This window comes from Rana temporaria, chromosome 3, assembly GCF_905171775.1.
Source record: "Rana temporaria chromosome 3, aRanTem1.1, whole genome shotgun sequence".
NCBI classification, from domain to species: domain Eukaryota; kingdom Metazoa; phylum Chordata; class Amphibia; order Anura; family Ranidae; genus Rana; species Rana temporaria.
In genome coordinates this window covers 193,304,724-193,376,812 of record NC_053491.1, presented here as the reverse complement: position 1 = coordinate 193,376,812, position 72,089 = coordinate 193,304,724, and the positions used below count along the sequence as shown (strand labels likewise).

Genomic DNA, 72,089 nt, shown 5'->3' with positions numbered 1-72,089 from the left:
ATGGTATTGATAAGAGCTATTTTATCTAAGGGAAGTTCCAAAAACACAGAGCATTGGGGATACTTGAAAACTGAGATTGAAAAACACTGGCCTAAACCATCTAATGGGCTACATCTGCCTGACAGCTTATTCTGTTGAAAAATAGAATTTACTAGCTAGATCACCAGGTAAAAATAAAAGAAAGCCTAAAAAAAAGGAATCTAATGCAGCCACCAAATCTAAGATTTAGTAAGCTGCAATATGTTTACTTCTAGGTTTAATACGGCTTTAGGCATTCCTTTAACGCATTATTTGGGAAATTTTAAAAGCATGACTGGTTCACCAATAATTTTCAGAGGATCCCCATATGGGTTTAATTCATCACACATCTACTAATCACAATCTAAATTGAGAAATCCACATCTCAGTTACAGCAACTGGCCCAAATATGCAACTTTGATATTATCATTGTGTATCTATTCCTATGGAGAACTGTATCAATGTCTAATAAAATTCCTTGAAAAAATAAAAATGGTTTGATCTTTATTTAGTACATTTGGAATTAACCACTTGCCGCACGCCATATAGCAGAATGACAGCGGCAAAGTGGTTTAGTTATCTTGATCGGACGTCATATGATGTAATCAGGATAACAGAGCCAGAGTGCGCAGCGATCGGAGGTGCTGTGTGTCACTCTGACACACTGCAACTCTGATCGTGGTATAAAGCCTCTTCCAGAGGCTTCATACCACGTGATCAGCTGTGACAAATCACAAGCTGATCATCATGTGAACCAGGAAGTGCCGGTAAACTGCTTTCCTCACTTCGCGCTGACAGGGAGAGACGATCGGCACATTGATTATCAACACAGCCCTCATCAAAAGGTGCCAATCACTGCCCATCACATCAGTAATGCCTGTCAGTGCCCCATCAAAGTGCCACTCAGTTTCCCTGTTAAAAAAAAAAAAGTGACACTCAGTAAAGCCTGTCAGTAGCTCATCAGTGCTGCCTATCCAGTGCCGCCCATCAGTTTTTTTTCTTCAAAATTTACGCTCTTTTTTTCGCCAATAGCGCAAAAATTTTAAACCGGCAGAGGTAATCGAATTCCAAAAGAAAGATCTATTTGTGGGAAGAAAATTATAAACATTTAGTTTGGGTACAGTGTTGCATGACCGCGCAATTGTCATTCAAAGTGCGACAGCGCTGAAAGATAAAAATTGTCTTGGGCAGGAAGGGGCAAAGTGCCTGGTATTGAAATGGTTAACAATACTTAATAACTACAACACTGCTTTACATGCAGTGGATGTTAATGCAGAAAACAGGCACAATTTTCAAAGAATGATGAAGGCAATTTGGTTAAAAAAAAAAAAAAAAAAAAAAAAATGGAGACGGTGAAGATTTTGACTTTATTCTTCTCAGTCTTCACGAGGGAAATGGGGGTTTCAGTAACCAAGACTGCAATGTTTATCCTTATGACACGACACAGGAAGAATTCTCATGGTTAACAGAGGATAGATTTAGAAATAGACTTGAGAAACTTAACATTAATAAATCACTGGGACCAGATGGCTTACGCTGGAAGGTCCTTAAGGAATGCAGTCAAGTGATTGCCAGAATATTGTTCTTACTTTTTACAAAGTCTATTGACTGGAATGGTACCAGCTGATTGGAGAAAAGCCAAAGTAGCACCAATATTTAAAAAAAGGGCCAAGATATATCCCTGGGAACTAAAGACCAGTTAGCCTAACATCAATAGTTTGCAAGCTTTTGGAGAGGATAAGGTACAGTATACAAAATTTTAGTAATAAAAACTATTAGCAGTAATCGCCACGGATTCATGAAGAATTATTCTTGCCAAAACCAATTAACCATTTTAAAGCGGGAGTTCACCCAATTCGTTTTTTTTTTCTCTTTTCCCCTTAGCTTCATGCTCGTTTTGTCTAGGGGAATCGGCTATTTGTTTTAAAATATGAGCCGTACTTACCGTTTGAGATGCATCTTCTCCGTCGGCTTCCGGGTATGGGTCTTCGGGAGCGGGCGTTCCTTCTTGATTGACAGTCTTCCGAGAGAAGCCGAACGTCGGTGCGGCTCTATACTGCGCCTGCGCACCGACGTTCGGCTTCTTTCGGAAAATCGTGACGTGATGGATGCGACCATCGGAATCCTCTCGGAAGACTGTCAATCAAGAAGGAACGCCCAGTCCCGCAGCCCATACCCGGAAGCGGCGGAGAAGATGCATCTCGTAAACGGTAAGTACAGGTCATATTTTAAAACTAGCCGATTCCCCTAGACAAAACGAGCATGAAGCCAAGGGGAAAATGTGTTCTCTATGGGTGAACCTCCGCTTTAAGAGGAGGTGAGCTGCCATCTAAATAAAGGAAGGCCCCTAGACGTGGTGTATCAGGATTTTGCTAAAGCATTCGATACAGTTCCCCATAAACATTTACTGTACAAATTACATGAACCAAAAGGGTGAGTACATAGATTGAAAAATAGCTACAGGGGCGAGGCCAGAGGGAGGTGATAAATGGGGAGTACTTGAAATGGTCCAGTGTAGAAAGCAGGGTCCCCCAGGGTTCTATCCTGGGACCAATCCTATATAATTTATTCATAAACAAACAATCTGGAGAATGGGATAAACAGCTCAATCTCGGTATTGGCAGACGATATATGGCTAAGCAGGGCAATAACTTCTACGCAGGATGTGGAAACCTTGCAAGAAGATCTGAACCAATTAATGGGGTGGGGAACTAAATGGCAAATAAGGTTTAATGTCGATAATGTTTAATGCAATATACTCACTAGGAGGAGAACCACAAGGAGAGATCAAGGATGGAAAAGAACCTGGGGGTCCTAGCAGATGACAGGCTCAGCAATAGATGACAGACTGCTGCAAGCAAAGCCAATATTGGCATGCATTAAAAAGGGGATTCACTCCAGAGATAAAGAGAATTCTCTCACTTTACAAGATTCTGGTTCGGGCCGCACCTGGGAGTATGCCGTACAGTTCTGGGCACCAGGAGGGATGTGCTGAAGTGTGTCCAGAGAAGGGGAACAAAGTGAATAAAAAGGGACACAAAGCTAATAAAAGGGACAGGAGAATCTCAGGTACGAGGAAAGACTGCAAAGACTGAACTTATTCTCCCTGGAGAAGAGATGCTTGAGGGGATACGATTTCAAAATGTACAAATACCGTACTGGTGTCCCCACAATAGGGATAAAATTCTGCGCAAGGGAATTTAAAAAGACACGTGGCCATTCACTAATATTAGAAGAGAAGTGGTTTAAGCTTAAACTGTGTAGAGCAAGGGTGTCAAACTGGCGGCCCTCCAGCTGTTTCAAAACTACAAGTCCCATGAGGCATTGCAAGGCCAACAGTTACAAGCATGCCTCTCACAGGCAGACGCATGATGGGACTTGTAGTTTCAGAACAGCTGGAGGGCCGCCAGTTTGACACCGCTGGTGTAGAGGGTTCTTTACTGTTAGAGTGGTAAGGATGTGGAATTCTCTTCCACAAGCAGTGGTTATAGCATTGATAATTTAAAAAAAAAAAAAAAACTATTAGATAGTCACCTTAACAAATCTCAACATACATGGATATACAATGCAATATTAAAAAAAAAAAGTACACACAGGTTGGAGATGGATTTGTGCCTTTTTTTCAACCTCACCAACTATGCAAGTTAGATATACACATATATATTGTTAAAGTTGTCCAATGTTGCACAACTGAGGCCCTCTGCAAAGAGCAGGCAGAGGACAGCAAGGTCAATGAGCCATAACACTAAAAATCACTCGTGTGTGTAAATTTGAACTTATTAGGGTAAATTCGCATTTTTTTTTAGAACGATATCAACCTTAAAAGTAGATCTATATGCAAAACTCTCGCCCCCCCCCCCAATTTGAATAGAGTAAAGGAGGGTTATAACCCGTATTTTTTTTGGCATCCATGTCCCATTGGGGAGATTTTTCCCACAGCCAAAACAGGAAGGGAGAGGAAATCCCTGCAAATATGGGTAATCCCTTGGGGGCCCCCCAGGTCACCAGAACTAGTGTCCCCATTTGAAGATTTCTCCTCTGACTTTTCTAGGGAGGACCCAATTTTTTTTTACTTTAACCACTTAAGGACCGCCTCCTGCACATATACGTCGGCAGAATGGCACGGCTGGGCACAAGCACGTACAGGTACGTCCTCTTTAAGTGCCCAGCCGTGGGCGCGCGCTCCCGTGACCGGGTCCGAAGCTCCATGACCGTGACACCCGCAGACCCGATCGCCGCTGGAGTCCCGCGATCGATCCCCGGAGCTAAAGAACGAGGAGAGCTGTGTGTAAACACAGCTTCCCTGTTCTTCACTGTGGCGCCGTCATCGATCGTGCGTTTCCTTATATAGGGAACCACAATCAATGACGTCACACCAACAGCCACACCCCCTACAGTTAGAAACACAGATGAGGTCATACATAACCCCTTCAGCGCCCCCTTGTGATTAACTTCCAAACTGCAATTGTCATTTTCACAGTCAACAATGCATTTTAAATGCATTTTTTGCTGTGAAAATGAAATGGTCCCAAAAATGTGTCAAAATTGTCCGCCATAATGTCGCAGTCACAAAAAAAAAAAAAAAAAAAAAAAAAAAAAAAAAAAAGAATCGCTGATCGCCGCCATTAGTAGTAAAAAACAATAAATAAAAATGCAATAAAACTATCCCCCTATTTTGTAAACGCTATAAATTTGGACGAAAACCAACCGATAAACGCTTATTGCGATTTTTTTTTACCAAAAATAGGAAGAATACGTATCGGCCTAAACTGATGAAAACTTTTTTTTATATATTTTTGGGGGATATTTATTATAGCAAAAAATATTGAATTTTTTTCAAAATGGTCGCTCTATTTTTGTTTATAGCGCAAAAAATAAAAAGCCACAGAGGTAATCAAATACCACCAAAAGAAAGCTCTATTTGTGGGAGAAAAAGGACGGCAATTTTGTTTGGGAGCCACGTTGCACGACCGCGCAATTGTCAGTTAAAGCGACGCAGTGCCGAATCACAAAAACTGGCCGGGTCCTTTAGCTGCCTAAAAGGTCTGGGTCTTAAGTGGTTAAATAATAATGTTTAAACAGGAAAAAAACAGAGGGCGATTCTCCTTAATGGGGGCAGATCCGTCTCCACCCTGTCTCAAAAAAATCTGCCTTTATACTTTAATATACTGCTCAGCTATGAACCACATAGGAAGTGCATTCTTTTTATAGTCAGATTTATACTGTAAAAAAAAAACAAAAAAAAAACACTAAAACATGACCACTATGTATCATTATAAAATGTGTGTATATTTATTTTATAAAATATATAAATATTTTTTTTTTACATAAACCCACATTAACATAAAGCTGGTCACTTCTACATATCCAACAATAAAAAAAACACAATAGGTTCCTAATTTACAGATTTGCCTATTAGTGGGCTATTTGCAGATGTTGAGAAAATTGGCATACCTTGTATAATACAGCTTTGCCAACAGAGCTTAAGAATAGTTAATTTCAAGCAATATAGCGAATTCTCCTTAGAACAACCATAACCATCAATTCATATACACTTGTATTATCTTTTATAAGTAGGGATTATACCTATATCTACAAAATGATACAGCTCAATGTGTGTCACATTATTACCTCTAAGGACTACATTGTAATAAGCCATATGTTGACCCATGGGTCACATGTTTTCAGTTACTGGGCCTGGAGGAGATTGATGTCAAATTGCTACTTATGTAACCAATATTATCATTTTCTGCAGCAATTACCATGAAATAAACTTCAGACATTCTTTACTGTCAAGAAAGCTGAATCTGCATACATTGCAGTTTGCACACAAAAACAAACATACATACTTACAAATGATTCAGGCTTATTACTCTGCATATAACCTCTTATAGGGTTGACAACGGTTTCCTTTATTTTTCCAAATTTTTCATTGAATTGCAAAACCTAATATCTGTACTATAAAAATGGAAGAGCAGAAAAAAAAAAAAAAAAGGATTTTTGTACTCACCGTAAAATCCTTCTCTCTGAGTTCACGGACAGACACAGCACTCTTGACAAAGTGGGTATTCAGCCTTCAACCAGGAGAGGACTAGGCAGAAAACAGGTTAATGTTTAAACACATCAAACAAAATGTACAGTACCGCCCCGGGGGCAATCCCTCTAGGTACAACCCCTCTCCCTGCACCATGCAGCTCAGTTCGTCAAAAAGCAGTACAAACATAAAAAGGAGGGGTGGGTGCTGTGTCTGTCCATGAACTCAAAGAAAAGGATTTTACGGTGAGAACACAAATCCTATTTTCTCTTTCGTTCATGGACGGACACAGCATTTTCTTGACAAAGTGGGACGTCCCAAAGTGTCAAAGAAACGAGTGGGTGGGAACAGCATTAAGACAAACTTCACCCCAACAAAAACCAGAGCTCCTCAATGGAGGAGTTGCAACTTTTAAACAGCCGCCTGCAAAACCTTGCGGCCGAAGGGAGCATCCGAAGATGCACTCATATCAACCTTGTAAAATGCTGTGAAAGTGTGAATGAACGACCAAGTCGCCGCCTTACACACCTGGGAAACGGACGCTTGGTTTTGCAAGCCCAAGAGGCACCGATTGCCCTGGTCGAATGCACCATGACAGGAAAGGGGGCGCCCGTCCCTTAAGGGCATAAGACTGGATCATGACCTGCGTGATCCACCTAGAATTGGTGGACGACGAGACCGCCAGGCAATTCTTATGACCAGCTACTGAAACAAACATTGAGTCAGACCTCCGGAACAGAGCAGTAGCCGACAGGTACACCCGCAGAGCCCGAACGTCCAAGGAGTGCGACGGGCGAGGACACAAGGATGGAAGTACAATGTCCTCATTGAGATGAAAAGCCGAAACGACCTTAGGAAGGAAGGCTGTGGACGCAGCACTACCTTATCCTCGTGAAAGACCAGAAACAGCCTTGCAGGACAAGGCTCAGAAAAACATCTGACAGAAGTAATAGCCACCAAGAAGACCACCTTCTGAGACAGTGTCAGCAAGGGAATCTCCCTAATGTTCTCAAAACTGAGGCTTCTGAAGCGCCGTGAGGACCAGGTTCAAGTCCCACGAAGGAAGAGGAGGACGGACCGGAGGGGCCACATACCAAAACCCCTGCACAAACGTACTCACTAGCGAGTGAGTCGCCAAGGGTCTCTGAAAAAAGACAGCCAAGGCAGAACTCTGCCCCTTAAAAAAAAAAAAAAATCGTACTTTAAGGCAAGCTTTTGGTCCACCCCACACTGCAAGAACAGTTGGACCCTGGAAAGCAAACAAGTACGCGGACACCACCCCATCTCCTCACACAGATATAAGCCTTCCATATGCAATGGTAAATCTTCCTGGAAGCAGATTTCCACACCCTCAACATGGTAGACATCACCGATTTCGACAGGCCCTGGTCCTTCAACACCTGGCTTTCAACAGCCAGGCCGTTAAAACCAGCGACCGTAAAGCAGGATGAAATACAGGACCTTGCGAAAGAAGGTCCACTCGCAGCGGTAGATGCCAGGGAACGTCTACAACCAGGCGCACCAGGTCAGAATTCGCGAATTTGTTCCCCCACCTGAGAGATGGGTGGGGCAGACCTTCATGCGGACTGAGGTTTCGCCACAGGCTTGTTGGGTTTGCGAAACCAGGGTCGGACTCGCAGACAAACTTGAGACCCTGCACTAGCCGGTCGGCCAAGGCCACCTCATCCGGAGGTGCCCGACGAGCCTTGAACCCCTGGAGCAGTATTTTAGCCCACTCAGTCAGAGTTTGAGACACCAGAGCCCCAGCCACTGCTGGACGCACTGCCAAGCCCACCACAGTGTATAGGTAGCGAGCGATTCCCCTTAGCCTTCTTGTCCACAGGGTCCTTGAAAGCAGGAGTCCCTTCATTCCTTGAATTGTGGCTACTTTTTTTAAGTCCGGCACCGGGGGGTCCACTACCGGAGGAGAGGTCCTTTTCTTCAGGAAACTCTCCTCAAAGGGGTACCGAACCCCCACATATTTTGGGGCAGAAAAAAAACTTGTGTTTTTTCCCAATCTTTGTACAAGAGCTTATCAAGATAAGAAACACAAGGAAACACCTTGGGAGTGCGGACCGGCTTGCAGAACCCAAAGGCGACCGACGCCTCAGCTGCATCCGCAGAATCCTCCATCTTCAGTGTATCTCCTACCGCAGTGATAAGATCACTTACCAGAGCCCTCTCGTGTGCTGACCCGGAGTTATCCTCACTATCCGAATGGGCGCGGTCCAAAGCGGCGCCGGGCGCTGCCAAAATGGCCAGCAACACAATAGGCTGCAAAAAAATACACAGGGATCCCCCACAAAGAACAGCCAAATTAACCCCCCAGGAGACAGAGCAGCCGCCACAATCGGATGGACCCCCCCATGCGGAACCCCAGTCACACAGCTTGTCTGGCCCCAGTATAGCAAGGAAATTACTACTTACCCATCTTGCACGGACCTGCTGGGAGCATCCCTGACAGCTCATCTTCCGCATGGTGACGGGAGGTGACTGTCGGCCAGGCACACTGACTCGAACAGAGCCCGGTCATATGTGTACCCCGGAGCACGTAGCACACCGGCCACCCCTGGAGGCATGGGGCATGTCGTGGACAGCCCAGCGCGTAGCTAAAAACCGGCACAAGCTTGATGGCTGAAACTGGGGAGACTACAAGGATCTGGGATCCAGCCTGTCACCCAGTCGGCAGTTGTTAGTAGATCACAGGAACAAAAAAAATAAAATAAAAAAAACTCCAGAAACCATAGGCCCAGAAGAGAGCCATGTCCAACGCCTACACTAGGCAGAAAAAACTGGGCTGCATGGTGCAGGGAGAGGGGTTGTACCTAGGAGGGACCTCCCCCAGGGCGGTACTGTACAGTTGTTTGATGCGTTTAAAACATTAACCTGTTTTCTGCCTAGTCCTCTCCTGGTTGAAGGCTGAATAACCACTGTCAAGAGAGTGCTGTGTCCGTCCATGAACGAAAGAAATGTTTTTTTTTTCTACTCCCTGTAAAATGCCAGTCATTCACATTCAGGTTATACTATTGCCTATAAGACTGGACATTGGCAAACAAAATAAATAAAAAAAAATCATAGGCCAACTCTAGGATAACCTCTGCTACTACTACTACTTTTTGTAGCAATGCAATACCAAGAACATGATAAAAAGAGGTAGTGAGGACCTGTATCCCACAATGGACTTCAAGAAAAGGATTTTACAGCGAGTACAAAAGTGACATTTTTAGTTTAGGGATGTCCCAAAGCACTGAAAAGGAGTTGGTAACACAACAAGCAAACAGGCCCCAAATAACTAAACCAGAACAGGTTAGAAACCTCACGCAGCAGCCTGCAAAACTCACCAAGCAAAGGAGGTGTCCTCAGTGGCTTCGAACATCCACATGTTAAAACTTTGTAAAAGTATGCACCAAAAACCAGCTAGCAGTTGGCTTAGGCTGGGTTCACACTACGGTTTTCCCGTCCGTCAGCCGCATACGATTTCAGTATCGAAAACGTACGGGCCCGGACGGGAAAACGTATAGATAGAGAATGCATTGCAAATCGTATGCACCCAGATGCATCCGGGTGCGTACGATTTGCTGGCAAAACGTTTTTTAAACGTACGCAAAACCGTGTTCAACCACGGTTTTGCGGTCGTTTTTAAAACAGTATGGCAACCGCATACGTTTTCCTTTAACATTAATGTCAATGGAAAACGTACATATGTGCGGTTCCATACGTTCCCGTCCGTTTCAGCCGCATACGTTTTTTCATATAAATCGTATGCGGCTGACGGACGGGAAAACCGTAGTGTGAACCCAGCCTTACAAATACATTAAGAAATGGTAGATATAGAATCTGCGTAATCCTTCCTTAGGCCTTCAATAAGCATAAAGAGGGAAACAGACTGATGAATTGCAGTAATAGCTTCTATCATCTAATCGCACAAACCACATCAAAGGCGTGAAGAGTGTTGCAAAAATTCTGTCAATTGCTAAACTCTAAAAGCCAAAGTAATAGCAACCAGGAAAAATAACTTTCTGATGCAAAATGACTAAAGAATATCAAACAGGAGCAAACAGGTCTCTGCAATACAGAAAGTATTGATGTCCTACAGAGTCTTAAAGAGGAAGTAAACTCAGCTGCCTTGGATGTAAATAAACATTGGGGCAATAGGTGAAGTCCCCACAATATAGATCGCTATATCAGAAACTTCTAAATATATTCTATTTTTTGCTTACTTTTTTTTCACATGCCTGCAGAAGCTGGCGCCATGTTAGCTCATGTCTTCGATTTCAGCTTGGTATCACTTCCGCCCCTCTTTATATGCCACTGGCTTGTGATCTCATGCATGCTCAGTAAGAAAAAAAAGGCACGTTTTCGTCATCAGTTGCTATAGGAACATTGCCCTGTATAGCTAGTTCCAGCTACTAGGATGGCCAAGCATCTGCAGTTTTGCGATATTAGGCTGTGATGCTGCACGTGCAGTCAATATAATGGCAGGGAACAGTTTTAATTGACGGCACCCAGATCATTCCGTTAAGAAAGAATTGTGCATGCGCCGGTGACATCACTAAAGATGAAAACAGGCTATATCTTGACAGGCAGAAGTGCGGACGATATAAAAAGCATATAGAAAAAATGTTACTGCGCTGATCCAATTATCCAAAAGTGCAATTTCATAAAGTGCTATTAAGTCGTAAACTAAATTAGTGCACAAACAACCATAAATAAGGTGCTATATCAAGTACAACATAAGTGATATACTATATGGATAAACATGCGTGAGGCTGTCACGCCATACCAAAAAAAATATATAAATAAATGTTGTAAAAACTACATAGAATGTGCAATAAACAAAATACTGAAAGTGTAAACGGCGGTTAATTATCAACATAGAACATCAAAGGACAAAATCAATGCACGTTGTGCTCCTGTGATGAGATATTACCGCTAATAGTGCTCCTTATGTGAATAAATACCAGAAAAATATATATTACATTTCAAAGTCCCATGAATAGCTAATGTGCAAACAGCACTTAAAAAGTTCAATAATGGAACAGTAAAACAATTTCGCAATTGAACGATGGATTCCAATGACTTGCGTCATTGCAAAACGCGTAGAAGTTGTTTGGATACACACGAAGGGGGAGTGCACCGCGCGTCGGAACCATCTGTTGAAACACAGGGGAACAGGAGCGAGGTATGCACGCCTCTCGAGGAACAACACAAACGCTGGTGAGCGGCTATAACGCTCGACACTGCCAGGGATACAAGAAAAGTGCCTCTGACCGGCACTGAGTAAGTGCACTGTTTTTATTATTTTAACGTACACTATGATGAGCCCCTTGTTTTTGAGGCAATAAGGAAATCTTGCAAGAGGGAGGAGGATATACCCAGTGGCTGTCAGAAAATAAACCATGTTGTGGCCTTTTACTATTCTGGGTCTGGTGAGTGTTCAGTTTAGCCGTTGGTGATGGTGGCACATGTTTGTCGGGTGGAAGAGACAGCTGCACCTTTAATAATTTATTTCGTATAAGAAGCACTACCAGCATTGAACCCCTCCCTCCTTCCCTCATTCGAATCCATCGTTCAATTGCGAAATTGTTTGCCGTTCCATTATTGAACTTTTTAAGTGCTGTTTGCACATTTATTAGCTATTCATGGGACTTTGAAATGTAATATATATTTTTCTGGTATTTATTCACATAAGGAGCACTATTAGCGGTAATATCTCCATCACAGGAGCACAACGTGCATTGATTTTGTCCTTTGATATTCTAGGTTGATAATTAACCGCCGTTTACACTTTCAGTATTTTTGTTTATTGCACATTCTATGTAGTTTTTACAACATTTATTTATATATTATTTTTTGGTATAGCGTGACAGCCTCACGCATGTTTATCCATATAGTATATCACTTATGTCGTTGTATTTGATATAGCACCTTATTTATGGTTGTTTGTGCACTAATTTAGTTTACGGCTTAATAGCACTTTATGAAATTGCACTTTTGGATAATTGGATCAGCGCAGTAAAAAAAATGTTCTATATGCATCTTTAACCCTCTGCTAAGGGTTCACACAGTATTGCAGCAGATCACATATATTTAAAATATAATTGTTGTGCCGGTGACACTCAACACTTGATATAAAATGCATGGCACAGAAAGTTGCTACAAACTATTTAAAAAAAAAAAAATGGAGTTTACAACCACTTTAACTGTTGGAACAATATGAGTGACACCGTACACAAAAGGCACACACGCCAAGTAATGTGAAGCAATAGGTTTCTGAAAGAGGATGGTCAAGGTCTTGTACTCAAGACCAGTCCAAGATTAAGTCAGGATGCGACTCGCAACATATTTGAGGATGAAATCCCCTAGCCTCCCACCAAGCAAAATAAAGTTGTCTAAGTTCTGTGGTACATCTTCTTTGAAACTGCCTTTCGAGCCTTAAGTAAAGTAAGAATGACTGAATCAGGGACTCCCTAGGCTCAAAAGATACTACAGCCAGTGACTGTAAAGAAGGATGGAAGAGGAGACCTTGCGACAGGTCAAGAAATTATATCTTCACAATGTTGCAGTACCAAGCTCTCCGGGAAATGGCAAGGCAATCAGAATCACAGGAATCCCTTCCATGTGTACTCTAAAGCAGGCAAGGTAGAAGCTGTAAATGGTGGTAAGGGAAAGATAAGGGAGAACAGGTCCCATTGTGTCAGAGCATTCACCATGAATGGACAACAAAAGAGCAACATCCTGGGAACCACATCATTGGTAGTTACTCGAAAACTTCTGGGGGGGGGGGGAAAAAACAAAAAAAAACAAACAAACACTCCCCCAGAGACAGTTGCCGACAGAAGAAAATCCACCTGCCAATTTTCCATGCCTGGATGTGGACGATGGAAAAAGCAGGCGCATGAGTTCTGCCAAAGACTATATGAAGTCCACTTCCTCCTAGACCAAAACGACTTCTGGTGTCACCACCACCACCGCATTGTCCAACTGAACCCTTAAAAGGGTGGCCCTAAAGATACACTGGCCAATACAGCAGGGCAAGGTGACTCACATCAATTCCAGGATGTTGGACAATTAAATTTCCTGCAGTGACCAAGGTTTGAGTAGAAACTGCAAAACCGTTTGTCCTCTGGACCAGAATGATTATTCCTTGACACAGAAAATAGTACATGTTTACAAAGAACTTCATAAAAAGCCTGACTGGCTAAAAGAATACAACTTGGAAGTACTCTTACCCCATGACACTTTCTGGATGTAATCATCCAAGGTAGGACCAAACAAATGCTTCCCTTGAGAAGATAAACATTCAACATGTAGTGAAATACTGTCACTAAACACTCCTTTATTCAAAATCCCCTAGAAAGCAAGCTAGAGATCTGCTAATCTGTGCAATGACACAGTAAGGTTGGAAATTAGAAACCAAGGAGGGGACTGGGAGCTAAACGGTGGCCCCTGGAACTTTGCGCCTGCACCAAAGCATTTGAGATGCAAGCCAAGTGTCTGCAATACACTAATAGATGCGCTTTCCTCTTTGGAAAGCAGGGGAGCACCTTCGTGAAGAACTACCAATGCTAGCAAAGAAATTGATTAGACCATTTCCAGCAGAGTGGACAAACACATCCTCCTAGGACACTAGCATGATGGCAGTTAAGTTATCCTGGACTGGACTACATTTGTTTGCCAGTGTAATCCCTTTTGACACAAGCCCTATTTAGTAAATATACAGAAAATGTTTCCAAGTTCCCAATATACGATTCTTTGTGAATAGAAGAAGAAGAAGAAGAAAAAAAAAAGGGTCTAGTGTTTATCTATATACAAATTTAGCCCAGAGAACAGATTTGCAGTTTACTTACAAGTGCAGCAGTCTTGGCTTGCAAAACCAAACATTAACATATGATGAAAAAAAGTTTATTTATAGCAATATTTCACAGCTTAAGCTTAGAATAATTAAAAACAAGCATTAAAAAATAAAAATAAAATCTAAACACCCAAACATGCGTCTATAAATTAGTTGGACCGGTAAACAAACAAAACACTTCACAATAATGAGCAAATTTCAATTCACGCACTTCACAGTTTACAATATTTTGGCAATAGCTAAATTGTACCACATTAAAATCTCTATATATGAAAATAAAGTTTAACTTGATAACACATAGGTGTTATTTACATCAGTAAGATGTAAGCTACAAAAAATACAGAGTGGCCAGATAAGGGGGGGAGAGAAAGAAAAGACATTTTGTCCATAAACAACATTTCCTAACTCTAGACATCAGTCTGTACACATATCACAGGTTATTTTTTTTAAATCAGCAGTAAAAAGAATATTTACAGAGCAATGCTCCAGACAGTTTTGATTTGAATAGCCATGCATGTAAAATCAGTTTCATAAAAGTGAAAAACAAATTGGAGGACAATGTTTTATAAAGCCTATTTTTACAGCTTATAGGATACAAAACCAGTTCATCTTAAAAAAAAATATTATAATACATACTTCTAGAGTTGAGAAATACACTGATGAAATACTTACCTGTGTATATGTCATTTTAGGCAAAAAGTCTTTAAACACGTCAGAAAAACTAGAACATTTTTTGTTTTTCCGGGGGAAGAGGGGTGGGGGCGGGGAGCTTTTACTTTTAAAAAATCCCTTATGAAAATAAAATTTGTTAGTTGATTACAACAAACACTGATGGTAGGGTCCCTAGACACATAAGAAATTAAACATTCCTTGGCTTGCTACACAGTGTGAAAAAAATTCCCAATTTATTTTTTTTACTCACAAAATATTTTGCAGAGAATACTTTCTCCACTAAATGGAAGAACCTGTTTAACAGAACAGTAACAGTAACCAAGCAGTTTGAAAAATGATCATGCCACCAAAGGTCTTGGAAACTCGTGAACATACATGGCCTCATGAGAATGTAGTGGTAATTTACTATAAATCTTTCACAGAAAGAAAAATAATTTTGGGTAGAAAGGAAAGTCAACTCCACCACCCATTATTTACAGTGGGAGGAGTGGTAATTTCATAATTAATGAGATGACAAGCTGCCAGTCAAGCGTTAGCCAATCTGGATTTTTTTTTTTGTGCCAAGAGCAAATTTGCAACACCAATAGTGACATTCCATTTTCTTGCAATATTCTAACATTTTATTTTTCAATATACAGTCAAAAACAAAAATGGAATGGTTAACCATTTAAGGACACAATCGTGGCTGGTCTCAAATGAATGTACCGAGTTTGTATTTGACACAGGACCACCGATAACCAAGCTATTGGTCGAGAAATACAATGAATAAAAATGTGTTTATCTAGTAAATAAATAAATGAGACAGGAAACTATGCCAATGCATCTCTAAAAACTTCAGTGTATGTGGAATAAAATCTGTTTTGTAAAAAAGAATATACTGCCAAAATCAAACCTTTCCCTGAGGTGTAAACAGCAAATAACTTGAACAGCTTTACACATCAGCCCCATTAAACAGTTTATTACAACACTATATCTACTGTAATTGAGGTGGTATTTACAGACATTATCAGGACACAAAAATTTTAACAGGAATAAACAACTATAAAAACAAGAAAGAGCATTTTTTTCCCAACTGCTTGTACATTATAAATTGTAAATATAATGTATAAACCCAAGTTGCAAGAGCTAATAAGGTTTAAGTCACAGGTTTCCTTCAAATAAAACATTTATGCAACATAAAAAATAAAAGTAGATCTACTGGTTACCATGTTTGCAGAATTGCTTTATTCACATCTAGATCTGCTCATTTTTATCCGTAACTTTGAGTTGTTGAATCATATGAAGCAAACTGATGGCCAAGTATCTTCTTTTCCATTAGATGAAAATGTGATCTTTAAAGATGATCCTCTTCTTTCAGCTGTAACGTTTTAAGATTTGTGATGTAGATTTTTGCTACAGTTCATAACATACAAAATCTCTGATAAGAGTACAAACATTTTGTAAGCAATTACAACAGACTAAAGTTAATGCCATATTTTGATAAAATAACCAACGCATCACATGCAACGAAAATAGCTAATGCATTTTATATACATGCATATAGGAATTTAATTGTGAGAACTTGTTTTACAGAAAATCATAACAGAGTATTAGGTAGGGTCTCATATCCAAGCAAAATTCTTAGCTTTAAGACAACACCTAACACAGGCAAACCTGTGCAATATTCATAGGCTATCATTTAAAAAACATATACATATATATGTATGTATACTAAGAATTTAAAATATTGCTTTTTGAAATTTCAAAAGGTTTGGCAAAGGTTACATTTAAAAGTCTGCAAAATGCATCACATATTCTAAACAGAAACATGCTAACTGCACTTGGAAGACATTTAAAATACATTAACACTACATAATTAAAAACACAATTACATATGTAGTTGGACAGGAAGGTAAAAAAAATAAAAAATCGAAATTTGAGATCTTTATTTTATTTTTTAAATACACTTAGGTTGATTTACTGAAGGAATGAAGACTGTTCAAGTAAAGTGACCATTATGCATCTAGTAAATAAGGTAAAGCTCTGGTACTTCAATCATCCAACTATGGAAGGTGAAGATAATCCTTTCCCCGCCACCCCCCCATTTTTCTTGAGTAATTTGGTATTCAAAGCATGCACAACTTCACCTTATTTACCAACCTAAGAAGACTTGCTTTGCTTAGTAAACAGCCTCTACTCATTTAATACTTTAGCCCAACTGTTTAGCGTGCAATACATTATATAAAAAGCGTTTTCTTTTTTTTTAATCACAGTCCTTTTCCACTAAACAGACAGTACAAATGAAACAATTCTGTAATTGTAAAAATTCATAGTAAATCCTAGTGATTTATTTTGACAATTTGAAATTGAACACTAAATTCCTACTGTTTTCATAAACATTTTGTTAGCTAGGAAATAAAGAAATGCGTAAAAAGTATCAAGATATGCTTAACATATAAAATATTACAAACAATAAAAAATAAACTAGTGAAGGTTGCTGGTATAAATTTCAGACTAAACCCAAGCCTAAATGACATCCATGATTTAAGATTTATCAGTTTTAAGAAATTTAAAATGTTACGGTCTTGTAATTAGATCACCCAGGGCAAGCATGATGAGCTCAATGTGAAGTTAAGATGCAACTTTTCTGAAAAAAACTGATATATCATTACATTTAAAAAAGTATATTACATACATACCAAGTATACACATTACAAAGCTAAAGCAGTATATACAAAAAAAAAAAAAAAGTGACAAAAGCAACATTTACTAAAGCATACAATATGCAATTTATTTACAGAGAAAAGTTGCCATCAGAAGCATTACTAAAAGCAGACCATAGAGGATACGATTTGCTTTCCTGCAAGAAAAAAAATCACTTGATTCCCCCATCAACACAGTCAGTGTTGATGGGGGAATCCCTCCAATGGAGCTATAGTGTTCTCCCGGTGGGGGGTGTGGGCGCAGTCCCTGCCTGGAGAACACGGTCATTGCTAGCTGCTATAGCCACTGGCATTAATCGCATGTAAAAATCCAGTATGCTGGTTGTACGCAAGTCGATTGATGGATTGACTTGTGTACAATCAGCCTGCTCATAGATGGTTTGAATCTCAGCCAGTCCCTGCTGAACCAGCCAAGATTAAAATCTTCCATGGCTGGCTTAAGTCTGCATTCTCTCAATGGAGACATTGGGAGATGCCCTGATTCTACACTCACAGGTATGAGAAAAATGCCTGGCAAAATAGTATACTTATATTTCTTTAAGCATTAGTCAAATTTAAAGTATTTGTGTGTGTTAAGTAAAAGATTTATATTCAAAGTTCTTGATGACATAAGCCAATAATATATTGTACTGCTTTAATAAATATAGTGATTCCAACACTATGTGCTACTAATAAGAGTTACTTGGAAATCAAAATTACCAACCCAACAAGTTAAAAAAATAAAATGCAGGCCTACGATAATATGAACACAGGAAGATGTGCTAAACGCTCCTGATTAAGACACGTTAAGAGGACTTTTTTTTTTTTTACAGGTATTGGTGTAGTAAGAAAATGTTAAGTATGTAGAATGAGCCAATAACATACCAAAACAACAATACCGCAGACTTACTTCAACCCATGAAGCAGTGTGGATAGGCATGACAATAAGAATATACCCATCATGCTGTATACAATTTTGGCTTCATCTCTCTGAATAAATGTAATCAAAATAACAGGAAAAAAAATAAAAAAGTCATAAAAAGAAAAAAAATGTATTACTTGCTAGTATACATTTCAGACATAAAAAAAATGCATTATGACCATCTAGAAACGCCAAGTGATCATGATCAGCAAGAAATGAACGGAACGTTTGGTCTATGTAACAAGACCACAAATCTGTTCCCGACTAACAAAAAAAAAAGGTTTTCCTACAAGTTTGTTTCCTTAAATACAAGCACTATTAATGTAACCACACGTCTGGCCAGCATTAAATACAGCATACGGTAACAGCCAATCAATATAGTTAGGCTATATCAATGCAATGCTTTACAAAAGGAATATTTTACAGCAAATAGTCATGAATGTTACAGAAAATGACAAGGTTTACAAAATGTCAGATGTCATAGTTTACAGTATTGGTCCATGGGACAGTTTATTACAAGCATGTGTATAATTTACAGACAGTGTACTAAATGCTGTTTGTTAGATTAAATATACAAAGCATGGACACAAAAAAGAAAAAAAAAAAAAAAAGGAAACGTAACGTCAGTATAAATATATTTAACATTAAAAAGTTAACTCCCTTTTGGCCATAATTATATTTAAAAAGGGGGATTTTTTTTAACCATTCACCACAAAAAACAACCGTGAATGTCCAGTGTGTCAGTGCAGAAGACTGATACGTGTCAGAAAGCAAGTAAAACACCAAAATATTTCCCCAAAACTAGAGATAGGCTTATATTCATACATAAAGGGGGGATTAAGTAAATGAAATAAAAAATGCCTAATTTCCATTATTTTAATTCGTAAGAGTGTTTTTAAACAGAAAGGGGTATATTTATAAAGCAGCAAATGTGACATTCAGCAAACATTCACTTCAGGTGTTATCTTCCTTGTACATGTGTTTTAAAATTACGGTGGTTCATCTGCAGGAAATATTTAGTGAATTCACGCTCCGTGCGTTATTAAATAAAATAAAAATCCCTAAGCTATCATGCACACAAGCTATCATGCACACCATTGATCAATTCCGTTTTGTATATTCTCTAACTTATTGTTTTAAAAGTGCAGTATTCTTCCGACACAGGGCCACAAAAGTGGATTGCTCACACCGATATATAGATCATTACATACAAGCAAAAACTGACTTAAAGCAGACTAAAACTACACATGTTAAAGTGTTTAAAAAAAAAAAAGACTGATGATACATGCACTGTGCAACACCAAGCACCGCTTGTAATCCAACATGGGATGGATTCTAGACCCAAAATCCCAGTGGGATGTCAGAGCAAAAAAACAAACCTACACCTTTTACTGTTTCAAAGGTTTATTTATAAGTCCATCTAAGTATCTAAGTTTTAAGTCAGTTTTAAAGAAAAAATTATAATGAATTTATTGAAGAAAAATTGCAAATACAAAAAGGATGGGTGGGGGAAGATATTCACCCCTTGACTATGGTAAGTCCTATTTAATGAACTATTCCAAACTAAAACATGTATTACAAAAAGTTTACATATAAAATTATGGAAATCAATTTCACCAATTTACAAAAATCACAGCATAAAATGTAAAGATTTAAAGACTGGCGTATGCAAAAACACCAAAACTTTACACGTGCCTTGTGTATATGACAGTTCCATATATAAAGACATGTCAATCACGCATGTGTTTGAATGTGCAGGTTAGGTGAAGTATGTCTTGCCATCTACCTTCTTAAAAATACACCCAAGTATAGCAAACAGGTAACAGCAGTGTAATCCATATACCCAAGCGGTGCCTGCACATACCCTTGGTTATTTTTTTCACTGCAGCCCAAAAGCACAGGATGTAGTGAACTGAAAGATTGTATACTTTTTATTCACGTTGAAAAATAGCCCATCCCCTCTTATACATTTCTAATGTGCCAAAAAGACTGGCCATCACAGTGATGGATCAATAATAATATTTGTGTATTGGTAAAGGGCAGGGTAAGAAATGAACACTGCAGGCATTGAATTCTACAGATTACAGGGGTATAGGATTTGTGGCTCCTGAGCTACCAGAGGAAAATGCAAAAAAAAGTGTGTGCAGGCACCACTATGGTTCTGAAACGTGTACTTCTTTAAATTAGTCATAGGTGGGTTTCCAAAAGTCAGGCAAAAGAGCTGTAGGCTGTAAGGACACTTAAAAGTATCAAGTCAGTCAGTTGGGTTGATTTACTAAAACTAAGAGTGCAAAATCTGGTGCGGCTATGCATGGTAACCAATCAGCTTCTAACTTCAGCTTGTTCAATTAAGCCTCGACAATAAAACCTGGAAGCCGATGGGTTCTATGCAGACCTCCACCAGATTGTGCAACTCTCCAATTTTAGTAAATCAACCCCAATGTTACACAGTAGCACTGAATCTCATTTAAAAGTCATGCTTTTTTTTGCAACATTAGAGCCAATTATGCATTTGCACTTGTAGAAACACTATATTAGGAAGCACACTATACAAGAAATTGTATAAAAACACAAACAATGTAAAAAGATTTTTTTAATGGTGAAAAAGTGAAACACAACATGATAAACCAGGCACAAATTATAGTCCAAAATCACAATAGGTAAATGAGTCAAAGTTTTGGAATTCTAATAGTTCATTCTTAGCAACTGTGACTGTGGTAAACAGAAAAAGCATGTCTTACAAAAAAAAAAAAACACTTATTTGTTTTTTTTCTCATTAAAAAATGAAATTGAATAAAAAAATATTTTAAAGTGCATTGAACAAAAAGTAATACCATTCAATACTGAAGTTAAATCTACTATAATCGAATATGCAACAAGGAAAGTCCTTTCGTTTTTTTGTGATCTGTGTAGCTAAATATAAACTACCCGTTTTAAGATGCATATTATTTTAGCCGGAAATATGTCCGTAAATTTTTTAATTGGAACTCTGATGTGATCCCAATTGCCTGCAAGAAAATGTCTGCATTACAGTTTTAATACAATGGTCTCTTTGCAATTAAAAAGGTTACCTACTGTACAATATAAACAATAGTTTATTGTTTTCCACAAAATGGAACAAAAGGCCATTGCACGGATCTAAATGCCCATGTGTAAGTTTAATAGGGGGGAAAAAAAAAAAATCAGAGGGGCTGATCATTTATAAATCACAGTAAAACCTTGGTTTGAGAGCGCTTTACAATACAAGCAACATTTAAAAAATGTCTTTGACTTGATATACAAGCGATGTCTTGATATACAAGCAGCGTCATGTGACAACAGAATATAAAAAAGAAGCACGCCTCTAAGTGTAGCAATATGGTTACATTTAATGAAGGTACAACTTTTAGAAACGCACATGGTAGATGATTAAAACAGGCACATCCAAGTATGCAGGCAGCCAGGGTAAAGCTGTCCACATAGACCATCCCCCGCACTGCCATTGACGTTGTCCCTTCCACGCTGCGCTCCGCGAGCGGTTCAAGCCTCACTTTTTTAGATCGCTCTACTGCAGGGTAGTCTTCCCGGTCACGATTGCAGAATAACAGTAGCAATAGTCGGCGGTGCAGAGGACGGTCTATGTGAACAGCTTTACCGTGGATGCCTGCATACCTAGATGTGCCTGTTTTAATCATCAACCATGCAAGTTAAATGTTGTACCTTCATTAAATGTAACCATATTACTACACTTAGAGGCGCCTCTCATACTCTCTAGGGAAAGGAAACACCGCTCCAGGTGGACTTAAGCAGACAATTTGAGAAACCTCCCAGGAATCCAAGGTGCTGGCAATGCACAAGGCAGACGTGGAAAAAGAGGAAATGGATGGACAGCCGCACTCCAAAGCTGACGCGTTTCGCACACTGTTAGTGCTTAGTCATGGCTCATGACTAAGCACTAACAGTGCGAAACGCGTCGGCTGTCCCCTCTTGTGACTGTACTTTTGGATTTGCATGTCCAGTTTTATTAATTTTTATTAATAAAGACTCTTAAAGTTCCTTTGGAGTGCGGCTGTCCATCCATTTCCTCTTTTTCCACGTCTCTCATACTCTCTAGCTCCTGCCGGATTTTGCTTCTAATCCCCTTGTGGAGGGACATTTTATGGTTACACAAATTATCAAATTGCTATAATCTTTTTATATGGACTATAAACTGAAGGACTTATGAAAAAAAGGTTGTGGAATGAATTTAAAATTATTTGAGTCTCCATTAGTTTTTATGGGAAAATTTGCTTTGATATACACTGCTTTGGATTACAAGCATGTTTCCGGAACGAATAATGATCGTAATCCAAAGTTTTACTGTATTAGAATCCCTCAGGTAACTGCATGCACTCAGCTTAACACAAGCAAGCCAGGCACAAGAGAATTCACATGCACTTCATACAGGAACTGGTGCCATTTTTGTCAACCAGGGGCAAAATTGCACAGTTCTTACAGGATTTATTTTGCATCCAATGATGCGTCCAAGCAGTGGTCACAGGTTTCACTAAAAAACTACTCCAGGAATCAATTTTTAAAAACGTATTGTTGACCAGCTTTGATAAAGCGATTTCTACATATGCCATAACTATAGGCGAGTTCCGATTGGCCGAGGTGGAGCAGAGGAAGTCACAATCTCCACATCGGCTAATCAGACAACGTCTACTATTCACTGACAAAAATAGAAGGCAGTTCCAACACTTTTTCTAGAAGCAGGAGGCGGCTACTCATAGCCCTCTGAAACCGGACACTGCTTACTGTATTTAATAGTGATTTAAAAATGATATTTATTTGTGATTTTTTTGATCGACAGCAGTGGGGCCAATGATTTCTGTTGTATCCGAGCCAATTGGGGGGGGGGGGCGGATGATGGAGAGAGACTTGGCTCTTGTGCACATCACTAGATCAAAATCAGGCTCAGATATTTACAGGGGAGGGTGCCGAGGGTAGAGCTGCATGCAGAAGGTTATACAGCAAGGTCAAAAAATAAAACTTCTGCCTTTACAACCACTTCAGCCCCAGAAGGATTTACCCACTTCCTGGCCAGGTAATTTTTTGCAATATGGCACTGCTTCGCTTTAACCGAAAATTGCATGCGACTGTTAGCAAACAAAATTATGTCCTTTTATCCCACAAATGGAGCTTTCTTTTAGTGGCATTTGATGACCACTGCGGTTTTTATTATTTTTTTTGTAAATAGAGTTATGGTATTATTATTATTTTTACTAGTGATCAGATTTTTTTTAACATGACAGTGACATTGTGGTGGACAGATCAGACACCTTTTGACACTTTTTGGGACCATTGACATTGGCAATCAGAGATAAAAATAGCCACCGAATAATGTATAAATGACACTGGCAGAGAAGGGGTTAACACTAGGGGGCGATCAAGGGGTTAAATGTGTGTCCTAGGGAGTGTTTCTAACTGTGTGGGGATGGGACTGCCTGGAGGAGGAAACCGATCATTGTTCCTAATCAGTAGGAACAACAGATCAGTCTCCTCTCTGCTGACAGAACAGAGATCCGTTTACATTGACAGATCTCTGTTCTGTCCCTCTCTCAGGAGCGATTTGCGCAGGGCATCAAACCTGTCGCTGCACTAGGATTGCGGCTGGTCAGCAAGTAGTTAAAAAGGGAATCTGTCACAATAAAAACCACCACTGCCGACTCATGTCTAAATGTGTATGCCTATGGGCAAATCTATAACGTTCCCTCACTACTTGAAGGACAAGTCACCTTCAGGAACACCTGGTTTACATGTTTTAGCTCCAAGTCAGCAACTCGCCCAGTGGTGCAGCAAGAAAGGCAACATCCCTAGAGCATGGACGCTAAAAACAGCAGCAACACAAATAGCCTTAATCTCGTGACACACTCGAAGGGTTTTTGGTCAGTTTTATTTTGTATATTTACATGACGTTTTTTATTAAAATAATTTTACATTTTAAAAATAAACATTTACTACAACAACAAAAAAAGACATTCGCTTATCTAGGCTTTATACCAAGACTAATGAGCTTGCGTTTACTCACTATTTGACATTTTGGTAAAATCCTGGAACACAATCAAAAAATATTTAAAAAATGATATACAATCCCCCAGTAGGGATACCCCAGTACATGAGTCATCCTCTTTGGCAACCTTATACTGTCCCAAAGCCATTTTATACCAAGTATAGACAATACATAAGCCAACACATGGCTGAGTGAATGTTCAAAAAGATGGAAAAAAAAAAAAAAATCATAGGAATGCCTAAAGTGTTTAGACACAAATATACACTATATATTTTTATGTTACACACACACACACACACACACACACACACACACACAAAGAGCTGAACATTTCCCAGTCATCAGGTTGCCATAGCGATTGCAAAAAACGTTCTAGCAAATAGGTTAGTTGGGCACTGAAATGCCAGGGCTGGCAGAATCGTTCTCTCCTCTACTGGCCAGCAGCTGTGTAGTGACATGATTGCTCCAGGGTGAATGTGAGGGCAGGGGCAGTCAAGTGGCATGGGGACAAGAAAAATGAAAGCTGTTCATTAGTGTTGATGGGTACAGGCCTGTTTATTGAGCAGCACCAAGCCCTTAATTCAAATTGAGCCAATAACCTGACTCTCACTTAACTGGGAAAAAACCTGCTCAATGGGTAATACCAATACAATTGATTTGAAGAATGCACATGAAAAACAGTGATCAGACTGCAATTCACCTGAAGAGAAGACTGATGCCCTAGTCATCAGCACACCGGGGAGCGCAGGCCCACTGCAAGCAATGCTCGTTAGGAAAAAGCCATCCAGTTTGTTCACAGGTGCTGGCAGCACCTACGCTAACAAAATACCACTCTGTTCTATCTTAAAGACCTACATGAGTAAAACATTATTAAATGCTCATGCCTGTGGAGACGGGGGCTGGTAGATTAAACCAGTAGAAACATTTTATACCTGGAGGCTCAGTAGTAGCTGGTAAAGGTTTATAACCTAATTGATTCTTTCTTCCAAAGAACCCTAGTTCAGTGAGGTACACTTGTGCCAAAGCCATGAGAGACTTGCTAAATCATGAAATGCTATTCCACTACCTATAGTTTGATTTTATTCTTTAACTAGTTCCCGACCGGCCCACGCAGATAAACAGCGGCAGAATGGCTCTCCTGGGCGAAATCCCGTATATATACTGCTCTGCCCAGGAGAGCACAAGCGCGGCCGGCAGCACGCACACGATGCGTGTGGCCGTGATCACGTGCACGAGCGCCAGCACGGGGATTTGTGTGTGTATCCCTGTGCTGTCAGAGGAGAGAAGACAGATCGTGTGTTTCTAAAAATTGTAAAAAGTGCTCTGGTGAGGAAGGGGGTAAAATCTTATGGGGCTGAAGTGGTTATAGTGTACTGTAAAGCAAAACATATTTGAGAAAACAAACCCTTACCTTTGCAGTATTATAAAAAATAAAAAAAACAACACACACACACACACACACACACACACACACACACACACACACACACACCTCTGCAATGTAGATAATATATTCACACATTGTCACGGTTTTATAAAGGCTGAGCAGCTACATATCTCAGCATTTGTATGTGTGTTTCTTTATATGTAGTGAAAATTTGTATCCTGGCCATCTCATTGTCTAGCGTTCCAGCAGGTAAAAAACAAAACCACTTTGCCCAGGACAGAAGTGTGTTACTGGCAAAATTATTACCCCTTCGCACCGACCACCTCCTGGGCCCTTTAAGAGTTCTAAAAGCCAGGAGGCAGAAGCGGGCATTTGGGACATAAGACCGCTGCGATTGGCTGTCACAGTGGTCACATGATTAGGAAGCTCCCGACAAGCAAGTATGCATCAGGAGCTTACCGATCCTCGTGGCTACCGTGCTGGGAGTGTGCAGGGAGCATGCTCTCAGCACGGTTAGTTGTTTTAACAGGGCCGCATATATGTGGCCACTCAGCATTAAGGCCCACCTCCCAAGCGGCTTCATATATGCGTGCGACTGGCAGCAAGAGGTTAAAAATAAAGAGAAAAGGCCTAATACAATTGAATGTCCCAGTGGATACAGCCCTATTGTTAAACAGGTTAAAAAAGTGTAACTTACAGCAGAACTATACTCACCTCCCCTCCAGCTATGCAACATCAGCAAGTTTCAGCCACCAATTCCTTTGACCGGTTCTCTTCCAGGTTTGGAATCTTTGGCCATCTTGATTGGCCATCACGAAAATGACAGGACTCCCATGCATATACAAGAGTTCATTCATCATGGCAAATGCTGAAACTGCGCATCTCAGTGTACATTGTAAAGTAAATTGTGAAAAGGCAGGCAAGAACCCACACCCTTTACTACAGAAGAAACAGTACATAGTATGTCTCTTCCACAATAAAAAAAAAAAAACCTGCCTGTTCACACATTTTATCTTTCGATAGCTCCATTATTTCAATATAGGAAATAGAATGTTTATGTCCTGAAGTAGCGTATCCTCCCGACAATTGCCATTTATGCAATCATTTTACCATTATCTGCCTTTAAATCAAATTTGTAGCCATTTCTGGGAGTATCAAATGCCTGACCCCCAGTTCTGCTGTGGTTTAAACCCTTTTGCTGCAAGAGTTGTTTTTGCATTTATTTTTGCAGTTTAGGCCTGAATTAGAACCCCTAAATTTTTTTTTTTTTAAAGATCCTGTAGAATAAAATTGTGGTATTTCCAATTCTATATGTCAAATATTAAATGCAATGGTTTATAAAGAGCATATTTTCAGTAAAATGACATTACTTAATTTTAGTGCATATAAACACAATACAGTAGCCAAATGTTAAGATATAAAAAATTAGGTTGTGCCAAGTACATAAATACCAAACACATCAAGCCATTGTGTGCGCCCCAGAAAATAGTGATTAACTTTTGTACAATGGGGTTGATTTACTAAAGGGAAATACAGCTTGTAAGTGCAGTCGCTGTAGTTCTGAGGGGAAGCTCTGCTGATTTTATCATCTAATCATGTGCAAGCAAAAATGTTTATTTTCCATGAATGTCTCCATCAGATCTACAGCAATTGCACTTTTAGTGCAAAGTGGATTTGCCTTTCGTAAATAACCTCCAATGTTTCATAGGCAACAATTTAAAACCCTTACAGATCATCAGTTTAGAGTTAACCTGAAATCATGGTTTGAGAATTATTGCTCTCATTGTGCTACAAAGATTCGATATTGTTGTACATGCCAATCAATGTTTTCATACTTGGGCACCTCTGAGGCATGCGTCTAAGTTAGCGTGTCAATGGGGCGGGCGTCTTAAAAAAATAAAATTAGTGGCAGGATTGGTGTTCTTGAGGGGAGGACAATTTTTATTTTAACCACGTAATATTTAGTAAAATCTTATTTTGGTTTACAGAGTACAAAAAAATAAATAAAAAATTGACAATTAGAAAGGCATATGCTACTTTAACATTTTTACCACTCAACTTTATTGTTATCATATAGGGGCTCCATGGAAACAATTTGTGAGCTAGACTTGCATCAAAGCTTACAGTTGGCTTATAATAAAATTTACTAAGGGCCAGATTCACAGACAAATACGTTGCGCAGCGGCGGCGTAACGTATCCCATTTACGTTACACCGCCGCAAGTTTACAGCGCAAGTGCCTGATTCACAAAGCTCTTACCTGTAAACTTGCGGCGGTGTGACGTAAATCCGCTCGCGCAAGCCCGCCTAATTCAAATGGGGCGGACACCATTTAAATTAGGCGCGTTCCCGCGCCAAACGTACTGCGCATGCTCCGTCCGTCAAATTACCTGACGTGCATTGCGCTAAATGACGTCGCAAGGACGTCATTGGTTTCGGCGTTAACGTAAATGGCGTCCAGCGCCATTCACGGATGACTTACGCAAACGACGTGAATTTTAAAATTTCGACGCGGGAACGACGGCCATACTTAACATTGGCTAGGCCACCTAGAGGGCAGCCTTAGTTTTACGCGGCGTAGCTCGACGGAAACAACGTAAATTTAGAGCGACGGGTAAAGCGTACGTTCGTGAATCGACGTAACTAGTCATTTGCATATTCTACGCCGACCGCAATGGAATCACCACCTAGCGGCCGGCCTAGAATTGCATCCCAAGATCCGACGGTGTAAGTCAATTACACCTGTCGGATCTTAGGGCTATCTATGCGTAACTGATTCTATGAATCAGCCGCATAGATACGACGGGCGGATCACAGAGATACGACGGCGTATCAGGAGATACGCCGTCGTATCTCTTTTGTGAATCTGGCCCTAAATGTTTACATTTCGGTGGCAGAAACCACAAAGTGCAGGAGGGGGACAGGTACTTGATTCACTCAGAGATTGAAGTGCTGAAGACTCTTTAGCAAGCTCAGCTTTTCAAGAAAGAAATTTAGTGTCCCAGGCAGCAGGACAGGCAAGTTTGAACCATATTTTTTTTGCTGGGAGGGATTGCTAAAATCGCAATGGTGACTTTAAAAAACTAAAAAAATACTTCACGATTTCTCATTTTGACCATTATTAAATACCTGGAAACAAGTTTTGCAAAATAGTAGTGGGAACATCATACTGCAAAAATAGCTTCCATTTTATAAATACTTTAGTAATATCAAAACACTGAATCCCACTATTTTATTATTTAAAAGGAGGGGGGGGGTACAATGCTCCACACACATTGTTTCTAAAAAATAATGAAACATTTGCCACGTAGATGAGAAAGTTTTGTCAAACATGGTTTTAGGCTGTGGGGAGGTGGATTGTTATGCTCATTTTGGTTTGCAGTGCAACAACAATGTCTTCCAAGTTGGTGCTCGATATAAAATAGGCACACTCAATTTATTTTTTAATAAAGTAAAGTGACTGAACAGTTATGTACCTTATTTGTAGGGGAAAGGGCCCCAAAAATAGCTTATGCCAAAAAAACAATGCTTTTTAACAAATATTTCTGAAGTCGAAACTGCCATATATAAAGAAAAAAGTAAAGTGTAAAGCTAAACTCTGGGAAAACAAATTCCTCCCTTGCAGTGGGGCTGCGCCCACACTACATGGGTTACCTGCTCATTTATGTCTAGGGGGACAGCAATTTTATGTACCCAATGTTCTGCCCCGCTAGACTGGTCCCTGCAGCCTCTACCCTGCTATGCTCCAACGGTTTAAGGACCTCAGAGGTCCTCAAGACTGATGCAAGGCTCACACTGGACGTGAAGATGCTGGGAGACAGTCCAATGCCAGAGCAGTGGATAAGTAAAAGTGCTTTTCCTGTCCCCTAGACATAAAGCAGCAGTTAAAACGTATAGTGCAGGCACAGCCGCACTGTAATGGAGGACTTATGGTTCCTCAGAATTGGCTTTAAGCCTGCCAAGACCTACTACTCCACCCTAGGCCTCCTAACATTACATGGCGGCCTCATTCTCACTTGTCCGTTTATTTGCTGAATTCTATTGAAATCATCAGAAATTTACCAAACCGCATGCCAATATGTATGGACACATGTAAATGCATATTCCCATACAATGTATGTTTTGCAAAATGTGCCTAAAAACTATCTTTAGGCTAAAAATGCAATGTATGAACCACATTTTTTTTGGCACAAGACAATGAGGTAGATTTATGAATCATAGATCAAAGAAATGGTGGATTTTACACTTAGATGTGTTCCAGTTAGGGAGGGAAAAAATGAATAAAAAGTCAGCAGCTACAAATACTGTAACTGCTGACTTAATATATGCACACTTACCTGTCCTGGGAGCCCGTGATGTTGGCACCCCAGCCGATTTTCAAATCAGCTGTGCGGTGATGCCGCCGCCATCTCTACTATGGGAACTCAGTGTTTTGTCGAATACTGCCTGCAATGGGTCTGTGCATGCGCAGTACCAAATGTTGACCAGCTGGCATGAGGTCAACACAGCGCATGCGCAGATCATGAGGCATATGACGCTATGAAAATAACGGAGGGAGAACGTACTTGTCAGATAATGCCCTGCTGTTTCAGGGCAGGTTTTCCGTGTGCTGAATGGTGTGTTTGTGTGTTGCAAGGCGGGTTTAGTGTGTTGTACAATGGGTTTTGCCTGTGTGCAGGGGCGGGTTGCAACACACACAAAACCCACCCTTCAATGCACCCAGAACTCACCCTGCAACAGCGAGGCTCGAGCTGACAAGTACATTCTCCCTCTACTGTTTGCTTACCGTCAGATAATGCCTCAGACTATCTGTGCATGTGCTGTGTGAACATCACGCCAGCTGATCAAACATATCAGCTGGAGTGACGTTTAGTACTGCGAATGCGCAAGCCCATCAGAAACATTTTTTGACATGAGGCATTTGATAGAACACCGGCTGTGAAGCCCTCCATCTTCTGGAAGTGGGGACAGGGATCTGTCAAAAACAGGTACAGTTACCACCCCCCCCCTCCCCCCAAAAGGTGCAGGGGGGAGAAGCAAATGAGCAGAGGTTCCAGTTTTGGGTGGCACTTGGCTTCAGCAGTCTGACCGTGAATGGTTGCTACTGGCACCAGACACTTTAGGATAAATTGGGGAGCCTCTTAAAAATATTTCTATAAAATGTCTGGTTTGAAGTAGCATATATGGTTTTACAAAGGACATTTAGTTGCTAGATGCTACTTACCAATGCGAACAAATGATTTCCGACAAAAAGCCCTTTTCGGTGGTCACCTTCAAAGTGTTGCACATGGATATGAAATCTTTTACAAAAAAAACAAATACTTTTTTGCTCCATGAAACCTTTGGCTCCTTTTCTTAATATACCCACCTGCTTATCGGTGACGATACTCTCTCTCTCTGTCTCTTTCCCTGTCACGATCCCGTTCCCGATCGCGATGCCTCTCACGTTCACGACTTCTTTCCCGGTAATAGTCCTCATGGCGATCTCGGCTGCGAGATTTGTGTCGCCTGCTTTTTTCTCGGGACCTACTGTGGTCCCTTTCTCTTGAACGCTCACGTCTTCTAAAGGAAATCATTCAGTTAATTTCCCCTCACAACTAAAACAATTCCTTCTTAACAAAAACAGGCTTTCCAATATGACACACTAGGAACAATAAAGGCAAGGCTTCCCTAAAAGTTAACATTGCTAAAAGTCAGTATAGTAACAGGTCTTCAGGTTTAGTTCGGGTATCAGTCATTATTTGCTCTCCTCAAAACTGAAGCCAAACAAAAGTCTTACTAGACGAAGTTATTGGCAGTCTTTTGCATTCCGCCATGATTAAGCTCTCATAGCCACATAGAAACTAGGAGAGAAGAGAATTATTCCTTAATGCCCAGTGAGGGAAATATGAAAAGGTATTCAGTGCTTTTCAACATGTAAACTTCATGTGTAGTTTTTCTATACAAAAGACACAGGTGGAACACATTCAGAAATTATCGTGACAGTAAAGTTACCTAGACCCTGAACCATAAGACTTTGATTCAATTCCATGAAGACAGTCCTGCAGAGAACTGATGAGTACTTTGCAACGATCATCAGCTGACACTTTGGACTGTTTAATTAAAGAAATAGCTGTCACCAAAGTTTCAATAGCACTTCCATAATCACCTGCAAAATAAAATAAATAAAAAAATATATAAAAAAATAAATCACAAAAAGGGTACATTCATTCACAGGCAGTGCAAATTGCAACTGGCTTCAAATCAAAACATACTGAAAGCTTAAAAATGGCACCGACTACCCACAATACTATTCCAAGCTTGAGTTTCTGAAGGAATTCAGCATGCATTCTAAAATTAGACAAAACATCATCAACAAACCTTACCATATTTCTAACTGTAATCCCATGCAAGTCACATGGTACATGATCTGCACTTTTGTATGTTATCCAAAATTAAAAAGTAACAGCTAATACAATTTATGTTAAAAAAAACGTATAACTGGTAGGCATTGTGGAGGTATGAGGAAGGGGTAAGCAAAAATGTTAAGCTAAAATTGTATAATACTTTACTTCAACATTGGATGGACTGGATCTCCAATACATTATTATAAGGCAGACAGACATACTACTTGATAAATATGGCACATGTACAAAAAAAATATATTTTTGACTTGCCTGTAAAATCAATTTCTTGGACTACAATACAGGACACAGGCATATTTTTAGACAACCGTTATATGCTTCTACCTTCAGACAATAGTACACCCTATTATACCCAGCTTTTTTATTTTTACCAAGCTATAAAGATAAACAGAGAGGGGATGGTCCTATGTCCTGTACTCCAACAAAGCTTTTCTTCAACATACAGCACAGAAATACATGACATGGACATATTCTTAGTCAACTGAGACATTAAAAGAAAAAAGTAGTGGGCACTGCAGCAAACAACTGCAAACTGCCAAAAAGCCCACAGTCTGCACAATCCGTAGCATAAATTTAAAGCCTGGATGGAAGAATACTTCAAATACATTTCATCCGTGACTGTTGAGCAAAATGTGGACACCCTGAGAGTGAGGAAAAGTCAGAACAGATGCCAAGGCTTTTGTAAAGACCCGAGGAGCAGTGAATAAGGCCCCGTACACACGACCGGTTCATCCGATGAGAATGGTCTGACGGACCGTTTTCATCGGTCCACCGCTGAAGTGGCCTGATGGTCTGATGTGTGTACACACCATCAGTTCAAAATCCGATCGGGTAAGAACGCGGTGACGTCAAACACACGACGTGCTGAAAAAAACTAAGTACAATGCTTCCAAGCATGCGTCGACTTGATTCTGAGCATGCGCAGGTTTTGAACCGATGCGTCAGCGGTCCATCGGTTCGATTTTAAAGCAAGTTTTAAAATTTTGGTCCGAAGGACAAAAGACCAATGGGGCGTACACACGGTCGGTTTGGACCGATGAAACTGAACTTCGGTCCATTCTCATCGGTTTTGTCCGACCATGTGTACGCGGCCTGAGCCAGATGGCAGTGCCACAAAACAAAAATGACAGTCTCCCACTAAAAAAAAAAAAAAAAAAATGAACAATATGCTAATAAAAAAGAGTGTACAGGCTTCTTTGATGTCAACCAATTTTAGCAGATACTCCTGTTGCAGAGGTGCAATGACCGACCTGCCTGACTCCATATGAAACTTTTTGATCCGAAAGGAAGACCTTCAGGTCCAGAAGATGAACAGGTTAGTGCAAAAACCCAGAAATTGCTCCTCTGCAGGCAGAGAAACAATTACCGGTGAAGTGAGCAATTGCTGAAAAGCAGCAAATCCTTCAGCCTCTGCAGAGAAGGCATGAATCAAGGAGGGAGCAAAAGCTGGCTGAGCAAACCATAATTTAAGTCAAAGAATTTGGTGCAATTGAGCAGAGCAGACAGAAGGCCAAAATCGGACATCTGCTGGAGGAAATCCCGAAGTCTGTCCATGCAATACCATAAAGCCTATGCAGGAAGTTTCAAGTGCTGAAGGATCTGCGAGAATAGAACCCAGGTCAAAAGTAAAATGTTAAGCGCAGACTACAAGGGTCTCAACAGATCTGCATAGAAGCAACAATAGGCTTCATTAAAGATCCCACTAGAGCATAGGTGCTCAACCTGTGGCCCTTCAGCTGTTGTGGAACTACAAGTCCCATCATGCCTCAGCCTTTGGGAGTCATGCTTGGAACTGTCAGCCTTGCAATGCCTCATGGGACTTGTAGTTCCACAACAACTGGAGGGCCACCGGTCGAGCACCCATGCACCAGAGGGAAAAAAGATTTATAGTTTTTAGCCACTGTGTCCTTAAAAGTGGTTCTAAAGGCTCAAGGTTTTTTTTTTTTTTTTTACCTTAATGCACACTATGCATGATCCAATTTGCTCCAGCAAGGGAGAAAAGAAATTCTATCCTGAACTCCCAAGAGGCAAATCGGATATTCCCTGGATCAATTTTACCTATAAAATGTATGTTAGTATCCAGTAACATTATGTACATTTATATATGCCACCAGTGGTCAACAAGTTCCGGTAAGCCTGCACTTTTTCCGGTGATGGGATTGTCACGTTAAAGGAGTCACGCTTTTTCTATTTATTCACCTTTTCACTTGAATGACTTGTGGATGTTGATGAACTTTGCTACATACCTCGGATCATCACACTTAGGAGTTTTTGTTGGACTTTGTTTTTATGTTTGATACCACCTTAGGTGCATCAGTTCACGTGCCAGTTGGCACTGTTGTCACCCCTCGCTACAGAGGAATCTCACATGTTTCACAATTTGTGTCTAACATTTATTAATGTTATATGTGTTTTATTTTTTACTATACACATTTTTTGGTATTTTGATATTCATTTATTAATTTTAGCGCTATTCATATGTATATTTTTTATGTACATTTAGGAACGAAACCAGTCCTTTAAGAACCAGAACCAGCTCACTCTTGGGAGTCTATGTAACATTTTCACAGCGCTTACTGTGAAGAAACCTTTCTGTATTTGTAGATTTTTTTTCTCCAGAGACAGAGAGTGCCCCCTTAAAAGGGGTTGTAAAGGAAAAAAATGTTTTCCCTAAATAGCTTCCTTTACCTTAGTGCAGTCCTTCACTTACCTCATCCTTCAATTTTGCTTTTAAATGTCCTTATTTTTTCTGAGAAATCCTCACTTCCTGTTCTTCTGTCTAACTCCACACAGTAATGTGAGGCTTTCTTCCTGGTGTGCAGAAAGCCTCTTGAGGGGGGAGGGGGCGAGCAGGAGTGTCATGACACACCAACACACAGCTCCTTTAGCTGAAAAGTAGAGAGTGTCCTGGCTTGCCCCCTCCCCCCTCAAGAGGCTTTCTCCACACCAGGGAGAAAGCCTTGCATTACTGTGTGTAGTTACAGACAGAAGAACAGGAAGTGAGGATTTCTCTGAAGAAATAAGGACATTTAAAAGCAAAATCAAAGGATGAGGTAAGTGAAGGAGGACTGCACTAAGGTAAAGGCAGCTATTTAGGCAAAAAAAAAAAAAATCCTTTAACATGTCACCATTTTTCTAGGTAAATACATTTCAAAAGGTGCCATTGACATGAAATTTTCACCACGCCAGTAACAACCCATACATACAAATAAGCCAAAACAAATATGTTCAGAAATTAAGTTACAGTGCATCCGTATTCACAGTGCTTCACTTTTTCCACATTTTGTTATGTTACAGCCTTTTTTCAAAATGGATCCAATTCATTATTTTCCTAAAAAAATTCTACAAACAATACCCCATAATGACAATGTGAAAGAAGTTTGAAAAACATCCCTAGAGCATGATGCTGCCACCACCATGCTTCACTGTAAGGATGGAATTGGCCAGGTTATAAGCGTTGCCTGGTGTCCTCCAGACATAACACTTGCCATTCAGTCCAAAGAGTTCAATCTTTGTATTTTCAGACCAAAGAATTTTGAATTTTCATGGTCAGTCTTTCGGCAAATTCCAGGCAAGCTGTCATGTGCCTTTTACTGAGGAGTGGCTTCCATCTGGCCACTCTACCATAAAGGCCTGATTGGTGGAGTGCTGCAAAGATGGTTGTTCTGGAAGGTTCTCTGCAGAGAAATGCTGGAGCTCTGCCAGAGCGACCAACGGGTTTTTGGTCACCTCCCTGACTAAGGCCCTTCTCCCACAATCATTCAGTGTAGCCGGGTGGCCCGCTCTAGGAAGAGTTCTGGTGGCTCTATACGGCGCCTGCGCACCGACGTTCTGCTACTTTCGGAAAATCGTGACGCGATGTATGCGACCGTCGGAAGCCTGTCAATCAAATAGAAACGCCCAGTCCCGCAGTCCATACCCAGAAGCGGCGGAGAAGATCTCTCTAAAACGGTAAGTACTGCTTCGATTTAAAAAAAAAACACCCGATTCCCCTTGACAAAATGAGCCTCAATCTAATGTTAAAAATTATGTTTTTGGGTGAACCTCCACTTTAAAGCTGTCATTACCAACAAAGGATATTGTACAAAGTATTAAATACATTTTATTAATGGCTCCTTTCACACTGCGGCGGGAGGTGTAGTGGCGGTAAAGCACCGCTATTTTTAGCTTTACCGTTAATTTCACGGCGCTATTCGGCCACTAGTGGGGCGGTTTTACCCCCGCTAGCGACTGAGAAAGGGTTAAAACCACCCGCAATGGCCGGTGGTATAGCCGCGCTGCCCCATTGATTTCAATGGGCGGGAGCGGTATATACACACCGCTCAAGATGCTGCTAGCTTGACTTTTTTACCGCCCGGCTAGCGCACCACTCCAGGGTGAAAGCCCTCGGGCTTTCACACTGGAGAAACAGCAGCAGCTGTTTAGGGTCGGTTTGCAGGCACCATTTTTAGCGCCTGCAAACCGCTCCAGTGTGAAAGGGGTCTTAGCGTATTCAATACTTTGTCCCTGTGTCATTCCATGTTATTACACATAACTTAAATTACCAAACTAATTTGTTTTGGTTTCTTTGTATGTATGGATTGCATGGGTTGTTACCGACATGTGGTGAAAATTGCATTGTCAATAGCACCTTTAGAAATATATTTATTGAAAGTGTATACCACCCAAAGGGGACTTTAGGGACCGGGTCAAACCCGAAAATAAATGCCACTGCTCGGGGAAGTGCAAATAACTCCACAGCACGCTGCAGACAACTTCACAAACTGTACGGTGTGCCACAGAGTGGCACACAAGATCCAGAGTCCAAAGCGAGTATACAAGCCGGCCCCTCATCTTTCAAAAGTTTGGCGGGGCCCAGATACAGTCCCAGTAGCATGCCTGAAGTACTGATCCAGAAGTTGCATATGTAGATGGGGTAATAGGGCTAGCATGTAGCCCAGTTATAATTTTTTTATATACAATTATAATCAGTAGAGGGGCAAAAAAAGGATGCTCGCAAAAAACATGGATAACAGTCAGTGGGAAGGGTTATGTGTTTTTTTTTTTTCTACATGCGTTTGCTAGTGTCCAATCACCTGGAGGTAGCAACATATAACCCAGTTATCCAAGATGTCTGTGTCCTGTCCTGTACAATCAAGAAAAGCCTTTACCATAAAAATGTAAATAAAATAGTTGGATGTGTACACAATAGCTTTTCAGTTCCAAAAAATAATGACTGAATCATGATTGTAACATTATTAGCATAACTAAAAACCCTTTACTGACAATGACCAGTCTTCAGTTCCTTACTAGAGAATCAAAAAAAAAAAAATAGTAACATGCATTATGGTACATAATTGGCTAATCCTTGGAACCAAAGTCAGATGCTGCTGTGAAGGAACTCAGAAGCATTTAAATTTCAAATGTAAAGCTAAAATAAAAGCTAAAAAAAAATGTTTTTCCATTCCACCCCTCCTACAATCCTGCAAAAGCATATTTTTTTGTTTACCCTTTTTTTAAAGTCTGGCCCCGCCACCCAATGTGCGTCATTTGCCTTAAGCAATTGCAGGGTCAGCTGGAGGTCCACTTTAACAAAGGTTGCTAAACTATGATGTTTCAAATGACACAGACTATCCAGCTTGCAGTGCACCATATTGAAACCATTAATGATAGTTAAATGCACTAACTTCCATATTGCAATAACTACCAAAAACAAAACTTTAATACTGGGAGAAAATAACTATTATATATCACGTTGAACACCAACCAGCACTGGCATCAGAAACTGCTCTGGAAATTGCACTGCTAGAAATTGCCCTGTTGCGATTCATGATTTCCTCAAACTCTGCTTCACTTAAAGGTGTTCTCGAAACATCCATATCCCTGCAAAACATAACATTTGGCATAAAAAAGAGAGGCCCTAAATTATTTTTTTTTCTTCTTTAAAGCATTCAGACTAACCTTCCTGGTGGTCCATATTCTCCCCGGTCATATGGAGGTGGCCGACCAAATGGATCTGAAGGTGGTGGGCCACGGCCATCTGTGTTAGGCATACCAGCGTTACCAGGTGGAGGAAAGAAGTTAGGATTTACATGTGGAGCTGGTGGGGGACCTCCTGGTGGTGGACCTGGCAAATGTGGAGGTGGTCCAAGAGCCATAGGAGGTCCTGGAAGACGAGGAGGAAATGGACCAGGGAGTGGAGGTGGACCCTGTTGAGGAGGAGGGGGCCCAGGTGGAGGACCATATACAGGTGGAGGGGGGCCAGGTGGCAGAGGAACTAGCGGTGGTTGGCCATATGGCTGTCCAGGAAATAAAACTGGGGGAGGTGGCCGTTCGCCACGATTTGGTGGTCCCGTTAATGGTGGAGGAAGTGGCTGTCCAGGAGGAGGAGGACCAGGGGGTCCTGGTGGGCCTGGTGGACACATAGGTGGTCTTGGAGGATTCATACCTGTAAAAAAAAAAAAAAAAAATCATATTACTGTACTAATACAAGCAAACCATTGCCAGTAGTATTACAGAGCCAATATATATATATATATATATATATATATATATATATATATATATATATATATATATATATATATATATATATATATATATATATATATATATATATATATATATATATACACACACACACGCGCATATCAAGAGTTAAAGCAGAAATCCAGGCAAAGGCTTTTTTTTTTAAATTTTGTTCCCCTACAAAGGTGGGTCACATTGCGGGATGGCTACTCTGTCCGTAATATTTTTCTTTATGCTGGACGGTATAGCTTTCAACATGTCTGGCTACTGCAGATATGAGCACTGCGTCTGTCATACTTAGAGCTATTGTTTATACACCCTCCCTTCTTTGCATTCACAGAACACAAAAATTACCAATATGCAAATATATTCTGTAGCACCACAGTTAGAATTATTGTTTCTGGCAGAGGCTCTAAAGGTCCGACACTGTAAGCCGGATCTTCAGAGCGTATGGGCCGATGAGTTCATCGGCTGCATGCACTCTGAATATCTCCTAAACTGTGCAAGTTTAGGAGATATTCTTAGTACCTACAGGTAAGCCTTACACGTAGGTACAAGTGGTCTAACAGAGTTTCCAACTGAAATGCATTATGTTGCCATGCCACCCCCCTAACTACAAACACTGTGCACTTTTCTTAAAAAAGCCAGGGCACTGAGTAATTATGAAGATCATCATTGTTGATCTCTCCTCTCAAAAAAACATTTCAAATGATGATTCAAAGGCTTCAGAACCAAGTATCTAACTTGGAACAAGTATGCAGATTGACACTTGACCTAAAACAAGATCGCAAATTTAGGGGAGTCAGAGTGAAATCAAAGAACGCAAATCAATGACGCCAATTTTTAAAAGGTATTACACAAGCTGCCATTGCTGATCTCTTATTCTGAAAACTTGAGTTGCAGTGCGCATGCTTGCTCTTAAAACAATCAAACAATTTTTGAATGCAAACGTTTTTATTTTTTTACTTTAAAGTGGTTGTAAACCCTTACAATTAAAAACACAAAATCATACTTGCCTGCCCCCTTCTCTCCCCTCATAGGCCAGGATTGACAGCAGCAGGAGCCTATTCTCCGCTGCTGCTTCCATTTCCAATAATGAGAGAAAAAAAAAAAAAAAAGAGTGCTGCTGCTTATACACGGCACTGGACAGAGATCAGGCTTGGGCAAGTATAAGGTGTGCGAAAGTTGCCTTCTGCCTTAAGAAACAATTTAAAAAAGGTAAAAGAAAACCCTTCTAATTAATGCTAGGTTTTCATTATGTCCAAATGGAAAAAATGAGAATGGAAACTCTGGTGCAGAGATGTTACAAGTAGGTGGTTAAACCTGTCTACACATACTGAAGCTACAAATATATGCATTGGAATGACTGACTAAAGCAGCAAAGATACTTCTACAATCCTATGCACATCACTTAATGCCCAGCTCCACTTAGACTTTATTTTTTTAATGGAGTGGGGAAGAATTAGAGACTGTGAGGTAGTTAAAGCCAGCAGCTACAAATACTGCAGCTGCTGACTTTTAATAAATGGACACTTACCTGTCCAGTGCGCACGTGATGTCGGCAATCACTCGTCTCGGCTGCCACCGCCACCATCCTCGGTGAGGGAATCAGGAAGTGGAGCGTTGCGGCTTCACTGCCCGGTTCCCTACTGCACACGCGTGAGCGGCGTGTCCTCACTGGTCTCCGCTGTCTCCTGGGTCCAGTGTGTTTCCCAGAAGAAAGCCGGGGGGGGGGGGGGGGGGGGGAATGCTAGCTGGTAAGGAGAGTGCACACACCCCCCTCCCCCCTGAAAAGGTGCCAAATGTGAAACCGGAGGTTCACTTTTTGTGTGGACCTCCACTTTAATGCTGTTTGTGTCCTTAGTGGGGAGATTTCCTGTGAGGAAATGTAGTAATGAGAAATCTATCCAAGACAAAATACATTTTAACAAGGGGCAAAGTTTTTATTGCTCAGGTGATGCTTTTCTGTCTTAGTGACCCCACATTCCTTGTATAAGTATCAAAGACAGGAAAGCAAAGAAAACTCTCCCTAACAGGTTCACATACAGAAATGATAAACCTGATAAAGTGTGTGTGTGTGTGTGTGTGTGTATATGTGTATACACACACACACTAACTATATGTATGTGTATATCTATACACATACACACATTGTATATATGTAACAAGGGACATATTTAGTGACTTCATTGTGGATGCATTATCAACTAAAGGGAAAGAGAAAATGTAGTGTGTATATATTTAAATATATTTCAATGTAAAATTCTGCACTACATTACTCTTACCTGCAAAAGGTGGAGGAGGTCCTCCGGGTCCAGTAGGTCCAGGAAATCTGTCACCAGGACCTGAGGGTGGGAACCGGCCCCTGCCTCTGCCGCCCGGTGGAAACGGTAAGCGAGCATTGATACCAGGGGGTCCGGCTTTTCCTTCGCCGGACATTTGGCCAGCCTGTGTAGCTGCAACAATTTAAATAAAACAAAAAGTATCTCGAATATAAAAACATTTCACATGTAGGCGCACGTGCCCACGATTTTGTTACGGATGAGCCTTGTTTAACCACTTCCTACAGCAAAATGACGGCTGGGAAGTGGTTCAGTTATCCTGACTGGGCGTCATGACGTACAGCAGGATAAGCCGCGATCACGCGCCCATGGGGACGCGCGGCACATCAGTGTCGCCTATCAGTGAAGGACAAAACAAAATGTTATAACCGGAACAAAGAAAAAAAAATGTGTTTTTTAAAAAAAGTCAGACTTTTTTTTAGTTGTTTAGCAAAAAATAAAAACCCCCAGTGGTGATGAAATACCAAAAGAAAGCTCTATTTGTGGGAAGAAAATTATAAAAAAAATTAGTTGGGGTACAGTGTTGTATGACCGTGCAATTGTCGGAGGCGGGGCTTTGTCATAGTGGACAGCCAGTTAAGACTGCATGACACAGCGGGAGACTCTAGTATCGAAGTCGAGGGGGGCTTTTTCAGCATAAAAAAAAATACAGTACTTGGTTAACCCTCCCTTTTTTAATCTCCTCCCTGTATCAGCAAAATTGCTGCTGTGTTGCTCACATCCTGTGCATGCTCCACAATCTCTCCTTATCGATCCCTTTACTTTCATTTGTTGGAGTTGCCTCACGTGACATTTTATGACAGCTTGGGGGGGGGGGGGGGGGGGTTGAGGCTGCTCCAGAGTGAGTAACTGTGGGCAGCTGAAGCTGCTGTCTGTTCACTTCCTGGATTTGCACACCTCCAGCTCTCATAAACCCTCTTATGATTCATCCCCCGCTCCCATACAGGAAGTCTACTAACACACAGCTCCTTTATCTGCAACGTAGAGAGCGTCCCGACTCTCCTGTAGTCCAAGGGAGGGGGCGAACACGACACTCCACACCAGGGAGAAAGCCTCACATTACTGTGTGGAGTTACAGACAGAAGAACAGGAAGTGAGGATTTCTCAGAAGAAATAAGGACATTTAAATGCAAAAATCGAAGGATGAGGCAAGTAAAGGAGGACTGCACTAGGGTAAAGGAAGCTATTTAGGGGGAAAAAAATTGTACCTTTACAACCCCTTTAAGTGTATAAACAGGGGAAGCTGATATTTTCGCATATAAATAGAAGTACCTGAATCTATTTACATTTAATTGATTCTTTAATAAACTGTTAGCCAATAATAAATACTATTTTAGTTTATCACTTCAGAATTTAACCTAAATTATGGCCCAAAATTCTTCTTCTGTCGTTGGTATCCGTGAGGCTACCAAACGTGTTTTACGCAAAAGGCATTTGCAAATTTAAGGGGTTAGTTCACCAAAAAAAGTCGTAAGTTTGGAGAGAACCACGTAAAGCAGTGCCAATTTTTATGGCAGGCTTCTGTCATCATGAATATGGCCCCATGGGTATGTTACCAGAAGAGAGGCATGGTTGCAAGGTCTGATCAGCATAGGGTGCTGCTGTGGTATAGTGTGACTGCATAGTAGTGGGCCTTTTTTTATTTTTTTACAAGACAGGAACTATTCTTGCCATCATATGAAGTGGGTTGAGGGCACCAGAGGTGACTGGTTAACATTAAAGCCTCTCATATCATTTCTACTTGCTCATAGAATGTGTAAGTGACAGCAGGAGAGGGTAGGCCAGCTGTCAACATTACTAAGAAATGTCATAACATATTGCAGAGCCTTTGGTTTCAGGACTACTAGCACACCTGGAATTTGTGTGAATTTTTGTGCTTTTTAATGGATTTTCTTACATGTCAACTGTAGCAAAACCTATGGATTTGTTTGAGCAATCGGAGGTAAATTTTACAAAATTCCTACACACTTTTGTTGAATTCGACCATTTTAGCCACATTTAATGATTGGCCTGAATGATCCTATGTCTTCAGACCTCACATCTTTGGACCAGCACCAAGCAATAACATGGAATGCATGTCCTGTCCATAATGAAGGCACAATCCACCATAAATTCAGCCCAATTCAACTTTTCTTGCGCCTTTTAAAAGCACCAACCTTTAGCCCAAGTAGGGCTCCCCACTAATGCCAACTTCTTTGAGGTTGGCAGCAATAATTTACAGATACATATGTGATACTTACTTTTTCTCGACTGTGACTCAAATTGAGAAAGGAACTGCTTATTGCAAGGTGTTACAGCAGGATTCTGCCCATGTAGCTCTCTTTTTGGCAACAAATCCATGAGTTTCTTTGATGAAGACTCTGATCCAACACATATTAATGCAAACCTATGCAAATAAAAGCATATAAATGAATGAGGACTCACGCACATTTAGACTAAATAAATTCCCTTAAAGAGTAACTCCACTTTTGATGAGGGAAAAAAAACACATTTCCCTCTGGGTGATCTATGTACATTGCAATGATTTTACCAAATGTTGCAGATTCCTAACTTTTGTTATTCTGAAGAAATAGCGGTTGCTTTGTGTCTGTGTGCAAAATGTATGTAAATGGGACTAATTTCAGAATTAGCAATCAGCTGTTGCATTTGGCAGGGCTATAATAAGGAAAGTGCAGTCAGCATCCCTTTATATGCGATTCCCTTTTGAATGTAGCTCACCAAAAAGAAAAAACTTTTGGTGCAGGGGATGCCAACAATCTGACATCTTAGTGCAGTCACAAGCAGCAAATTACATTTCTGAGGGGAATTCTGTATATAACATCCATGTACAGAATACTGCCAGGTTGCTATATTGCATTTTACAGAAAATTACAGCACTGCAGATGGAAAATGTAAGCTTATTTTTAATAACCTTAAATTACAATAAAATAGTATCATGCATGTATATGCTAGGGGTGCTGAAATTATTGGTGCATCAATTTGGGTGTCCCCGATGCGACATCGATGCATGCGGCTGGAAAAAACGATTTCCGGGTGACGTCATCCCGACTTACCTCACCACTCCCGGGAGAACACTCCGAGCGTATATCTGTTAACCCCTTGGAGTGGAGTGTATGCGGCCTCAGCTTTAAGAGGTTATACCGGCACTTTTGGTTTACTCGGCTGCCAATGGCACCGGTTTAAAAAATAAAAAATTACAGTTTTCAGAATCGCCGTTTTGGCAATCTGAATACTTTGAAGTGCAAAGGAGAGATTTGGGGTCTTTTAGACCTCCAATTCCTCCATAAAGAGTACCTGTCACCACCTATTACTGGCATAAGGGATGTTTACATTCCTTGTGACAGCAACAAAAGTGATCACATTATTTTATTTTGTTAAACACAATGTAAAAAAAAATATATATTTTTTAAAAGATCTCCTGCGAGCCCACACAGCAAAGAAAACGCACACGCAAGTCGCCCCCGCATATGAAAACTGTTCAAATCACACGTGTGAGGTATCGCCGCGATCGTCAGAGCGAGAGAAATAGTTCTAGCACTAGACCTCCTCTGTAACTCTAACCTGGTAACCGTTCATTTTTTTAAAGCGTCGCCTATGGAGATTTTTAGGTATCGAAGTTTGTTGCCATTCCCCCAAGTGTGCGCAAAAAGACACTCACCTGTCCCACAATCCAGCGACGTGGCCACCAAAACCCTCCATTCTCTCCCCCGCCTGTTCGTGGCGCTGGCAATACTACTGTGGGCATCAGGCTGTGACAGCTTGCAGCTTCACAGCCGGGTGCGCATGTCTCAATACGCTGTCCTGCATAGTCTGGCAATCTTCTGGGACCTGTGATGTGTCCCAGAAGATTGCAGGGAGGAAGGGCCGCCTAGGCGGCCCAAGCGGAAGCTCGTCAGTAATCGTGGTGCATCGCAAAATCGAACCGTTGACAAGGTAATCGTAATCGAATCGTGAGACCAGTGAAGATGCACACCTCTAGTATATGCTATTTTTTCCCACAAAAGTGGAGTTACCCTTTAAAGAAGTCAATGGATAATCAACATGGTCAACAAGTTTAAAGTGCACCGCTATATGGGGTAACTTTTCCCAATAATGTAAATAATGATACAAGTTGCAAGAAGGGTAAACATACTAAAAACAATACCTTGGTTCAGGGTTTCATGTCACTTAGCAGAATTTATGCAAGTTCTTGATATTTCACACATAAGGAGATATTTATTCCTTTTTGCCTATCCCTCCTCATTTGAGGAGACAGCAGCAGAAGCCATTGGCTCCTGCTACAGTCAATTACAGCCAGTTAGCCAATAGGATAGAGCGGGGGCAGGGCCGACCTCCGTGTGTGAATGGACACAGAGCAGCAGATTGGAAGCGAGCCTCCTTAGGTGTCCCCATAGCAAGCTCCTTGCTATGGGGGCAATCGCGGGAGGGGCCAGGAGCGCTGGCAGGGACCAGAGAAGAGGAAGATCAGGGCTGCTCTGTGCGAAAGTACTGCGCATAGCAGGTAAGTATGACATGTTTAAATTTCAATTAAAATGGCTGAGGCTGCCTTGTAATAGCCCCAACCAACACACTTTATTATCTTTCTACAATGGATAGGACAAGTGGGCCATGTCAATTCAATGCTTTTGTCGGCTGTCAGTGTTGAGCCAGCAGATAGTTTGATCCAAAAGCAGTTGTGCTGCCTTGTAATAATAGTGAACACAGGGAAGCTATGCCCTGTGCTGCTACAATTGGGCACACCACTTAACACCTTGAAATAAAATAAACGGGGGGGTTTGGGAGTTGCTTAGTAGTGCTGTTGTATATACCAAAATAGGGATATTGCAACTGTTGCATACAAAATAAAATGCTGCAGTACTGTGTTTAGCACACTACTGAACATATGAGTGCAGCTTCCAGAACTGTTCACTGTTAGCTAGGTATACTTAAAATACATACTAGGCCTGAATAATACATACTATAAAACAAGCTTGATTTTTTTGAACAAGGATTTGAACTTACCCTTTTGACTGGCCATTAGCACGATTCTCATAGAACTTAATTTCCAAAATATCATTGACACCCAAAGAGTGAACTGCGTCAGTCAAGTCTTCATCTGTTGTCCACTGAACATACAAACAAAATTTCAGCATAATTTTAGCCAGGACTAATGATAAAATTTTCCTTTTTTTATTATCGATCATAACATTTTAAACAAGCACAGATCAAGAAAGAAAAGAGTGCACTTTAGTTTTTGCAAGACAATACCATGAAAACAAAGCCTTGTCACTTAAAGCGGAGCTCCGCCGTTAAAAAAAATATTAAAAGCCAGCAGCTACAAATACTGCAGCTGCTGACTTTTAATATATGGACACTTACCTGTCCTGGAGTCCAGCGACGTCTGCAGCAGAAGACGAGCGATCGCTCGTCTATCTGCTGCCCCCACCGCCATCCTCGGTGAGGAAATCAGGAAGTGAAGCGTTCCGGCTTCATTGTCCGATTCCCTTTGGCGCATGCGCGAGTCGCGCAGTGCCGTCCTCACTGGTCCACGCTGTGTTCTGGGAGCTGAGTGTTTCCCAGAACACAACGGGCGTGGGCAGGAAGTGACGCACTACACGCAGAATCCCCGCAGAGAGGACTCCTGGAAGTGGGTGTCTTAGACAGGTATCTGCACCCCCCTCCCCCCTGAAAGGTGTCAAATGTGACACCGGGGGGAGGGTTCCTATGAGTGGAAGTTCCACTTTAGGGTGGAGCTCCGCTTTAACCACTTCAGCCCCGGTAGATTTGGCTGCTCAATGACCAGGCAATTTTTTGCGATACAGCACTGCGTCACTTTTACTGACAATTGTGCAGTCGTGCGACGCTGTACCCAAATAAATAGAGATTTATTTGGTGGTATTTGATCACCTCTGCGGTTTTTATTTTTTGCGCTATAAACATAAGAGCGACAATTTTGTAAAAAAACAATGGGGGTTATTTACGAAAGGCAAAACCACTTTGCACTACAAGTGCAACTTAAAGTGGGGTTCCACCTGCGATTTTTTTTTATATCAGCAGCTACAAACATTGTAGCTGCTGACGTTTAATATGGACACTTACCTGTCCTAAGCGCCTGCGATGTCAACCCCCCGAGGCTGATCCCTTGATCGCGCCATCCTCACTAAGTGAAACAGGTAGTGGAGCCTTGCGGCTTCACTGCCCGTTTATTACTGCGCATGCGCGAGCAAACGGAATTTGGTAAGTACATTTTATTTGTTTTTGAGCATTTTGGTGCAATTTTTTTTTTATGGGGGACCTCCACTTTAAAAAAAAAAAAAAAAAAAAAAAACATAATCAGTATGTAATTGGCCCTTGAAGTTACATTTTAATACAAATAAATCTGTACACCAATGTGGAAGACAATGCTTTCCAGATAATAAAAAAATCAAACGTGTACACATTTATGTAACAAGTGGCATAGAACATATTCAAGTATACAGTTTTGCTTCATACATTTCTACATACCCATGTCAAATTTCCTATGTACAGTGCTATTCTTTTTCCAGTATAAGAAAATGCTGAATTTGAAGATGATCCTTTTCCCACATCATCTGAAACCGACGTTGCTAGGTTATCCATGTAGTCCCTGTCTTCAGGTGCATCTCCATTATTTGCAGATGGAGAAATGACATCCTCATAAAGTTCGATCTGATCATGTGAACCATATTCTGCCTCCTGTAAAACAAGCAGTCCACACAAGATTTTAAGACATTTACAAAATATCAAAAAAGCAAGCAAACACTGAACCAACTTTACTGAGAATGCTCTAGTCACCTAGCATTAAAGCCCTGTACAGAATTTGGAACACTGTATCCCCCGCCTTTTTTTCAGAAAATACACACCACAGAATGAAGCCTAAACATTCTAGTAACTGCAGAATGGAGTCAGACCTCCAGGTCTTCAGTCATATTCTGTATTTTAATAATTAAAGGAGAAGTAGGACCAAAAGTTATTTTGGCCCTACTTCTCCTGCGAGTCACAGTTCAGTTTGTTTTGCAACCCTGTGACCCATTTTCAGCCGACAGCGGGCTAAAGTCCGCTGTTGGCTGACACTCAGCTGGTCCAGACTTTAGATCAATTCTGACTTTCCATCATCCGCCCCAAATGCCTGGACCGTTAGCTGGCTCAGACAAAGCTAGCCACTCTAGCACCCTGCACAGCCTAGCCCTCCAGTGAGTCCTGGGTGGCCAGACCAAAGAGCTGGAGACTGACAGTCACTAAAGACCAGGAACCAAGCAATCAGTGGTCTTTGACCCCTCAGTTCCAAGTCTTTGAGGCAGCAGGGGACATTGGATTGAACAAAAATAACTGACAGCTCCGGGCTGCTGTACTAACAATACAATGTTAGTACATCAATCCCCCCCCCTCCCCAGCTGTTCTAACAGGGAGACACATTCCCCCCCAAACACTCCGGTCAGCACTTGGCTTGTGTGTACTAGGCTTTAGTGAGGAAACATGTTATTATTATTATTGAGCAGGTGAGGATGTTTTAATAGGACCCAGATGGCAAATGAGTTAAAGGGGTTGTAAAGGAAAACATTTTTTTCCCTAAATAGCTTCCTTTACCTCAGTGCAGTCCTCCTTCACTTACCTCATCCTTAAATTTTGCTTTTAAATGTCCTTATTTCTTCTGAGAAATCCTCACTTCCTGTTCTTCTGTCTGTAACTCACCACCGTAATGTGAGGCTTTCTCCCTGGTGTGGAGGGGGCGAGCTGGCAAGTCAGGACACTCTACTTTGCAGATGGAGAAAGGAGCTGTGTGTTAGTGGGCGTCCTGACACTCCTGCTCGCCCCCTCAAGAGGCTTTCTCCACACCAGGGAGAAAGCCTTGCATTACGGTGGTGAGTCACAGACAGAAGAACAGAAAGTGAGCATTTCTCAGAAGAAATAAGGACATTTAAAAGCAAAATTGAAGGATGAGGTAAGTAAAGGAGGACTACCCTAAAGAAAAGGAAGCTATTTAGGAAAAAAAAATTCTTCTTTTTAACCTCTTTAAAGGTTTTAAACATTAAAGAAAAATCATTTAAAGCAATATCACATACCTGTATGTGATTTGGCTTTAGATGGTTGTACCGGGCCGATATCTGCAGTACAGGCATCATCCCGGTATCGGTTTTTAAAGCCGGTAGCCAGCTTTTAGGTAAAAGCCATCCCAGTGGCTAAATTAGCCTTTAGATGATTTTTACAGGTGCCGGGACAGGTCGCTCCCCCACTTCCGCCGCTGCCCCTTCTCCGGGAGCTCCCAGGGAAGTCCCTGATGATCTCTGTGGTATAGGAAGCGACATCACTTTCGGTTCTCCGGATGTAACAGCTCCATTTTTTAATTGGCAAAGCATCTGAACACATCGATCTTGGTGTGATCAGATGCTTTTAGGGCAGAAGAGATGTCTGGGGTCTAATAGACCCCAGATCTGTCCATAAATAGTCTCCTTCACTGCCTATTGCTGTTACAAGGCATGACAACATCCCTTGTAACAGCAATAGAAATTATAAAAAAAAAAAAAAAAAAAAAATGATAGCAAACAAAATAGGATTTTTTGTACTCACCGTAAAATCCTTTTCTCTGAAGTCCATGGACGGACACAGCTCCTTAAATCTTGACAAGTGGGTTATGTTCCCTGTTTACAGGAGAGGACTAGGCAGAAACATGTTAAATAGTTAAATACATGTTACATTAACAGAGTTGAACAGCCCCGCCCAGGGGGCGGTCCCTCCAGACATAACCCTCCTCACTGCAGCTTGCAGCCTCAGTTCGTAACAAGCAGTACAAACCTAAAAAGGAGGGGTGGGAGCTGTGTCCGTCCATGGACTTCAGAGAAAAGGATTTTACGGTGAGTACAAAAAATCCTATTTTCTCTTATCGTCCATGGACGGACACAGCTCCTTAAATCTTGACAAGTGGGACGTCCCCAAGCAGTGTCAAAAAACGAGGGGTGGGAAATATATCAGTAAAAACTATTTTAACTTCACCCCAAAACAAGCAGAGCTCCTCAACGGAGGAGGTGCAACTTTAAACAGCCGCCGGCAAAAACTAGCGGCTGAAAAAAACATCATAAGATGCACTCACAGCAACCATGTAAATTCTGGAAAAAGCGTGAACGGACGAGCAAATCGCCGCCTCGCACACCTGTAAGACCGACGCATGATGTCGGAAAAAAAAAAAAGAAGCAACCCAGGAAGCACCAATTGCCCTGGTCGAAAGTGCCGTGACCGGAAAGGGGGGCCCGCCCCTTAGGAGCATAGGCCTGTATGACGGCCTGCCTGATCCACCGAGAAATGGTGGTCGACGAGACCGCCAGGCCCTTTTGTGGACCAGACACCGACACAAAAGAGTCAGAAGTTCCGAAACTGAGCCGTAGTAGGCTGGTATACCCGCAAAGCGCGTACCACGCCTAAAGTATGAAAGGCCAAAACCTCCTTCGGAAGAAGGGAAGGTCGCGGGCGCACCATCACCTAATCCTTATGGGGGATCAAGCATGGCGGCTTGCAAGACAAGACCGCCAACTCAGAAACCCCTCTAACAGAGGTAAAGGCCACTAAAGGGGCCACCTTCTGAGATAGTGTCAAGAGAAAATCTCTCTGATGTTTCCAAAAGGAAGGTTCCTGAAGAAACGAGAGCACCAGAGTCAAAACTCATGGGGGAAGAGATGGGCCAAGAGGGGAAAGTATATGACAAACCCCTTGTACACACAAAAAAAAAAAAAAGGGACCCACCAGGGAACGGGCCGCAAAAAGGCCACTAAAAGAACACAGCCAAGGCTGAAATCTGCCCCCAAACGGTGCTTTAAGCAATTTTTAGATCCAATCCAAGCTTTAAAAACAGCAGGACCCTGGACACCGAGAGTACGCCCGTGGACGTCACTCCATCCCTTCCCACCAAGAGAAGTGCGACGGTAGATCCTCCGGAAGAAGACTACGGTGCCCTGTTGAGATGACCGAGACAGACAGACCCTGGTCACCTAAAGTCTGGCTTCCAATAACCATGTTGAGCAAGTCAGTGACTGTACAACAGGAGGAAGTATGGGACCTTGAGACAGGAACCTCCTGCCCTGGCAAGCGCCAGGGTGCCTCCGCTACCAGGCGCCCGATATCAGCGTACCAAGGACGCCGAGGTCAATCTGGAGCGATTAGAATCATCGGGATCTCCTCAGCATCCACTCTGTGGAGCGGCCGAGGAAGCAACTACCATGGAGGAATGGCAAAAAAATCACCAATACAGACAACACAGGGCCACCAGCGCGACTGACGCGTCTGTACAAGATCACTAGACCTGGCCACTAACTTCGACACCCTTGCGGCGGAGACAAGCTGCCAGGAGATCCATGCCATGTGAGGCTCACCTCCTGCAAGGGAGCCGAAACACCCCAAGCACAAAGACCAGTCGCCCTGGTCCAGCATCTGGCGACTCCAGTAGTCCGCCTGCCGGCATACCTGATGGTAGACCGAAGCCACGGCCGTGGCGTTGTCCGGCTGAAACCAGATCGGTCGACCACAAGGAGAAGCATAGCCTGATCGCCTAAAATAGTAGGACAATGAACAGTAGACAGCACCTGGTATTCCCAGGCGGTCTCCCACCAGGCACTAGCCAGGCCCGACCCTGGGTAGCTACCGAGACCAGACACATTCAAGGAGGTGTGGTCATAGGTCCACGCAAGTCCAGCGACTCAGGGCCGACTGGACCCCCCAGTTTTGTGAACCCCCAGGTTCACAACCTGTGAGCTGGCATCCGTCGTAAACACCGACCACTGGAAGGAAGAAACAACTTCCCGGACCGAAGAGTCGGGAATCTCTGTCACCAACTCAGAGAGACTCTGACTAAGTGGCGCACAGAAATCTAATGATTTCAGAGACAAGAGATTTTTACCACCTGGACAGTAGTTCCCCTGGAAAACCAGGGTGTGGAACTGGGCATACAGTACCGCCTTGAAGGAGGCTACCCACAGACCCCGAACCAGCAGGCGCCCGGAGAGAAGACCAATTGCGTGATGCCAATACCTTCACCGCAGACTGAAGAGTCTGCAATTTCTCCAGGGGAAGAAGGACCTTTGCCACTGAGGAGTCTGGATCAACACTAGATACTCCAACGCTGAGTCGGAACCTAGCATGCCCATGATTTGAACCCTGGGTCGCACACATGGAGGGCAGGCTTGCTGCCACTGAGCTACACTTTCTGGCCTAAACGTTTAACGTCCACCCGAATCTTCGGAGGGTCCGAATGGGAATAACCCATCCACTAGGTCGGAGACAGAAGCTGCTCTCAGAAGAAAGTCGTCCAAGTAGCCAATGAGGCAAAGCCTCGCTGTCCCAACAAAATTCAAATAAGTGCGAGCTCCTAGCTGAAAACCCATGGTGCTGACGCCAGATCAAAAGGGAGGGCCACAGGCTGACAGAGACCCTTCTCTCATCATGAAGCACAGAAAAAAAAACACTGACATGTGCAAAACGGGACATGCATGTATGCGTCCCTGATGTCCGAGGACGTCAGGACATCCCCCGGATGAAGCGCAGCTACCACCGAACAAATGGATTCCATGCGGAACTACCCGACGTTCACAAAGGTATTTAGGGCCTGAGGCCCATAGAAAACCCCAAAACTCTCGTCCTGCAGGAAAGGTAAAATTACCTCGCAGCTTAGCAAATCCCACACTGCCCAAGGCAGACCGACGGGCCGGGAGAGGAAGACACAAGGACAGAGCTTTGTTCTGTGGATAGGAGGAAACCCTATCTAGTACTCCGAAGAGACCACCTCGCAGACCCACTAGTCAGAGAGCAGGGAGGTTTCACTGAATTGTGAACCTGCAAGCCGCCCCTCCCACCTAGAGACAGGGAGGGAAGGCTATATACATTGGCAGGATTTGGGTGCCGGCGTGATCGGCTTATGCACCCAGGGACAGATTAGTCCCCCAGCTGGGCCTTTGACGGCCTGGGAGGGTTGCCCCTGAATAATACACACACATAGTGTGTATGTATATTATGTAGGTGTATGCACACATGTCTTTGGAGGAAACCGGAGTACCCGGAGGAAACCCTGCAGACACAGAGAGCGACAATGCAAGCTCCAGGCAGATTGGCGTCAGTGTGTGGATTCGAACCAATGACTCTTTTGCTGCCAAGTAATGGAGTTAAGCACTACACCACCGTGTGCATAAAACCATTCTGAAACAGACGCCCTGGATAACAAGGGCGCAGCATTCAATGAAGCATCACAGACCTATATGAGGCCCAGGACCAGCTGGTCCGCTAGGCTAATAACCTCAGGAGAGAGTCGGTGCTCCTCCACTGTCTGGTGCAAAATGCTCACTCTGAGTTGTATACAGCACTAGGGGTCAGGACTACCCCAGGATGGTCGCCGAGCGTTCAGAACGCGGCCACAGGAAAATGGCCGGCACAATGTAAGCTGCGCCATAGCGCGGCTACGACAAAATGGGCACCAATGGGAGTTTTCAATGCAATTGAAAAACCTCCCAAAAAATGGCGCCAGCGTCGACTGAGACCCCAGTGTAGTGGCCACAATAGGCCCGCAAGCCAGACCCCAGCATGGTAAACATGGAACGGGTCAGTACTTCGGATCTTCTATCAGTCAGATCCATACAAGCGGGGGTTCCCGCCCGGCGGTGAGGGACTAAAAAAGCCCTCAGCGGCTTTTCTCATTCCGCATCTCAGAAATTATCAAAGAAGGGCACAGAAGGAAAAAACCTACACAGCGGTCTGATTTGTGTGATCCAAAAAAGACTGAGCCCTCGGCGGAAACCCAGCTGCACTATGCAGCTTAGGAGAGTCCCTTGCAGCAGTAAAAAGCGCACCCATAAATGCCTTATTCTGCCTTTTTTTTTTTTTAACTAGGTACCTGGTCCATGGCTCCATAACAGAGCATTCCCCAGGGGATAACGGAGGAAGGGGGCACTCTTTTACCGCCCGCCCGCAGTCCACCCCCACCCTGGCACAAACTGTGTCCAGGACTAACAATAAAAACTCTGTGGGAATCCCAGGTGCCAACACCTGCTGCCACCACCAGCATGTGGGGAAGGACCCAGATACTGACTCCAATATTTACATAGTGTGTATTATAATATGCACACCTGTCCATACAAATAGACAAAAGCTCCTAGAGCCCTATTCAGGGCCTCTCACCCACTTGCTGCGCTGACCAGGGGTAACCAGGGGACTCCCTCAGGAGGAGACTGCCCAGCGCTGCCTGTGAGGAAAAGAACCGTGAGGTAACTTTTGCAGGGACCTGTGTTTAAACAGGAAAAGCCTCCTAGGGCTGTTTTATTTAAGCATAAGACACAGATACAGCATAAAAAGCAAAACCATTACAGGTGTTGCCAATCAGTCAGCGTCTGCTGAAGTATAATCATAAACATCTGTGCTCATCACAGGGCTTTTTACCTCACAGGAAAGCCCAATACAAAAAAGAAAAAACACAGGCCAGATAACACAGTCCCCTCAGGAAGGCCCCCTGACAGCGGCAATGTTAGCAATGCAGCAAGGGAAAGGAGCAGGGAAGGGGAAGGGACCCCCGAACCCCAGGAATGCCCAGCCGTACCAACCCACCGAAGCAGGAGGGACTGTACTTACCTGTCCAAGCGAGGACTCGCTGACGCATTCCGGACAAAACTACAACCGAAATGGAGGTAGCTGTCGGCCCGGTCCACTGTGAGTGAGACAACACCACAGCCCAGTCATATGTGGACCTCGGAGCAAAGCTCACTGGCCCCCCCAGGAGTCATGGGGTATGGCGTGGCAGACCAAGCCTCTTTGCAAAGGTGTGCCCACGCTTGCTGGTCGGACTGAGTAGACTACAAGGATCTATATTATCCAGCCTGTCTCTCAGCCGACAGTTGAAAGAAGATTCTTCAAGAAAAAGTAAAGTAAAATAAAATAAAAATAAAATTTCTCCTCAGGGCGCTGGGCCCAAAGGGAGCCATACGTCCTTCTCCTTTGCTAGGCAGAACGAAACTGAGGCTGCAAGCTGCAGTGAGGAGGGTTATGTCTGGAGGGACCGCCCCCTGGGCGGGGCTGTTCAACTCTGTTAATGTAACATGTATTTAACTATTTAACATGTTTCTGCCTAGTCCTCTCCTGTAAACAGGGAACATAACCCACTTGTCAAGATTTAAGGAGCTGTGTCCGTCCATGGACGATAAGAGAAATTATTTTTAAGCGCCCCCGTTCCTTTATGTTCACGCACAAAGGCAAATGCACGCATACATAAACAGCAATCGCAATACACATGAGGTATTGCAGCGAACATCAGAGCAAGGGCAATAATTCTAGCACCAGACCTTTTCTATAACTCTAACTGGTAACCTGTAAAGGCTTTTAAAGCGTCACATATGGCGACCTAGTTTGTCCCCATTCCAGGAGCGTGTACATATTCAAGCATGGCGTGTTGGGTATGTATTTATCATCATCTTAAAACAGGGGTTGACAAATTTGCTTGGAATCTAGGAGCCAGGTAAAAAAGTTAGGAGCCAGAAAACGCGCCCCGTCCCGACGAGCTTGCGCGCAGAAGCGAACACATACGTGAGCAGCGCCCGCATATGTAAACGGTGTTCAAACCACACGTGAGGTATCGCTGCGATTGGTAGAGCGAGAGCAATAATTCTAGCCCTAGACCTCCTCTGTAACTCAAAACATGCAACCTGTAGATTTTTTTTAAACGTCGCCTATGAAGATTTTAAAGGGTAAAAGTTTGTCGGCATTCCACGAGCGGACGCAATTTTGAAGCGCGACATGTTGAATTTACTCGGCGTAACATTATCTTTCATAATATCTTTCATAATATAAAAAAAAATGGGGATAACTTTACTGGTGTCTTATTTTTTAATGAAAAAAAAGTGTCATTTTTTCACAAAAAAAGTGCGCTTGTAAGACCGCTGCGCAAATACGGCGTGACAGAAAGTATTGCAACGATCGCCATTTTATTCTCTAGGGTGTTAGGATAAAAAATATATATAATGTTTGGGGGTTCTAATTAGAGGGAAGAAGATGGCAGTGAAAATAGTGAAAAACATTAGAATTGCTGTTTAACTTGTAATGCTTAACTTGTAATACCAACGGCTCACCACCAGATGGCCCCTGGTTTTTTTGCCCCCTTCCAATTCAAGTCGCCAGGACCCTATTTCTAGTCGCCATGGCGACCTGGCGCCCGGGATTTGTCGAGCCCTGTCTTAAAATTTTACAAAATAATTGGATATTATATTGTATTTGTGTGCAATGAAATTCATTAAAGTGTATCTTTTCCAAAACATTTGAAAAACCGCTTCGCAAATATCGTGCGACATAAAAAATTGCAAAACTTACTATTTTGTTCACTAGAATCACTGCTAAATAATATAATGTTTGGGGGCTGCAAATTTTTTACTTGTAAACAAAAAGTGTAAGAAGAAAGCCTGGTCTTCAAGTGAATAAGTAAAAGCAAAACTTTTTTGTCTTTGTTTTCATTGCCGTCTGTGATCCCTTTAGGAAAATTTGCGCTTTTTGTCATGTTTGTGGATATCAAAAGTAAAAGTAACCTCTACATTTTGGGTTGCTCCCAAAATGGAAATGGAGGAGAAATATTCCAATGGGGACACTTCGCCAGTTCTGACTTCCTGTTCTGACTATGGAACAGGAAGTGAAGGGAAATCTCCCCAATGGGTCACAGATGGCAAAAAACAAACCTCCCTCATTCTATCCAAAATCAAAAAAGAAGAGTTTTACCTACTAAACTAACATAGAACAAAAATGTTTTTGCTTTAGATATACTTTAAAATTGTGTGCACGTAATAGAAGCCATATGCATTGGTTTAGATTATTCCTAAGGGCTCACAAATCATCTCAACTACATACAAAGCTAGTTGTGATCGGAGCCTGAATACTGGATAGTAATCAACGCCTTACCCCAACCCTAGCGACCTGAGGTGTGCCGTGGTCACCCGTGAGGGTACGCCTAAAAGAGGGCATACCCTATGTAGAAGTAATTTAAAAAAGAGGGACTGGGTGGGTGGGCACCCGGAAGCAGCGCCGACGTGCATTGGGAGAAGAGGGCGAGCATATGAAGCCCCACGCTCCTCCCACAAACCCAGGCAAGCCAATGGCTAGCCTTAATACTTGTGATCGGAGCCTGAATACTGGATAGTAATCAACGCCTTACCCCAACCCTAGCGACCTGAGGTGTGCCGTGGTCGCCCGTGAGGGTACGCCTAAAAGAGGGCAAAAGGACACCAATTTAGGTACAGTAATAGTTTAATGGCAACTTGAAACAGATACATGCTTAAACCAATAACAGCTCAAAAGCCTGCCTAACCTCTGCGTGGGGATCTGGAATGTAACGCTGGAAGCACGAGGACCGCCAGCGGCCCATGTACTTGATGACATGAGCCGGGACCCCCTGTCTGGAAGCTGCAGAAGCAGCACCGATTCTAAAGGAATGTCCTGAGAACCTATTCGGGTTAAACCCCAACCTCCCAACCAGAATCCTTATATGGGAAATGAACTGGGATGAGGAGAGGGCCAAGGTAGGAAAGGGAAGCAAGGGGCTCTCAGGCAGAGCTGCGGCCAATAAACCCACAAGCCGGTCCAAAACCTTCACCGGACACCAGGCCATGTTGGAGCTATAAAACTTTACCACGAACCCCTGCCCCACCTGCCTAGTCTTGTTATTGGGTAGCTGCAAAGAGAAATGATCCGGCCACCTGATGAGATCCCCTTTGCGGAGCGCCGGGGAGTCGGGTCCTGCTCTGGCAACCTCCCCAGGCCTGAGGAATCCGAAGAAGCAGAGGAATACTGCTGCCTCCAAGACCAAACTGGGACCCACCCCGAACGGTGACAGGGCCAGTAAATCCGCCAACCCCCGCACCATGGACCCCGAGATGGGCAGACGTGTCACCACCGGTCTTCCCTGCGCCTTCTGGATACCCCTGAGCATTGCCCTGATGGGATAAGCCGCAAAAATGGACGGCGATGCAGGTTGAGCCAGGGAAAAATAATGCTGGATACCTGCTAAGTACACCTTGATGGTACTATGCGACAGACCTAGACCATCATGACAAAAAGCCATGAAGGCCAACATGTAACTGATATCATGACCTCTGGCGCAAGGATGAAGGGACGTAAATTTGCAAAAACACCTCCAAGCCGTCTCATAGGCCCTGCGTGTGTTACTGGACAAAGACCCATGGATAAGTTCCGCTGCCCGACACCCGAAGGTTCTCAGTCCAACCTCAGCTGGGCAAATAGCGGCACCGGCAAGCCCCTCCGATCCGCCTCCGGATGCTGCCGAAAGAAACGAGGGAAATCAGACCTGGATAATGCATCTGCCGCCCCATTGTCCACCCCGTTGATAAACTCCCCCCGAAAGTCAAAATTAAATCTGAGCCCCAACCAGGTCAGCCTGCGCATAAACGCCATGATAGCAAGGGAACCTGACCTCCCCTTGTTAATGATAGCCGCGGTGGCAATATTGTCGGTAAAAAACACGACCGTATGGGCAGACCACGAGGGCCCCCAGGTATATGCTGCGGCCACAATGGGGATAATTTCGAATAAAGCGGACGTTCGGGAAAATCCCGGAATCCCCGCCACTTCCGGAGGCCAGGGCCCAGCGAGCCACTGCCGCCCATAAATGGCCGCAAAACCCACTGATGCAGCGGCATCAGAAAACACCCTGGGGGAGGCTGGGGTGGGGAGTCGGATGAACAAGGACACCCCATTCCAGTCCCTCAAGAACAAATCCCACATGAGCAGGTCTGCCCTAGCATCGGCCTCCAACCGCACTCTCGAGTCGGCCTCCTGAAAGAGCGGCAGGAGAGCCAACAGGCGAGACACAAACGACCTACCCTGTGGGATAATACGCATGGCGAAATTCAGCATGCCTAAGAGAGACTGCAACTCCCTCTTAGAACATACTGGAGATCTCACAAAGCCATGGATGACCCCACGAATCCTGACCAGCTTGTCCTGTGGCAAGCTAGCAACCATTCGTACCGTATCTAACGTGATCCCAAGGAAGGTGACTGTGGTAGCTGGACCCTCCATTTTGTGGGCAGCCAAGGGGACATTCAGATCCCTGAACAGATCGGTAAGTGTGGCAAGATCCCTGGGCGCCTGAGCCGGGCTCTCCAGTACCAAGAAGTCATCCAAATAGTGCAAAACCTTACCACACCCCAACCGCTCAGCCAACACCCAGTTGAGTGCAGAGGCAAATGTGTCAAACAGCCACGGGCTACTTTTGGATCCAAATGTCAGCTTGGTTGCAAAGAAAAACTGCCCCCGCCACTTCATGCCGTACCACTGCCACAAAGACGGCATGATAGGGAGGAGCTTGAAGGCATCGAACACATCCGCCTTGGACAACCAAGCTCCCACACCCAACTGTAATATGTGCTGGATGGCAGAGTCCACGGAAGCGTATTTCAATGCAAATTCCCCCGAAGGGATGAGGGAGTTCAAACTGGGTATGGGTGATGAATGAGGAGCAGACAGATCATACACCAAACGATATTTATTCGAAAATTTCCCCTTCACCACCCCAACAGGACTCACCCTCCACATGGCAAATGGTGGGAACAAAAACGGCCCAATGATGAAACCCTTGGCCAACTCCACCCCTAGCAACTCATCCACCAATTCAGGGTTAGTGGTAGCAGATAACAAATTACCGCACTCATGCGACTGCGACGGAAGAGAAATGAGGCCAGTATGAAAGCCCTCCTCAAACCCTTCCACCAAAAATCGCCTGAGCGCTTGCGAAGGGTGATGCGCCAACCAAAAATCCAGCCGTGGAATGTTCACTACACCTAGTCAGGAAGCCCCTGCAGGCTTGATCGGGCAAGCAGTTTTGGGGTGTGCCCTAAAACAAATTGCACAGACGTGCAACAATCTGCACTGATTATAGTTGCATGTCGTGTAGTTGTAATTATTACACAGTTGCGACTTCCCTAGGACATGGATAGGCCTGCCAAGCTTGTCAACTAAGCCCGACGGGCCTGAAGAAGAGCTGCCTGACCCAGGCCTGCTGGCCCCAACTGCCCCCAGATGCTCAATATTAGGACACCAGTTAGCCGTGTGGGCCGCAGACTGGCAGGTGGCACATGTTGGAGACTTTTGGCTGGCAAAATGCCTGCAGAACAGCTCAGTATCGATCACGCTCCAACATGACACCACCTGGAACTGAGCCCACATGGCCGCGACTTTGGCCGAGAAGGATCTGTGATAGTCGTAAAACGAGCTACCGCCATACTTGTGGGCCAAATCTACGATCTTATGTAAATAGAGATCCAACTCCTCCCTCCTGGCAGGACTAACCCCACAAATGATGTCCCTAAAAATCCCGAAGGCCAGGACGAACTCGGCGATGCTAAGTTTGCGGTTCAACCTGGGATCGCGAGTCCTGAGGACCACCGAGACCTCCCCGCATGCATACGCCTTATTCTCCACTACATCTTGTGACGCAATGAGGAGCGAGGCCAAGTTAACGTCCTTGCCTTCTAGAATATCCTTCTTCAGGTTAGCTGGGATAAAATGGGCAGGGGAGATGGATGGTACCGTACCGAAACTAGCGGGAACCGCCAGAGGAGACGGCCTCTCTGTGACCGCAGCAGGGACAGCCGACGGCCCTGGAATCGAGACAGCTGATGGCCCCGAAATCGGGACAGCCGACGGCCCTGGAATCGGGGCAGCCGACGGCCCCGGAATCGGGACAGCTGCCGGGACTACCACACCGGCTGGCCGAGCCTCCAAGACATCCATCCTATCCTGCAACAGCTGAACGGAGGTTGAAAGAGTGTTCAGCACCGTATGGATCTGTGTCAAAGCGGTGAGCAGGGATGCTTGATCGGTACTGGTAGATGGCTGCGGTATGGACTGCGTGGGAAAAAGGAGTCTGAATAACTCTGCCTTTCTGGCTGAGGCCGCGAAAGGAATGCCCCTGGAACGGAGCTCGGCCATGAGCCTGGGAACAGTCCAGTTTCTCAATGATGGTGAGCTGCCGTGCTCTGAACCCCTAGATGGCGTGGCCGGGATGAACGCAAGATCCTCACTCTCTGACACGTGGGACATGTTCACGACCTGTGAAAAAACAACCAACAAGTCAACTACGCCACCCGACAACCCCGCAACTACCTAATGTATGGTGCAACTATCGAAGACATGCGCATGACAAACTAATGACCATGACCCCCTGCGTGAATGTAGCGCGAGCCCGAGCACCTGTGGCGCTGCACAGGTAATTAAAAACGCACACTCAGGGCTTAGAACCTACAGACCGTGGTAGGCAGAAATAGGCATGTAAGTGTGATGCAACGTATGACGTATGAACGCACAGGCGAGTCGATTGCAGACAATCAATTAAAAACGAAAACTCAGCCCGTACTGATCCGAAGACGTGACGGATCTGATTATGTGAACCTAACTAAATCCCCTCCAAAGGAAAATAGACACACCTCGCCGCCGCCGACACAGCTGAATCCACCTGTGAAAAAATATCACGAATAATTAACAAACGATGACCGCCGTGCCGCCATCACCCCCCACCCAGAGTGAACGTGCTCTGCGGTGGAAAAGTGACCCTGGGCAGAATGCACCCAGTAACCTGTGCCTGCCATGTGAGAGGCCATGGCCCAGAACTGCCGTGCGGCCGTGGAGCCTGTCGATGAGCCAGATACCGGTATGCTTGAGACCTAACCCAGCACATCACTGTGTTGCGCCAGAGTGAAGCTGTGTTAAGGAAGCTATGCCCTGTGCCCCCCAGAAGCCAAAGGAGTGGCACCGCGCTGCCGTGACCCAACGTGAACACCCTCCCCCTAAAAACTCCCAGAGTGACTAAGCGGTGAGTATGCGTGGCTCAGAGGGGACCGACTGATGGTGCACTGTGGGACTACAGGTCCCAGCAAGACCCATGACTCTTGCAGGGAAACACCGCTCACCACCGCCGCCCCCCAGCGATATTCCCCAAGCTAAACCTGCCCCAGTAGACTACTATGTAGAGCCAGAGTGAAGCCGTGGTCCGTGACCTGTGTCCCCCTGAAGCCAAATGAGTAGGCACCGTGCTGCCGTGACCCAACTAGGTAAAGTATGCGGTTCAGAAAGCAGACTGATTGTGCAACTATGACTCCCAGCAAGACCCCAGAAGCTTGCGGGAACAGCCGCTACCAACCCAGTGTACCCCTGAAGCATAGGTCAAGACTACCGACACCGTGCCCCTCCCCGCAGCACTTACCTTTATGCCCTGCAGCGATACTGACCTGCCGGGAGAAATAAAGACACCCTGCGCGAGGGGCGGAAGAAACAAAATCATACCGATCAATTAACAACACGCCCCCCCTCACCACAACCCCCTACCCGCCCCCCCCTATACTATACAGTAGTGAAGCCTCAATACCACCATTATGTATGCTTCATTCAGTCAATATACCATTGTAAAAGATTACAGCTGCAGCATAACAATCCTTTCAGGATTCCCCTTTTTTTTTTTTTTTTTTATGGTCAGCAGCAGAGTGTTTGGATCAGGCAGCATGCGTTTGTTTGCCTAGAGATACACTTGAGACATCTGCTGAGCAACCTGACCCTGAGGACTGGATTCAGGCGTTTCCAGCCGAATAGTATATGTACCCCATGGAACTGCCTGGACCAGCCCCCCCTGAACCGCCAGTCGTCCCCCCCCCCAGACATACCTGACCCTACCAGGGCGAGGTGAGGGAGCACGCACGGAGGATGCACCAGCCGGGATGCAAGACACGGAAAAAGGGGGGGGTCAAGCCCACACACCCGCCGACGCGGCCGAATGCTGTCCGCCGACGGCGTTTGACCGCCCACGCTGTCCGGAGCTTACGAACGGACGGAGGCTCCCTGGAACCGGAAGTGACGCGTGCTGACCCCTGCGACCCGGAAGCAGCGCCGACGTGCATTGGGAGAAGAGGGCGAGCATATGAAGCCCCACGCTCCTCCCACAAACCCAGGCAAGCCAATGGCTAGCCTTAATACTTGTGTTTTCCTAGGAGATCCCACTGTATTAGGCTAGGTTCACATCTGAGCTGGTATGGGAAGATGTGTAATCGCAGAGGAAAACACCCTGCTACTTAGGGGTATCATTAATCTTAAAAGGCACCCCAATGCACTGGCTATAACACTGTCTTCTGAAAAGGTGCAGGAACCTTTTCAGGTTCTACAGCAGCCCGTTGTGCCCGAGTAAACATGGCCATTGGGAAACCGTGTAGATGTGAACCAAGCCTTAGGGCTGATTCACACCACAATCTCTGAGTTCAAGGTGCGTTTTGCAAAGTTTGTCTTCCCACTCCAGCTCAGAAAGCTATTTAGCCGCTGGATAGCTTTTACAGGTAGGGGGACCCCCTGCAGGCTCTCCTGTGCAGTCTTGGAAGCCAGAGATCAGATACCATAGAACTGGCCATGGACCGCATGATCCGCGGCCATCTCTATAACCCTGGGAGGCCAGAAGCAATGTCACAACGGCACTTTCAACTTTGGCAGTTGTAAACACTGCCATTGTTTTCCCCTAGAAAGCAGAGATGCGTTTTTTTTTTTTTTATCCCATGCTTTCCAGGGCAAAGGAGAGTCGCCATTAAGAGGATCTGTCATGCCTTATTCCTACTACAAGGGATGTTTATATTTATTGTCCATGCACACTGGCTTAAACAAACGTTGCTTCTAGAGGAGTTTAGCGTTTTGCCTGTAGAAGCAGCTCAATGTTATCCTATGTGTTCATGCACATTAGAGCATTTAAAGCGTTTACAGGTAGGGAAAAAAAAAGAAAAAAAAAAGAAAAACACAATTCTGTTTTTTGTTTTTGCCTTCTAGCAGAAAAAAACACTAAACACCTGTACACAAGCACTCTATTAGCACTTGTTTTCTGCCAAAAAGGAGGGACAGTGTATAATTAAAACAAATAAAATTCGATTTTTTTCTGGAACGCACTGGAAATGAAAACACTGGTGTGACGGAACTATGCCATTGAAAACCATATAACCTACTTTCCATGCATTTTTGATGCAGAACAAAAATGCCCTGGACTGCATGTGGTATGAACTGGCATTTAAGCCTAGGTTCACATATATGCGATGCGGGAAGCAGCGCGATTCCAGCACTGGCTCCCGCATCTTTCCCGCAGGCAGTTCCGCTGCGGGTGTCAATACAATGTTAATGACACCTGTAGATCAGATCGCAGTGCAAACTGTGAACTTGCACAGGAATCAGATCACATGCGATACAATTCTAGTGCTAGGGGGTGGCCCTGCACTGTTTTCCTGAACTCGCATTGCACAGACATTGCATGCGATCAGCACCGCAGTGCGATGTCGGTGAGTGAACCTGGGCTCAAGCATCAAAAATGTACCAGAAAGCACTGAAACACATCAAAAAGCACGGGACCCCAGTACAGTGGGGGGGAAAAAACATCAAAAAGGCGTTAAAAAAAGCGTAAAAGGGTGTGCATGCAGGAACAGTTCTGGAGTGCATTTTTTGCAGTATTAACCAGCCCCCAAGGCTTTAAAGTCAGCAGCTACAAATACTGCAGCTGCTGACCTTTAAAATAAGGACACTTAAAAGCGGGAGTTCACCCATTTATAATTTTTTTTTTTTTCTCCCCTTAGCTTCCTGCTCGTTCGGTCTAGGGGAGTCGGTTATTTGTATTAAAATATGAGCAGTACTTACCCGTTTTCGAGCTGCATCTTCTTCCGTCGCTTCCGGGTATGGGTCTTCGGGAGCGGGCGTTCCTTCTTGATTGACAGCCTTCCGAGAGGCTTCCGACGGTCGCATCCATCGCGTCACTCGTAGCCGAAAGAAGCCGAACGTCGGTGCGGCTCGATACTGTGCCTGCGCACCGACGTTCGGCTTCTTTCGGAAAATCGTGACGCGATGGATGCGACCGTCGGAAGCCTCTCGGAAGACTGTCAATCAAGAAGGAACGCCCATTCCCGAAGCCCATACCCGGAAGCGACGGAGAGGATGCATCTCGTAAACGGGTAAGTACTGCACATATTTTAAAATAAATAGCCGATTCCCCTAGTAAAAACTAGCAGGAATCTAAGGGGGAAAAGTGCCCTCTAAGGGTGAACCCCCGCTTTAACTGTCCAGGGTTGCCCGTGATGTCGGCACCCAAAGCCGGTCTATCCCTCGGCTCTCGGGTGCTGCTGCCATCTTTGGTAAGGGAGTCAGGAAGTGAAGCCTTGCGGCTTCACTTCCTGGTTCCCTACTGCGCATCCCTACGCTGCACGTTCCCACTGGTCACTACTGTCTTCTGGGACCTGAGTGTCTCCTAAAAGACAGTGGGGGGGGGGCAGAGAAGGCGCCGGACGTGGCGTAGATACCCACAGGTGGCTCGGGTAAGTGGGAGCAAAATACCTGTATTAGACAGGGATCGCTCCCCCTGAAAACGTGCCAAATGTTACACCGGAGGGGGGGGGGGGGCGGCGGCGGCGGGGTGTCAAAGTAGAAGTTGCATTTTTGAGTGGAACTCCGCTTTAACATGGTTAAATGCATAAAGTGAATCCAGCTTAAAAGTGCACTGGACTACGTGTGGTGTGAAGCAGCCCTTACTTAGGATGTGTTTATAAATTATTGAAGTGCATTGCATGTAACAGGCGCCCATAAGTGTACACAGGAAGTGTACAGGTTCCCAGTGGCCGTTAAAGACCAGCAGTTCCGGAAGGAGCCCCGTATAGTAGAGGCCGCTGTTATTGTTTATATGTAGAGCGGAGGAGGCGGGGCCGAGGATTGCGGCCTATTCCACACGCGGCCTACACAAAGGGAGCGCCGAGCTCCGGCTCACTCCGCTCTCCCAGTCACAGTGCTGAGCCACCAATGCGCTCCCAAATAAAGAGGGCAATAAGCCTCATACAGAGACCGCCGCATCTCACTACAGCAAGCACCCCTAACCCGGCATATCCCTCCCTACTGCCCAGCCCACTATGCCTATGGAGGCGGGAACCTGCGCCAGGCCCTGCTCGAGGCACACCAATACCTGGTTGAACTCCTCGCCCACGTCCGCGTAAATGTCTATATGATCCACTCCGTCCGCCATCATCCGCCTCGGGTATCCGTGCGAGCCAGACTCGGGAACGTCGCGAGCTCGCGACCGAGATGGAAGCAGAGCCAAGCGGGAAGGCTTACGTCACTTCCGCCCTCCGGTGCACAATAGGAAGGAGAGGCGCACACAGAGGGCTTGTTTGAATGGGAAAAACTTTATTCATAAAAGTACAGTTAGCCTCACTAAGACATAACATTGCAGCAGTAAGATGATGACAATGTTTTTATATGCCGTGTTTTTGTTTGTAGTACTGATATAATCACAGCCTAATTAAAAAAATATATAGATTTAGGAATGAGTTAGGAATTAACGTATAACTGAAGGCAAAACCTTTTTAGAGTTAGGAGAGGGATTGGATCCCTTATAATGAAGCGTTACCCCCCTCTCATTAGTCGTGGTGACCGTTATCACCCAAAGGGATACCAGAAAAAATGCCACATATTAAATGATCAACGGAACAGGAATAGAGGGGGAAATCTTTCTTCCCATGGGGACACTGTCGGTATCAGGGATCCCCCCAATGGGATGTAGGTGGCAAAAAAATCTGATGGCTTCTAAGCCTCCTGTTCACATCGGAGCCACTTTTAATACGATCGCTGGTGTTGCATCATTTTGAAAAAGTAGTTCCTGCACTGCTTTTGGCGATTTTTGGGTGCGACTTGGAAGACATCTGTGCAGCTTCGGAGTCACATTGACTTGCAGTTTTGAAATTGTGTGATTTTGGATGAAGTTGAACGATTTTAAAGCTGCAGTCAATGTGAACGAGGGGGGGGGGGGGGCTTTCTCTATCCATAAGTAAACAGATCTGCCTTCAGTTCTATTTTAAACCCTTCCTGCCTGCTGCTGCTTTTAAACTGGGGGGATGGGGAGCAACATTGGCCATCACACATGACCAAGAGCCCTTATTGATGACTCTCAATCATAACAAAGCTGGTAGCTCTCTGTTAGGGCTCATTTACTCTTGCTTCCGCTTCAACACACGTTAACGACTATAACAAAAAGAAAAAATATTGCGCACACCCAACCTATAGTGCATACATCAGCTGCGTCTCAAGTGTGCCATACAGCACAAAACAAACATAGTAAACAAAGGAGACGCGCTATTTAAATGTGATAACAGAAACACCAATACTTGTGAAGGGAGGAGACGCCTTGACCGTCACCGCGTTTACACGTGTGAGGATCCGGATACTCCGGACGCACGCCCATACACAGGCCGGGCGGCTGTGTTTTATTATCTGTTTTTATGTTCGCTTGAAGCCTGTTTTAAAGTCTAAAATGTAAGTAAGCATTTGGCTACTTTTCTTTTTTAATAAAGTCTGCGCAGTATCACGCTATGTATGTTCCCTGGTGTTTCTTTACACATGTTTGGAGCTGATTGCTGGTTGCCAATGAATGGGAAGTCCTATACTAAAGACATCATTATTGGAGGATTGATCATTGTGGCTGCTGCTGTGGATCTGTTACCCTTTATGCTGTTACTTCACTGTGTTGCGGTAAGAGTCAGTAATATCTGTGGTGGAGGTCTCCTGTCCGTCCTGATCACAGTGTGGTTTTAATCACTGACATCTGGGATTATCTCATCACCATATTTTTGGACTCCTTCAAACCTCTTGGCTTGCTCACATTCCATCTGTGTTTCACTACCGTGGAGATATTCATGTTATTTTAACAGTCACTTATTATTTTTGTATTTCACACGTTAACGACTAGTTTACTCTAAGGCCGGGTACACACGAACAAACATGTATGGTGAAAGCGGTCCGTCGGACCGTTTTCACCATACATGTCTGCCAGAGGGCTTCTGTACGATGGTTGTACACACCATCGTACAGAATTCCGCGCGTAAACAATACGTGGGGCGTGTCCGCGGTGTCGCCGCGTCGATGACGAGGTTTCGCCGCGACAATGACGCAGCGACGTGGGCGGCCCGCCTTTAAAATGCTTCCACGCATGCGTCGAAGTCATTCCACGCATGCGAGGGACGGCGGGCGCCTGGACATGTACGGTAGGTCTGTACTGACGACCGTACATGTCCGAGCGGGCAGGATTCCAGCGGACTGTTTTAAAACAAGTCCAGGAATATTTGTCCGCTGGGAAAAGGCCCGGCGGGCAAATGTTTGCTGGAATTCGGCCCGCTCGCGCCCACACACGACCAAACATGTCTGCTAAAACTGGCCTGCGGACCAGTTTCAGCAGACATGTTTGGTCGTGAGTACGGGGCCCAAGGATGAGCTCTGGCTTGTTCGCATAGAACACGTGCAGAGCCCGCCAGGAAGTGTGCACGGCGCTGCGCTAATAACAGCCAGGGAGACATTTTACGATCCCTGCAGCCGAGCATCGGGACAATGTCTCCCTGGCTGTGATTAGCACAGCGCCGTGCTCACTCCCTGGCGGGTTCTGCACGTGTTCTATGCTCATCCTTAGTTTACACTTGCTTCAAAACATGGCTTCGGACAGGCTTTGTTAAAGCTCTCTGAACTCCAGTCAAATCTCCTGTCACTAAATAAAATGGTTAGCTTACAGTCCTGTTTACACCTGCTTTTGCTTCCAAAATTATACCCCATGTAGTTTTAATGGTGCTTCAAAGTGTCTTCAAAGCCTCCAGTGAAGTCTATGGGAAAGCTTGCTTGAAGCTTCATCGAAGTCCCACCAAAGGCTCATCAAAGCCCCACCAAATGCTCATTGAAGCCCCAAGAAACCTCACCGAAGCCCCACCAAAGGCTCACCGAACCCTCAGCAAAGGCTCATCGAAGCACCAAGCAAAAGCAGGTGTAACCAGGACTGTAAGCTAACCATTTTATTTAGTGGCAGGAGCTTTGACTGGCGTTCAGAGAGTTTTAAAAAAGCCTGTCCGAAGCCTTGTTTTGAAGCAAGTGTAAACTAGCCCTAACTGTCGCTGTGCTGTGAGCAAACTCTCAAAGAAGAGCAACCAAACTGATAAGAGGCATGGAGGAGCTCAGCTACGAGGAAAGTTCAGTTAACTCAGTGTTTCTCAATTCCAGTCCTCAGGCCCCCCCAACAGGTCAGGTTTTCAGGATTTCCATTATTTTGCACAGGTGATTTGATCAGTTTCACTGCCTTAGTAATCACCACAGCCTTTTCATCTGAGGGAAATCCTGAAAACCTGACCTGTTGGGGGGGCCTGAGGACTGGAATTGAGAAACACTGAGTTAACTGAACTGATTTAATTTTCTCTTGAAAAGAACCAACTAAAAGGGGAAATGATCAACATGAAATACTTAAAGCGGTTTTAAAAAAGAGGATATAGCGTGGTATGGTCAGCTGGGGCTGACGTGTGGATCCGATGCGTTTCGTCTCAAACGGACATCAACTGGGTGCATCTTCCATAGCCGCCATACGTTATGTTAGATATACAGTTGTTGGGTGTTGTTTTGCAGCTTTATCACTGTATTTGTCACATATTTATGACATTTCAATGTGTCAGAATATTTTTCACTAAAGGTTTGATCCACCCATTATGAATAGCCATAAACTTATGGTTTCATTATAATCACTTTTTTGATTGATGGGTTTTTCCATTGATCTACTTTCACAGCGCTACACTTTATATTTTATTTCACCATTACAATTTTTGTCTGATTGTTGTGTTTAGCAGCTACATTTTCTGTTTTTGGCGCAATATTTACCTTTTTATATTTCTCGGATGAGATTGCTTTTTCACATATTTTCACATTGCGCTATATTTTTTCTAGGAGCGCGGTTCAATCAATTTAATATTGACTTGTTTTTTTCATAAGTTTTTATTTTATTATTTTTACATTGTCTCTTAAAAAAAATGTAATAACTATGGCCCGGATTCAGAAAGGACTTACGCCGACGTATCTATTGATACGCCGCGTAAGTCCACAGATGCGCCATCGTATCTATGCGCCGTATTCTTAAAACAAGATACGCCTGAATTCTGGCTCCATCCGACCGACGTAAGTCTCCTACAGCCGTCGTATCTTGGGCGCATATTTACGCTGGCCGCAAGGGGCGCTTCCATTGATTTACGCGTTGAATATGTAAATGAGCAAGATACGCCGATTCACAAACGTACTTACGCCCGTCGCAGTAATCTACGCCGTTTAGATAAGGCGTACGCCCGGCGTAAGTTTACCCCTCATAAAGCAGGGGTAAGTCATGTTAAGGTATGGGCGCAGGAACAGCGTCGTATTTTACATCGTTTACGTAAGTCGTACATGAATGGGACTGGGGGTAGGTTACGTTCACGTCGAAGGCATTGAGCCATCGTATCTTAGGGAGTATATGCAACGTGATTTTGAGCATGCGCCGTTCGTTCGGCCATTCATTTACATGGGGTCACGCTTCATTTTAATACAGCACGCCCACTACCTGCCTAATTTGAATTAGGCGGGCTTACGCCGGCCCATTTACGCTACGCTGCCGTAACTTAGGGAGCAAGTGCTTTGTGAATACTGGTCTTGCCTCTCTGTTACATCGGCGTAGCACATATATACGCCGCTCTACCTGAATCCGGCCCTATATTGCTATCAGAAGGGAAAAACAAAATGCATTGTGATAGCATGAGCAATGACAGGTACTCTTTACTAAGGAATCTGGTATCTATTAGAACCCAGATCTCCCCTCTGCCCTTAAAAGCATCAGATCAAATCAAGATCCATTTGATCCGATGCTTTCCCAAGCCTGGCGAAACCGGAAGTGGCTAAATACTTGTCACTTCCAATTTCTTAGACCATAGAGATGATCAGGGAATTTCTGGTCCCCTGTCATCTCTATGGTCAACTGGCGAAAATGCCAGATGCAGTCTTGGGCTTCCCGGTGGAACCCCAGAAGAGGGGGTTCAGGGCCACCATATGGAACCATAAGCAAGTATTAATATTTTACTTCCTAATGGAAGTGCCGATTGACACTTTAAACAAGCTTATAGGAGGCTTCAGAACTTCTTGAATCTTGTTGAAAGTCTCATAGCAACTTGCTTAAAGTTGCAATCAATTCCAGTTTCTGTGTTCAACATTTACAAACTGAAGTTAAATGGTATTTTATAAGCTTCAACAAAGCTTGCTGAAAACTGCAAATGCTTTTTCAAAGCGTGCTTTTTACACTGCTCTAATACAAGCCGAAGACCGTGTGAAACAGCCCTTATGAATGATAAACTAGCCCAGTAGATACATTTACTGCAATTAGTACAGATGATCGCCATCTAGTGGCCATATATCATTATTACAGGTTGGAATATATCTACAGTAATCATCCTTTAATATGAGAGTTGTACAATTGGCATTGAGCTCCACGTCGATATAGGGGTAAGCACATATATGTGTATACAGTGTGTGTCTATATATATATATATATATATATATAAAATATATATGTGTAGCACCCTCAAGTGTGCTAGAAGTATAGTACATGTTTTGTGAGAGTAGGTCAATTTCCAGGCTTGGCGGGAAGCCAAGCCTGTGTGTGTTTTAGAACACAAAAAACAAACTCTCCTGCGCACGAGTGGATTGTCAAGCAATCAGTGATCCATGGAAAAAATGGCAACAACGGTGCCACCCGCTATGCTGCCCTTCATGGATGGGGATATCCTAGTAGCAAACAAGAAAAGAAACAGGCGCACCAGCCTAGCGTGTTACCGCTACAACAAGTTTAATAAAATATAATATTTAAAAAACCTACTCACGAAAATGGTAGAAAGAATAGCAGTATAGGCTTAATCGACATAAGCTGCAGTAAGTTGCCCTCGAACCACACTCCAACAGGTCATGGGGAAAGTGAAAAAGGGTCCTGCTGGGCTCTGATGAAGAAGCTTTGAGCTTCGAAACGCGTCAGCCGTGGGGGTGACCCTTTTTCACTTTCTTTATGACCTGTTGGAGTGTGGTTCGAGGGCAACTTACTGCAGCTTATGTAGATTAAGCCTATACTGCGATTCTTTCTACCATTTTTGTGAGTAGGTTTTTTAAATATTATATTTTATTAAATTTGTTGTAGCGGAACAAACTAGGCTGGTGCGCCTGTTTTTTTTCTTTTCCTGTGTGTGTTTTGACCTGGGTTGGGAGTGGCTAAGGGTAGTGCTGGGTGACTCACAGGTAGCATCACCAGGACCTCCCACTTCTTTCCAGAATGTTCTGGTGTTTTCTGGAAAGAGAGGTGGAGCTGCCTGGGGTGTTCTGAGGAGCCCTGACTAATCCCCAATCTGAATTGGCAGGG

General features: G+C 43.6%; 1 protein-coding gene across 6 annotated transcripts; it reads right to left on the bottom strand.

Moving 5' to 3' along the window:
* Positions 1-13,941: 13,941 nt before the first annotated feature.
* On the bottom strand, positions 13,942-65,999 carry CPSF6 (cleavage and polyadenylation specific factor 6). Of its 6 annotated transcripts, none has more exons than XM_040344034.1 (10): positions 65,829-65,999; positions 47,336-47,545; positions 45,854-45,957; positions 43,093-43,238; positions 40,796-40,966; positions 37,944-38,430; positions 37,750-37,865; positions 31,594-31,747; positions 30,968-31,158; positions 13,942-15,936 (listed from the first exon to the last, which is right to left on the bottom strand). In XM_040344034.1, the coding sequence occupies exons 1-9, from the start codon at positions 65,889-65,891 to the stop codon at positions 30,972-30,974; spliced, it is 1,638 nt and encodes a 545-aa protein (XP_040199968.1). In that variant the 5' UTR covers positions 65,892-65,999; the 3' UTR covers positions 13,942-15,936; positions 30,968-30,971. The 6 variants fall into 6 exon arrangements, with proteins under 6 accessions (XP_040199968.1, XP_040199967.1, XP_040199966.1 ...); XM_040344033.1 differs by having other exon boundaries at positions 40,796-40,969; positions 65,829-65,998; XM_040344032.1 differs by having other exon boundaries at positions 30,968-31,161; positions 65,829-65,998.
* Between the last annotated feature and the right edge of the window lie 6,090 nt (positions 66,000-72,089).

What these genes read in the sequence shown, in the direction of transcription:
- CPSF6 (XM_040344030.1), bottom strand. Translation starts at nt 65,891, where the DNA reads ATGATGGCGGACGGAGTGGATCATATAGACATTTACGCGGACGTGGGC. An exon ending in TGGGCGAGGAGTTCAACCAG is followed by an intron (nt 47,546 to 65,828) that starts GTATTGGTGTGC and finishes CTTGTTTTACAG; the next exon opens with GAGGCAGAATATGGTTCACA. An exon ending in AGTTTCTGATGCCAGTGCTG is followed by an intron (nt 31,748 to 37,749) that starts GTTGGTGTTCAA and finishes TTTATTTTGCAG; the next exon opens with GTGATTATGGAAGTGCTATT.